Below are 72,089 nucleotides of genomic sequence, written 5' to 3'. Positions count from 1 at the left end.
TTAGCTTCAAAGGTCTTCCTTGGGCTTTTGGCTTGTAAGTGAACACTTGAAAATGCTTTGGTACATGCGACTTCTCTTCTTGAATGAATCTTCAGTTTTGAGGCATGAGAAGGTCACCAACACTTTGTTCAACTTGAAGCTCCGCTTGGCATATGCTAAGCATTCTTGTGGGATTCTCACATTCAACTCTATGCTTTGACATCTTCCAAATATGGTTCCTCTAATGTGTGAAAGCTCAAGTAGTTCCTTTGTGTATGTTGATCGTCAAGCCATGTATTGTGTTGTATTGTGTAATGGCGATATGACATGTGAAGTTCCTGTTTAAGGCACAATAGTCCAAGGCAACACCTTAGTCCATAAAGACTAATCAATTTAGGTTTGCTAGCATCAAAACAACAAGGAAAAGGTGATTGAAATGCAAGTGTGACAACCCAAGAGGGGGGTGAATTGGTTAATTAAAATTTTTGGCTTAATTAGTTGGAAAATTAAAATCAATTTGCCATTTTAAGTTGATTAAATCAAACCGTTGTTCAAATGATGAGATAGTAAAGCTAGGGTTTAGATATAACAATCATTTACCTATACTAACCCTAGTTCAATGAAACATAAACAAAAGATAGGGTTGGAGTTTACCAATCACCAATGTGCAAAGGGAAGGAGAAGAAAAAGCAACCACAAGGCACGAGATTTATAGTGGTTCGGTCTATCACAAGACCTACTCCACTCTTTCAAGTTTACCTCATTGGGAACTCCACTAAGGTCGCCCGGCGAGGGTAACTTGTTTCAAAATTATTTGGCTCGAAAAAGACTTACGCGGTCGACCGGACCTTCGCGGTCGCCCGCGATGGGCAATCTATTTCCAAAAATTATTTTGCCTTGAAACGTTTCGCGGTCGACCGAGGGGGTAGCGGTTGTACTCCAATACTCATCTGGATGTTTTCTGGATTTCTAAAAACGAATCCACGGTCGACCATATTGGCGCCGTCGACCGGCCTGATAAATTTCGACATGTCTTGGAATTTCAGATTCCATCCCGCGGTCGCCTGGCCTAGCCCGGTCGACCGGCCTTGTGTTAAAAGTCTAGTTTTGAAATATTTGTTTGAGGGACTTTGGGCCTTGGTCTTTGGGCATTAAACTTGTGTTTTCAAATACATTAATGCACTTAGAAAAATGGTTCTAAAGATGATTTGAAAACACAAAAACATGCAAACACAGTATGCTAAGAGGACTCCCATGCATTCTAGACATATGAACCTTGAGTCTTCTTGATCTTCAATCTTCCTAGGTGCTTGCATGAGTCTTCCTTTGTCTTGAGATAGTCTTTGAACATGTTCTTGTGCTTGTGGTTCCCTTGATTCTTCTATACACCATATGGCTTGAAGGATAACCACCGAGACTTGACTTTCTCCTAGAGTAGCTGTTGTTCTTCTTGCTCCAAGTGCTGATATGAATGAGATCTGTCTTAATCATAACAGTAGAGTAACTATTAGCAAACTACCATCAATTTGGGCTTGTTGATCATCAAAACAAGAGAGGTATGTACCCTTGGGCTTACATTCTCACCCTTTTTGATGATGACAAACCTAAATTGATTATGGGGTTGGAGGCTCCTCCTTAATAAAATAATTATGCACATTGTGCCTCCCCCTCAATATATGCTTATTATAAAAGTAAAGATTAATAGATTTATGTATTCATTTGCAATAAATGATAATAAGCACAAGATAAGCATAGGTAGAGCTAACAAAGTGACTTTGGAAAATCATATGCATGGGGATACACAAGTGAAATAAAAGAGTATACATGCATACATAATCAATTTAACATTCTTCTCCCCCTTTCGTCACATAAAAAAGAACGGGGAAAGATAAAACAAGTGAAAATCTTTTTTTTGTTTTATAAAAACCTTTTGTAAAACCTTTTCTCCTCCTGTTTTATAGAATACATGCCTAAGTAATTATAGTACTAACTAGCAAATAGACATGTTCATGGTCTTGATGAGGCAATAAGCCAAATGATTAGATGTTTTAATTAGAAGGTGAGTGTACACTCTCCATCTTACTATGTAAGAGGACTAAGAGTACCAATTGAGTATATTTTAAAATTAAATTGACATCATGACCATACATTCAATAACACACAAGCATTCAAGTACACAGAATATATGTATATGCATGCTAGTTCAAAATTCTTTGACCTATTAAAGTGACCACATATTCAAACCACTCATAAGATCACAAAATCTATCTTCACTTAGGGGTTTAGTGTATATGTCAGCAAGTTGAGCATCAGTGTGAATATACTCAATTGTTATTGAAATACTCAAGAGGGGGGGTGAATTGAATTTAACTCAATATTAGGCCTTTTGAAAATTACCTATGAACCCTAATTGGAATTTTTCTTCACTTAATTAAATATTTGGTTAGTGCAAATAGTATTGAAAGAACAAAGTGAAATGCCAAGCCAAACAATAATGGAAATGCAAGAGTGAGAAATGACAAACCGATATATAGTGGTTCGGCCAACGGCCTACTCCACTCTACTCAAGGTCGCACTTGAGGGATTCCACTATTGGAGACCTCCACGATGCCCGGCTCCGAGGCGGTTACAATTCCAAGGGATATTAAACAAGGATGCCCTTACACCTTTACAAAGACTCTCCTTCTCCGCCGAGTTCTAAGCGGTTGCTCTCTAGGGAATTACAAACGGAATGCCCTAGCCACCTATACAAGATATGAAGATTGAATAGCTTGGCTTCTTCTTGAAAGCTTGATGCTCTTTGTAGATCCTTGATTGCTCTTCAATGATGGTTGCAAGTGAAAGCTCTAGAATCCCAACTCAAATAGATTTGCAAGTTGCAAGGCAAGTTTGGGGAAAAACAAAATCTCAAGCAATAATAGGTTGCAAGTTTTCTTTGATGCTCAAAGATGTTTTCCAATGATAAAGAAAATGAGAAAAACTTCTCTACATATTGTATTTATAGCCTCTCCAAAGAATATGACCGTTTGGGGGTGGAAATATCAAAATACAAGAATTAATTCAAATCCCAACGGCTATATTCTGAGCTGTCGCAGGGTTCTCGGAGTTCCGAGAACCATTCTCGGAGTTCCGAGAAATATTCTCGGAGTTCCGAGACAACGGCCAGAAGAAATAAAATTTCTACTGGACCATTTCTCGGAGTTCCGAGAAATTTGCTCGGAGTTCCGAGAAAATGTCCAGACGCTACTGGACCTTTTCTCGGAGTTCCGAGGGAACTCTCGGAGTTCCGAGAAGCCTAAAAATCCGCAGTTTTTGATTTTTATTGCTTGTTTGATTTTTAGCTTTTGGAACTCAACTCCTATGGTTATTTTGGAATGTTTATGAGGGTCCCAACATGTTGGTCCACCACATAACCATTCACTAATCCATTTTAAGTTCTTAAGTGTTCTTTGAAAAACAAATTGAAAACACTTTGAAAACGTTTTGCCTTGACTTGAAAATCTAAAGAGAAAGGATGTACAATGATACCTATGCAATCTTCGATCCCTCTTTAGCTTTGGTCTTCAAATGATCTTCCATCTTTGGATGCTTGCTTGAGTGATGATGTGAGCTACACTTAGCTCCTTTGGCTCTTGTTTGGTACACCTTTAAGCATGACCAAGTTGAGTGTTGGTTTCTTCAACGATCAATCCTATCTTAAACACAACACTTCAAAGCAAATTGATTAGTATTCAAAAAACACAATCAATTATGTTTAGAATCATCAAAACAAGATAGGAGAGCAGACCCTTGGGCTTACAGTTATGTTACCTTTTTGTGAATGATCTATAAGAAAATGATGCCTTATTTCTATATGCTTTGTCCTAGAGTGTTGAATAGGGTTCTTGGTTAGATTTATCGCACTTGTGTTATTACAATGGATTGGAACACAATCAAATTTGAGACTATAGTCTTCCATGGTGTTCTTCATCCAAAGGATTTGTACACAACAAGCTCCTGCTGCAATATATTCAGCTTCAGTAGTAGACAGGGCAACTGAATTTTGTTTCTTGCTAAACCAAGAAACAACGGATCTACCCAGAAAATGATAAGTGCCACTGGTACTTTTTCGATCCACTCTACATCCGGCAAAGTCATCATCCGAATACCCAACTAGGTAAAAATCATTAGAATTTTCATACCATAAACCTAGCCTAGGAGTCCCCTTGAGATATTTGAATATTCTCTTGACACTCACAAATGGGATTCCTTAGGGTCTGAGTGAAATCTAGCACATAAACAAACACTAAACATAATATCCGGTCGGCTAGCAGTCAAATATAATAGACTCCTTATCATACCCCTATACTTTCTTTTGATCAATAGATGGGCCAAGATCATCTTTGCTTAGTTTAGTGGATGTACTCATAGGAGTAGGACTCGTTGGAGACTATCCATCCCAAACTTTTTAAGCAATTCTCTTGTATATTTTTCTTTATTAATGAATATGCCATTTCTCAATTGATGAATTATTAGACCTAGGAAATATTTGAGTTCTCCCATCATGCTCATTTCAAATTCATTTTGCATGCATTAAGCAAACTCTTTACACATACTCCCATTTGTTGATCCAAAGATGGTATCATCAACAAATACTTGTACAATGAGTATGTCATTTTCTTGACGTTTGATGAAAAGGGTTTTATCAACCTTACCCATATCAAAGCCCTTGTCTAATAAGAATGAACTAAGCGTATCATACCAAGCTCTAGGAGCTTGCTTTAATCCATACAAGGCTTTGTCCAATTGTGGGACCTGATCCCGCGAGAGGGGTAGGCGAGAGCCGCCACGCTCTCTCTTGGTCTCTCGTACCCACGTGATTGGCGTGTGCTCTTTCATTATTGATTTTAATTCGTCTTTTATGTGAACTTGGGATCACTATGGCAATCCGAATTCCACACAAAAGATAGTGACAGAGTCGCTACCTAGATGTGGGATCTAGGACCCATGATTAACCAGAAATCTAGACTCGTTACCTGGTTACAAGAATTGAAGGTATGGGGAGTTATCCACCACATGCACCATTCCTGCCCGATAATCGGTCTTCGATTCCAAAAGTTAACTCTTTTGAATTTCTTTTAAATGGCTCATTCAACTCTCTGTTAATGTGCGAACTAAGTGACATGCATCCTATGATCTAATTTCAATGTAGATCCTAAATGTGTATCTTGATTTCTTAATTTGTTTGAATTCAATCTAAGTGAAAGTTCTCTTAAAATTCTAATTTCATTGAAAGTCCTAAGTAATTTAATTAAGAATTTACAAGAAAATTAATATACAAAACCCCACAATTTGTTGTGGAGCCAACTCGCGGTTGGTATACCATCAGACATCCAAGCTGCCTACGTACCCAAGCCTCACTGGGATCAGAGTCGACGTAGTTCGATGCACCTAAGCTAAGCTACTTATGCCTAACTCAACTAAGACACCGATCTAGACTGGATTGACTGTTTCAACAGTTTTAAGAGAAGTTATTTAATTCAAGTTGAGTATTTTATTATCCTAGGATTTCATCTAAGATGCTATATGATCCTATCTAAATGCAAGTTGTTCCTTAGACTAATGCAGGTTAACCTACATCCTAGGTAACTAGGCTTGTCCTAAGGAAAATTTGGGTGACTAGTGTAACTAGATCTATGGCACGATTGCTATCTATAGCAAGCGTCCGTGATGAGGCTGGACTCCTAACTCTAGGACTCCCTAAAACCTAGGATACGACATGACGTAAGTGTTCCTAAATTGGGCTCTAATGGTTCTTGTGACGGAAACCGTAGTCCAACAGTTCCGAGAGACATGAGATAAATCGATTTAAGCTCTTGAAGTTAATTAATTTCATATTTCAAGGATTTTCAGTTTCTGAATATTTAAGGAATACCAAAGGCTCTACAGTTCACAAATTTCGGCTTAGACTAGCATCCACGGAAGGGAATCGTGCGCTCTTTCCTTGTGAAATTAGATAATTAGGTTATAGCACCTTATTGCCTGGCATATCTCAGGATTTTCGTGGACAGTAACCTCGGAGCCAATAACATGCTATAGCTTAAATATTCAAATTGTCAACGATCGATTGCAATTGAGATACGATTATGGACACACTGGCCATTTTGCCTGGGAAATCTAAAGATCCTAAGATTTCTGTTTTCAATGGATTGAGGAGTGAACATGTGACAAAAATTTAAGGTTCTTTAGGAAATTTTCATAATGATTTTTAATTAACTTCAATTTTTAGTGGATTTTATCAATTTCAGACTACTTGAGTGATTTTACAAGTGAAATTATTGCAAACGAATTTGAAATGAATTGAAATTTCTACAGCAACAAGATGTGAAGGTATGTAGCTTATTAGAAGAGTTTTGCAGATTTTTACATTAAGCTCCTATTTATTTCTGATTTAATAACCATATGACCAGATTGTAAAAATAACACAGAAACTACTAGAAATAGGAATCCAAATTCGTTGAAATTTCTACAGTAGTAAGAGATGAGTGAAAATTGCATGCTGTGAGATTTGTATGAATTTTTGAGACTATTTACTACCAATTTCGGATTTTTTAATTTTAAGACCAGATTATGAATTTACACTACATCCCTTAGGTAAAAAGATCCAAATCAATTAAAAATTTTATAGCAGAAAGAAATATGAAATATAAGACTACTGCAAAAATTTTGTCAATTTTAATTGTGATCTTATATCAGTAAAATATGTCACAAAATCTGATTGTTTTCAAAGAAAGCATCAAATAATATACCAAAAAAAATCTACAAATTCTTACAAATTCATGGTAGAATGTATCAGTACTATATTATTTTCCTATGAAATTTCATTAATTTTGGAATCTATTTAGTATATATTTTATTTTTCTTCGTCAAACAGACATTTTTGAAGAGTTTTCTATTTTTAAAACATGCTTTTTGAGAAAATTACGACTCCGGAAAATGTCCTTTAATCTTGTTCTGATGTGATGAACACATGAAAATTTTAAAATTCCACAAAATAAATCATCCTGAGATAGCTATTTTTTTCAAATTTTGTAATTTCTCAGCCATTATTTTAAATGAAATTCCACTATTCACTCAAATTTTCGAAATCCTTTGATTCAATGTCCGATCCGATCCGATTGTTATCTTAGTCTATTTAAATAGATTAGTGTATTAAATTTCGAGACGAATCGGAATTGAAACACTGATGTAGATGATGATTTTTAGCACATACATATAATATTGAATTAAATTCAATTAAATGCTAAAAATCATGCAAAAATATATAAAAAAATACCAAATAATCCTGGAAAAATCTGAGAATAGTGCACCTACCTGTGATGGAGATCTTCGCCGAATCCGAGAGCCGAAGAATCCGAAAAATCCCGCCGACGCTCGATCCGATATCCGCTTTTCTTTTTTTTCTTGTTTTTTTCACTATTGAGAGAGAGAGAGAGAGAGAGAGAGAGAGAGAAATAGATGAGAGTGAATAAGAGAGACAGAGAGGTGGTGGGGATCCAAGAGAGAGATTGAGATAGAGAAGGGTGAGATAAAAAGATGGAGAGTAAGATAGAGGGAGGTAGAGAGGGAGTTCGATAATGAGAAAAATACAGAGAGTGAGAGCGTGAGAGAGCGAGACAGATGAATAGAGAGGGAGTGTGAGAGAGTTAAACAAAGAGAGGGAGTGGGATAAACAGACAAAGAGAGAGATTGGGATAAACAGAGATTGAGAGAGTGAGAGATAGAGATTGAGAGAGGGAGATAAGCAGAGTGATGGTGAGAGTGAGGAATGAACAGAGGGTGATGAGAGTGTAGGACAAACAGAGGGTGATGAGAGTGTAGGACAAACAGAGGGTGAGAGAAGAGCGTAAAAATAGAGGGAGAGGGAAAGCCGTGAGACAGAGGGAGAGAGAGGCCGTGAGACGGAGGGAGTGTAAGAAAAACAGATACTTTGTTTTTCCTTGGTTTTCTTAGAGAGAGTATAGATGAGAGAGATGAGAGAGTAGGAAAACCGAAGGAGATGGTGAGAGAAATAAAAACAGAGGAAGAGAACAAGAGAAAGAATGGTTGAGATTTGATGAAAAAACAGAGAGAGAAGAATAGATGGGTGGACAAACAGTGAGAGAGTGGTAGATGGGTGGAGAAACAGAGAGAGGAGTTAAAGCTAGGGAGGTAGAGAAATCAAACGTGCAGAGGGATAGAGGCAGAGAGATTGAGAGATGATCTTCTGCTCCTGATCTTTTTTTCTTTCTTTTTCTTTTCTTTTTTCTCACCGAGTTGCTGCCAAGAGAGAGCTCTCGAGAGATCCTTTTTCTTCTTTTCTTCACAGAGAGATGAGAGAGCTCTTTTTTTAGGAGGGAGAGTGCGCAAGATAGTAATTTTTCTTTCACCACAAACGAGTTGCCGAGTATATGGGGAGAAAAATTTGCTTTCTAAATACTAGAAGGATTCTTAAATGGCAATGCAAACGTTTTCTAAAAAATGAGAAATACTTGCTCTATTGAAATATTTCAATCACCTACAACATTAATGAGGAATAGCAGATTTCCCAATGGGTTGCCTCAACCACCAAATTAGGAGTGAATAATCGGTCTTTCTAATGGGAAATAAATCCCACCCAAATAGATCGCTCTTCACTGTGGCAATATGTGCTAATGAACGATAAATCAGCGGGCCATCACGTATAAATAAGTGATCCGTCATATTGTCAAGCAGCTTATGCAAACATAGTTCAATCTCATTAAAAATTAGCCGAAACTCCCATAAAATGAAAAATTAAATTAACATAGCGGCCCCACAATGATAATGACCCTACCAGTGTTTAAACTCTTTATCATGGCGGCCCCACTCCAATTTGTCTGAATGTTTTACAGATATGGTGATGGGTCCACACCATGTTGGGCACATGGTGGGCCCCATCCCATGGCTTAAAACACATGGGCATCTTCTCATAGAAATTAATGTTTCAGTGTTAATTCCAAATAAAGCTGAAATGCATTTTCCATGGAAAAATGTATGGTTCCATTGCTTGACCTAAGTTTAAGCAAGATGATGATGTGGGCCCCACTTGCTTGATCCCATTCCATCGACATGTTCAAGGCGGGCCCACCCAATGGGTCCAAATTCTCTCTTGTTTAGGTTTTTTTAAATAACCCTTCTCAACACTTATCGAGAAAATGCGAAACACGGCAGAAATGATCGAAAAAGATTGAGAAAACATAAGAGGCGGACACGGGAATGGAAAACACTGAAAAACGGATAGCAAAACACTGACTTCTTTGTTGATTGAAGCAGAGCAAAATGGAGGTGTCTACACCAATTTATAGACATGATTAGGAAATTTAAAATCTTCAAATCCTGGACGTTGTTCAATATAAACTTCCTCCATTATGTATCCATTTAGAAATGCACTCTTAACATCCATTTGATATAGCTTGAATCCTCTATGGCAAGCAAATGCAAGAAGCATCCTAATTGCCTCTAACCGAGTTACGGGTGCACATCTTTCATCATAGTCGATTCATTCTTCTTAATTGTAACCTTGGGCTACCAATCGAGCTTTGTTCCTTTGAATCTCCCCTTGTTCATCTAACTTATTTCTATAGACCCACCTAGTGCCAATCACGGGGTGGTCTCTAGGTCTATGAACAGATTTTCAAACTTTATTTCTTTCAAATTGATTTAGTTCCTCTTGCATGGCAATAATCCAAAAATCATCTTTCGCCGCCTCATCTCTACTCTTGGGCTCTATATGTGACAAAAATGTAGCAAATTCACTCACATTTCTGTAGTGAGACCTAGTTTTGACTCCTTGAGAGGTATCACCAATGATTTGGGTACTTGGGTGACCGGATAGAATCCGTTTCATTTTCCCTTGATCATCGACCTCTTTAGGAGCACTATCTAGCTCTAGTGTCTCTAAGGTTTCACTAATATTATCAATATGCACTTCATTTACAGTTTCGATTTGGTTTGTGTTTGGTGGGTGACTTCATAATCTTCATCATCATGTGATCTTTTCATTTCTTCACTAAGTTCATCAAATTTCACATGGATGACTTCTTCAACACATAGTGTTCTTCTATTGAATATTGTATATGATTTACTTCTAGTAGGGTATCCAAGGAAAATACCTTCATCGGATTTGGCATCAAATTTGTGAAGGTTGTCTAAATGTTCAAGACATAACACTTACACCCAAACACCTTAAAATATTTAATATTTGACTTTCTATCATTCCAAAGCTCATAAGGTGTTTTGCGAGTGCGAGGCCTAATCATAACTCTATTAATGATATAGCAGGCCGTGTTAAGAACTTTTGCCCAAAAAATTCTAGGCACATTCTTGTCATGAAGCATAGACCTAACAATTTCCTGAAGAACCCTATTTTTCCTATCCACTACACCATTTTGTTGTGGGATTCTAGGTGTTGAAAAGTTGTGTTCAATTCCATGTTATTTGCAATATAAACTAAAGTGAATGTTTTCAAATTCAGTTCAATGATCACTCATAATTTTTGAAATCTAGCAACCTTTTTCAACTTGTAATATATTGCATAAAGTACAATTTTTTTCAAACAATTCATCTTTGGATGCAAGAAAACAAATCCAAGTAAATCTAGAGAAATCATCAACAATCACAAGCACATATCTTCTACCATTAAGACTAAATGTTTTCATGAGACCAAACAAATTCATATGCAGTAATTGTAATGGTCTAGATGTAGATATGATATGCTTGGGTTTAAAAGAATCTCTATGTTGTTTACCAATTTGACAACCTCTACATACAATATCATTCTCATATTTCCACTTAGGTAAACCTTTCACAATCTCTTTTGAAGCAAGCCTTGACATTAGATCCATATTCGCATGGTCTAGCCTTTTATGCCAAATCCATGAATTGTCTTCTCCGGAGGAAAGACATTTCATGTCTTGGTCATCTAGCTCTTCTAGGACCAATGAATATAGACTTCCGTCTCTAGCCGCTACAAATTTGATTTTACTTTCTTTTTCTTTCTTAACTATGCATTTGTTATTTTTAAATAAAACTTCACAATGAACATCGCATAGTTGGCTAATACTTAACAAGTTTTGATGTAGGCCTTCAACAAGAAAAATATTTTTTATACTAAGGCCTTTAAATTTAATAGTACCTTCCCCGATGATTTTTCCTTTGCCATTGTCTCCAAATGTGACATGTCATTTGTCTCTCATCACAATGCTTGAGAATTTGGTGGGGTCTCCCGTCATGTGCCTTGAGCATCCACTATCCAAGTACCATCTATCCGTTGTGGCAAAGACAATTTAAGTCTTGCCCTTAGGTACCCAAGATATGTTGGGTCCTCCACTGTTAGTATCAAAAGACTTATCCTTCTTTACCCAAACAAGGTTAGATGACTTTGTCAATCTACATTTATAAATATAATGTCCAAGTTTTCCACAGTAATAACATGTAGGAGAATAAGTGTTAAAATTCTTGTAAGGGGTTTTGGATTTAACAAACTTGGTTTTATAAGCAACTTTCTTTTGGGGCTCTTGGTAACCAAGACCTTGTTTTCCAATAGAAACCTTGCTTGCTAAAATTTCATCAAGCTTGTCCTTCCCACATGCATGTCTAAGAACAAGTTTATCATTTTCACTTTTGAGTACTTTGTTCTCATCATATAATTTTTTAATGTCTTCTTCCTTTAAATGATCAAATTTACAACTTAGATTTTCAGGTTTCCCTTCGAGCAAGGTGTTTCCCATGACAAGTTTATCATTTAAAGAAGTTTTTCATCAAGCTCATTCTTCAAGTTTCCAAAATCCTTGGTTATCATTTCAAGGAATTTCTTTAATTTTTTATTTTTGAAAACTTCAAGAAGCAATGCTTTCTTGACTTCTTGACATGTGTCAATTAGTTCATTCATGGTAGGTTGTTCATCTTCATTGTCACTTTCACCACCACTACTACTATCAATATCACTATTAGTAAGAAAAGAGTCTAAAATTTGGCTTACATTGAGTTGAGATGGATCGCTTGCCATATAGTAAACAAAGTTTGATTTCACATCTCCACTCGAGTGGCTTTGTCTTAAGCCATCCCAATTTGCATTGAAACTCTTCTTCTTCTTGTCATCTTTTCCTTATCTTCTATCTGAGTCCTTCTTGAGTAGTGAGAACTTAGTACGAATGTGTCATTTGCTGCATTTGAAAAATCGGACCGGATCATCATCTTCTCTTCTTCTTCTATCTTTCTCTCTCTTTGGGGATTTGCTTCTTCTTGATGATCGATTCTTCTGATTGAATTTTCCTAATCGAGAGATCCTTTTGGAGAGGAGAGCCATTTTCGAGGTTAGGTTTTTCATGCTTAACTCTCTATCACTATCATCTTCATCATTGTGAACTTTGGCTTTGAAAGCCACATCCTTGTTCTTTGATTCTTTCTTCTTTCCTTTTCTTTTACTTTCCCTCTTCTTCATCTTCATCTCATGGGTGATTAGGTTTTCCATGAGATCGTGAAGTTGAAGGGTATCCAAGTCTTTTGATTGCTCAACCGCCATGATCATTGGGTCCCAAGAATCCTGGAAGCATCTAAGGAGTCTTTGAACCAACTCATAATTTGTGTAAGTTTTTCCTAGGGCATTCAACTCATTTACAATATTAGTAAACCTTGCGAACATGTTGGAGATAGACTCTCCTCCATGCATCTCAAAGGCCTCAAAATCACTAATAAGCATATGAACCTTAGATTTCTTCACTTGAGTCCTCCCTTCATGAGTTGTCTCAAGTGAGGTCTAAATCTCCCTAGCCGTCTTACAAGTTGAGACTCTATTGAATTCCTCAGGAGAGAGAGCACAAAATAGTATTGTTACTCCTTTGGCATCCAATGTAGTCTTTCTCTTGTCGGCGGTACTCCATTCCTTCCTATCCGTTGTGGGTTCAATGTACCCATCTTGGACTAGCTACCAAAATTTTAAAATCTACGGATTTTAAATAAAAGACAATTCTAATTTTCCAATATCCATAGTTTAGTCCATTAAAATACGGAGGTCTATTTTAGGCATGACCCTCAATATACCCGGAGGGAGCTACCGGAGGAGGAAGGAGATTAGATGAGGATGGAGGAGGATCGGTTTCTATGGATCTTTCTCTTGTAGATTTTAGGATCTAAAATCTCTATAAGAGCCTTTAACTCTGATACCAAGTGAAATTCCGAAGGGCAACACACAAAAGGGGTTGAATTGGGTGTTTTTAAAAATTTTCTATTCAAAAGCTAGGGCATGTGAAATTAACCTAAGTAGTTCTAACCCTTGTTCAAGATTATATCCAAATAGAAAGAGGAAAGAGATTACCAATCACACCACAAGAGAGGAGAGGAAGCAAGGAGACCACACATTGATTTTATAGTGGTTTGGTCATAACTTGACCTACTCCACTACCCAAGTACTTGGTCTTTCCTTGGGATTTCTCCACTATGGCAAGGCTCCTCAACGCTGCCTCACAAAGCGTACACAAGCGATCACAGCCTACACAAGGGGACACACCCTTGTATTACAAATCCGCCTCCAAGGATGTTCTTCTTCGTTGCACCGTGGCCTTGAAGCAAGAAACTCTTCTTTGCGACTTCAAATACAAATAGAAGAAGGAAGAAAGAAAATGAAAAGCTCTCAAGCCTCTTTATGGCGAATACAACTCTCAAAGCTCACAAGACTCCCAATGATTGAAACTAAATGCTTAGGAAGAACCTCTTGGCAAGAAATGAATCTAAGTTCGAATGCTCAAGAGATTTGATGAATAATCCTTTTGATTTTGAAAGGAAAAAGCTCTAAGGTTTGATGATCATTCAAAAGGTGTAAATGAAGGTCTTCGATGGGGTTTAAATAGCCCTAGTTCATTTAAAAAGAATTAAGGGCAAAACTGTAATAAAACTGGGTGGTTACACCTACCCAATGCGAACCCCAACGGCTCTTTCGCAAGTCCGCCGCGGTTGACAGAGCAACCGCGGTCGCCTGCCCTTATCGGGCGCCTTTTTCATTTTCAAAATCTTTATCGCCGCGGTTGACCGAGGTCACCGTTGTCGCCCGGCGAGGGTAACCTGTTTCAAAATTATTTGGCTCGAAAAAGACTTACGCGGTTGACCGGACCTTCGCGGTTGCCCGCCATGGGCAATCTGTTTCCAAAAATTATTTTGGCTTAAAAACGTTCCGCGGTTGACCGAGAGGGTAGCGGTTGTCCTCCAATACTCATCTGGATGTTTTCTGGATTTCCAGAAATGAATTCGCGGTCGACCGTATTGGCCTCGTCGACCGGCCTGATAAATTTTGAGATGTTCTGGAAATCCAGGTTCCATCCCGCGGTCACCCGGCCTAGCCAAGTCGACCGGTCCTATGTTAAAAATCTAGTTTTGAAATATTTGTTTGAGGGACTTTGGGCCATGATATTTAGGCTTTAAACATGTGTTTTCAAATACATTAATGCACTTAAAAAAATGGTTCTAAAGATGATTTGAAAACACAAAAACATGCAAACACGGTATGCCAAGAAGACTCCCATACATTCTAAACATATGAACCTTGAGTCTTCTTGATCTTCAATCTTCTTGGGTGCTTGCATGAGTCTTCCTTTGTCTTGAGATAGTCTTTGAACATGTTCTTGTGCTTGTGGTTCCCTTGATTCTTTGATACACCATATGGCTTGAAGGATAACCACTGAGACTTGACTTTCTCCAAGACTAACTGTTATTCTTCTTGCTCCAAGTGCTAATATGAATGAGACCTGTCTTAATCACAACACTAGAGCAACCATTAGCAAACTACCATCAATTTGGGTTTGTTGATCATCAAAACAAGAGAGGTATGTACCCTTGGGCTTACAAGGTGATTCTGATATCAACCCTCCTTAGGCATGGATGTTTTATTTTCTTTTGTATGATATTACACATCCCCAGGTCATGCATGTTTATGTAGACGTCTTCTCGGGGATGCCTGTTCCCATTTCATAAGATTTTCTCCCAAAATTCTTCGAACGTAATAAAAATGGCATAAGAGACCGAGTGCGCTAGGGCGAGTGGGATGCCTAACACCTTCCCTACTCGTAACCAGGCACAGACCCAATATTCTCTCGATTTATCCTTTTAGGGTTTAACAAAGAATGGTTTAGCTTTTAGCTTCAAAATATTGATAGAGAATAATTTTGCTTTTTATCCCAAAGGTTGACCGAACCTGAATAGATTAGGCTGCCTACTTACCCTTGAAGAGGTGGGGATAAGGTTCGCGTAGTTTGGGTGCATAAATGTGCCTGGTTTATAGTGGTTAGAAAGAAATGTTTGGTTTTAAAGTGTTGGCTCAAAGGGCTCTTGTTTCCTCTGCTGAATCTGCTTTAAAATCTGATAATAATACTAATAACAATCAAGACTCCCCCTCTGATGAGGATGCCGACGAAACTCCCCTGAAATCAGACATATGATCCAACAGGAGGAGAGTCGCCGAGCAAAACCACCTGATGAGGAAGTTGAATCTGTGAATATTGGTGACGAAACCTTAATTCGGGAAATAAAGATTCGCAAAACTTTATCTCCTGAAGAACGTGAGGAATTGATCACCCTGCTTTAAGAGTTCAAGGAAGTTTTTGCTTGGTCATACGATGACATGCCAGGATTAAGCGAGGAAATTGTTCAACATCGCTTACCCTTAATCCTTGGTGCTAAACCAAAGAAGCAAAAACTCCGAAAGCTCAAAACAGAATGGGAGTTGAAAGTCTATGAAGAAGTGAAGAAATTGTTAGAAGTAAAATTCATCCAAGTGGTGGGATATCTTGAGTAGCTTGCAAATATTGTACCGGTGCCCAAGAAGGACGGAAACGTCAGAATGTGTGTTGATTTTTGAGACTTGAACAAGACAAGTCCTAAAGATGACTTTCCTCTTCCAAACATTGATCTCCTGGTGGATAACACTGCTGGACATGCTCTTTTATCCTTTATGGATGGGTTCTCAGATTACAATCAGATTAAGATGGCACCTGAAGACATGATAAAGACAGCATTTATTACTCAGTGGGATACTTACTACTACAGGGTGATGCCGTTTGGTTTGAAAAATGCTGGTGCTACATATCAGAGAGCCGCTACGACTCTTCTTCATGATATGATTCGCAAAGAAGTCGAGGTTTACGTAGATGACATGATCGTAAAGGGAAAGACTCGGCCTGAACACACTGTTGCCCTAAGAAAGTTCTTTGAGCGGATTAGGAAGTATCAGCTTCGCCTGAACCCGAGTAAATGTGTATTTGGCATTCCATTAGGAAAGCTCTTAGGGTTTATGGTCAGAGAAAGAGGAATAGTGGTAGACCCGCAAAAGATCAAGGCGATCCAAGAAATGTAGCCGCCTAAGACAAAAAAGCAAATTTGAGGTTTCCTTGGCAAGGTTCAGTATCTAAGAGGGTTCATATCTCATCTAACGATGACGTGTGAACCCATTTTCAAGCTTCTGAAGAAGAATTCCTCGACGAAGTGGAATGCAGAATGTCAAGAGGCCTTTGAAAAAGTTAAGCAGTGCCTATCCTTACCCCCTGTTCTATCACCTGTCATTCTGGGCCAACCATTGTTGTTGTACTTGTCTATCACGGATACAGCGATGGGTTGCATGCTCTCTCAGCAAGATCCAGAAACTAAAAAGGAGAAGCCTATTTACTACATCAGCAAGAAGATGCTAGAGTATGAATTAAAGTATACAGCTTTGGAGAAGACATGTCTAGCATTAGTTTGGGCTACCCAGAGGCTTAGACATTATCTGCTGTCAAACAAGGTTCTTTTTCTATCATGGATGGATCCGTTAAAGTACTTGTTCGAGAAACCTGCCCTTATAGGAAGGACTGCAAGGTGGTTGTTGTTATTATCTGAGTTTGATATCACCTATGTCACTCAGAAATGGGTAAAGGGACGGGTTATTACTAAGCAGTTGGTTGATGCTCCTGTAGAAGACAATGCATTCATGAAGGTAGATTTTCCTGACGAAGAGATAATGGATATTAAAGAAGAAACTCTGAGTACTAGGTGGCTTATGTACTTTGATGGAGCTATCAATAATCGAGGACAGGGAGTAGGAGCTGTGCTTGTATCCCCTCGAAAGGAGTATATTCCTATCTCTATCAAGTTCTAGTTTGAATGCACCAACAACATGGCAGAGTATGAAGCTTGTATTGCCGGACTCCAAGCAGCCTTGGCTTTGCAGATTCAAGACATCGATGTGTTTGGGGACTCCATTCTGATCATTTGCCAGATTAATGGACAATGGAAAACTCGAGAAGATAAATTGATCCCTTATAATGCGTATTTGGAATCTCTGGTCCAGAAATTCAGGAGCGTCACATTTACTCACTTGTCAAGGACCAGAAATCATTTTGCTGATGCTTTGGCTACTCTGGCCTTGATGTTAGATATTTCTGATACTGAAATCCAAGTAGTGACTTGATTTGGCAACCTAGAAGGGGGGATGAATAGGATGTATATAAAACCTTTACCCTTTAAAATTTTTTCCTAAGCTTTCACCAAAGACTTATCCCTTGTTTAATTAAGTTTGAAATAGTTGAACTTAACCAGTATTACAAATTAATATAAGTTCAAAACCCTTGTTGATTAGCAAACTTAATTAGGTGATTTTAATAGCCTAGTTAGCAAGGTTAAGATATTTAGGTTGATTATCAATACTAACTACTCACTCAATTCTAAGTAACCATGCAAGCACAAATAATCAAATAAGAGAGTGAGAGGGAGTCAGAGAAATACCAATCACACAAGTGACATAAAGATTTATAGTGGTTCCGCAAACGGCCTACTCCACTCTTCTCAAGGTTGCACTTGAGAATTTTCACTATTGAGACCTCCACGACGTCCGGCTCCAAGGCTTTTACAATCCAAGGGAATTAAATAAGGATGCTCTTCTACCTTTATAATGACTCTCCTTCTCCGCCGAGTTCTAAGCGTTTCACCCAAGGGAATTAAAAACAATGGATGCCCTTGCCACCGATCGAATAAAGAAGAAGTATTAGCCTCTTAATAGGCTTGATTACAAGTTGTAGCTCCAAGGATGCTCTCAAAGATAAATAAGTTTAAACCTAACCAATCTCAAGTGGATTTTCCCAAAGTCAAGGCACTATGAAGAATTGCTGAGAGATTACCCAAAAATGATTCACAAATGGGTTTCTAGGGTTTATTAGAGTTGGACAATGTTCATCAAGTGTTTTAGACCCATTAGATGGGTATATATGGTGTCCCAACTCAATAGGACTGTTTTAGGGGCAAAACGGTTATTTTCTAGTCAAATAGTCAACTAGCCATTGAGCCTCCAACGGCTATAATTTTTTGAACAAATACACTGCTCGGAGTTCCGAGCTCGGAGCTCCGAGGGTTTTCTCAGAGTTCCAAGAAACCAAACAGAGATTTAATTTTAAGAACCTTGAGCATTTCTCGGAGCTCTGAGAATTTTCTCGGAGTTCTGAGACTGGATTTCCAGCAAACAGTATCCCATTTGAAAAATTCATATCTCCTTCGTTTCTCATCGGATTTCCATATTTTTATACTCTACGGATATGAGAAAAATTAGAGCTATCTGTTAAAAATATTTTAAAAAATATTTGAAAATGTTTTAAACAAGTTTTGATAGGATTTAGTTGCTGGTCCAGGTTGTTGGTTCGGAAATCTATTTTGTTCATTCTTGTGCTGAATGCCATATGGGTCCCAACATGTTGGTGCACCGCCATGGCCATTCACTTATCCATTTAAGTCCTTAAAGGGTTATGTTAGTCTCTTTGAAAAATATATATTTTTTAGAGGTTTTAAGATGTGCCTTGATCAAGAGAAAACACAAGAGAGAAAGATGATACATACTACCATTCTAAGTACTCTCTTGAACTTCTCTTGAGCCAATCTTCATTTGATCTTCAATGTGGTGCTTGGCTTGCTTTGGGATCTTCAAAGTTAAGCTTCTTTCTTTGACACCTTCCAAGGATGATGTCACTATTTGGTTCAAGCTCCTTTGTCCTTTGCATTGCTTGATGATCCTCCAACTTTGGCCTTTTTTTATCTTTTACTTTCTAGCTTGATGCTTTGAGATGATGATGATGAGCTTCTCCTTGGTACCTCCAAGGCATTGTTTGTCCAAGTATGTTCTAGCTCATTTGTCCATTTGTTGGTTCATCTTTCAAGCATAGACCATCTTTGTGTGTGTGCTAGCTTGGATTGATCTGTGACTTTCCTATCCATAGCACACCACTCAAGCCAAACTATTAGTCCATAAAGAACTAATCAATTTGGATTTGTTAATCATCAAAACAAGGTAAGAGGATGAGCCTTTGGGCTTACAATCTTGCCATTTTTTATGATGGCAAACCAAATTGATTAGAGAGGTGGGAGGATCCTCTTATGAGGATAGATAAGCAAGATAATAGTGACTACTCCCCCTCAACATATGCATAAGTTATATTTAACAAGTTATAGTACAAAAAATGCATATGATAATGGATCTAATCAATTATACAAATTCTCCCCCTTTTAGCTTTAGCAAAAAGGAAGGATTAAGCATTTAAGCACAGTACATAATGCATCAAGATATACAATGAGAATATGATGCTCCCCCCAACTACTTATCATGAGTTACCAATTAAAATCAAAGTATAATCCAAAGTATAGGAAACGAATAAACTAATATAAATCAAGCCTATGTTGAAAAAATAAAGAGACATTCCAATTTTAGCACAAATTTTTAGGGTACATCATAGTATATGAATAAAACCAATATTAATCTACCCTATGACCTGTAATACAATAATAGATTAGCCAGTTAAAGCTTATATTTTACTTATCATGAAAGAAACAAGCAAGTTTAATGTTTAGCATGATAAGCCCCCCTTTTTTTTAAAATTCCTATTAGAATCTTATCATGAGGTGATGTGTAGTTATAGACTTATCATGATAAGCAAGAATATATATATTTTAAGTTAAAAATATTCTCTTAAATTATCATACATAAAAATGGACATTTGATCCTAATATGGCTAACTATTAGGATATATGGCATGACAGTTAGCTCTATCATGGATATATGGTAGCCAAGTGGAAATACACATGATAAGTACTCAAATTCATAGAGATCAAGATTAGCAAAAATAATTTTCTCGTATGAATGTAGATTTAGAAAGATATACAAGTTTTAGCTTTTGTTTAAAATGATAGATCATTTAAGCTCCCCTTTTTTTTAAATCTAATGATTTGCAATTTTTAGCATAATTAGTGGGGAAATGTTTGAATGGATAGTGTAAGCATCTTACAATGATCCATATAAACATAAAGATAACAACAACTAGCTCTCCCCCTTAGTATTTGTCATTGGCCTTAGATAAACCTATGATTTAAGGCATGACATGACATAATAGGCCAAAGATATGACAATGGAATACTTGGCCATCAAAACTTATTCTTGAAATAGATGATATCATATTAGACCATCCAAGATAAGTCAAAAAGCCTAGAAGAGTATGTCACTAAGACCTAGGCTATGGGCTTCTTGTCTTAAACTCTAAAACACAAATAAAAGCACAAGACAAGCCCGAACACCCCATATGGAGCAACCATGCTCCAAATGAGTGTACTTATCATATGTGAGGTGATAACCACATTAGGAATCATATGATAAGTAACTAAGGACAAATTTACCTTTAATCTCCCCCTTTGAAAATGAATCATGCAATGCATGAATCCAAAGGGATGTCCTTGCATAGACTCCAAAGGTTTTTGGATATATTTTCCAAAAGATGACATGTTAGACTCAACCCTTGGGATACAATGACACTTACTCTCCAAGTGTCGGTTTATCATGATAAAATGATAGCCATAGTTTAGCTCATCATGATAAACAGGCATAGCACAAAAGATTTTCAATCTTTGGCTCATGCTCCCCCTAAATATGATATCATATTTTCAAATTCATGCTTTACTTTTCTAAGTATGTAACATACATAACTGTGGACCCCGATCCCAAGGATGAGCGGGCGAGGGACACGAGATCCCACGCCGATCCTCTAAGATCTCCACAATGTGAAGGAGAGCTCTACCGAGGAACTCTCGAAATAGTGCCACTCGCAGCATGGGTGGCGATGCAAATGAGATACCTCTCGATTCAAGGACTAGCCCGGAACCAAGATGTACCTATAACAAAGAAGAGTTGCCATCCAGGGAAGTAGGCCCTGGATCCCATGAAATACTCTGTTGCAACGGATAACCAGAGATACAAAAGTCCATGCCTGATGACGAATGGTGAAGGTGTTAAGCGCCCCCAATTCGCCCAAGTGCAAGCACCTGGTCTCTTATGCCATTTTTAATTAATTTTGAAGAGTTTTGGGCTAAAATCATGTGAAATGGGAACGAGCATCCCCGAGAAAACGTCTATCTAGCATGCATGACCCGGGGATGGGCAAAAAAAAATAAACATCCAAATCCTAACTCACCGCATCTAATCCTAACTCATCACATCTAGAAAAGCACAGCTACAGCTAAGCAGATAATCAAGATAAGATGAATAAATGCTACAACTAAGCAGATGAGAGGACAGATAAGCATAGCTGTAAACTACCAAAGCAATAGAATAAACACACTCGCATGCGAGCCTATGTAAGAGATAATGCTAAGGAAATAATAATCAATCTCATGCTAGGAAAGTAAACAAGCTAACAGTAGCACATAAGAAGTCAAAGATAAACACACAATGAGCTAAAAGATACAGGGAAAGAAATGAATCGGAAAATCAACGGTACATGAGGACCGAGAATGCCAGGGAGAAGAAAAGGGAGCGACGATAGGCTCAGGGAGCGATTCTAATGAATCAAGCTCAGCGATCCTGATCCGCTAAAGATCGGATAAGTCTCACGATCGTCATAGCCTATCGTTGGGCTCAGCGAGGACAATCCCTGTGAAGGGGCCACGCTACGTCGTCGCCCGTCCCAAAACCCGATAAAACGTCAGAAAACCGATAAAACCGGAAAATCACGATCAAAATCAGAAATGAAATGAAAGGAAGGCTCCGAGTGACCTGGCAATCACCATCCTTGCCCATTTTGGTTTTTGTATTTTTGAGAAAGCTTGAAAGATATTTTTTTTTGAAGGGTTTAAATGATTTTATTGAAAAGTTTGACTGAACTTGGGATGACGGTCCCAAGCTGCCTACGTACCATGTGGAAAGGGATCAAGCCAACGTAGTTCGAAACAGCTTTTCGAAATACGCTTTGAGAGTTTTTTTTTTTTTTTTTTTGGATTTTTGCTATTTGATTTTTATGAGTTTTTATCCCTTTTGATTGGAAGGGGGTTTTGGCTCAGGAGGTTGCCGTCCGTCGTCGCCTAAACCCGACAAGGGTGTTCCGGTAATCGAGGGAATCCTGAAGCTCGAAAAGGATCTCGAGGAACGTGAGGAGAGTAATTCCGAAAGAAGACAAGGTAGAACCCCTGAACCCTATAAGAAACAAAGGTCCTAAAGAAAGAGAAATCCCTAAACCCCTATGAGAAATCCTAGTATAAGGAGGAGGACAGGGAGGGTAAAGGGGTAAGGATACAAAGATCAAGATTAAGACCCAAAATTGGACTGTAAAAGAAAAATATGCTTGATGAGCTTTCTACTTTCCTAGAAACAGCAAGGTTAGGGAACAGAGCTTATGAGGAAGCTAGACAATTTAACGGCACCTTCACATCTCTAATTTAACCCCTACACCATTTTTGCCCAAGTGTTTCCAATGTTGAAGATCATCACAGACCTACTAGGGAAAATGAAAGAGCAACTTCAGCTTGTGCTACCATTAAATATGGTACTATGACTCTCATTAAACATGATGGGACTTGAATTAGGGCAACTACATTAGCTCATCCTGTCTTTTATCATGATAACCATTAAAAATTATTACGATTTCCAAGATAAATGAAATGCTACGAATTGATCAAGACAACAAAGACAAGATGATCATGTGCAATTATCAAAGATTGGTAATGTTAATATCAAGACAAAAGGAAGTGCTAATATTAGCACTACTGTGTTGTGATAATTGTACCAGACTTATCTTGTCTCCTAACACAAGAAAGAGCACAAGAAACAATCAAAGGCCATTGTAATCCCACAATAATAAAGCAAGGCAAGTTGATTGGGTGCAATTATCATAACCTAATAGTCCAAGAATTTTAAAACAATCCAAAGGGAGCTAGAAAATTACCTGAGATGATGCCCAAGATAAAATTGAAAATGGGTTCCGAAAGGGTGCTTTGCCGATGCTATCTCCTCTTCATTATTTTCCTTCTTTCTCAAGATCAAAACCCCTTAATCAATTTTTCTCTTCTTTCCAAACTACACAGACCTTTTCTCTTTCTTCTCCGACCTCCTTCTACTCTCGGAACCCATTTCCCCCAAGCTCACAGCCAAACATTAATTCACTTCTTCTCCTGAATCCTAAAGGCTTTTACCCTTTCTTCTTTTACCAGACCCTAAGACAAAAATCAGAGAGAAGTTGGGTCGTGAGAACCAAAGAGAGGTCATGGCTGCTATGGTGGTTCAATGGGAATGAGTTGTACAGGAGTGGATGGATAGAAATAGTGAAGGGTCTGGTGAGATGGAGATGGGGATGGGGATTTGTCAATGGAGGTAGATGGGGATTTGTCAATGGAGGTAGATGATTGAGGTAATGGAAGGAAATGAAGAGGGTTTGATGAACAAAGGAGATGATGAAGGTGGCCGTTGATGGTGGAGAAGAGCAACAGAGGTGATGGGGAGAAGAGCAACAGAGGTGATGGGGAGTTGAGGATAATTAAAATGGGTTTGGGGATTTTAAAAAAATTGAAAATCTGTTGAGAGGTGTTCGTGGAAGTGGAGATGGCCGGTGGGAATGGTGGTGGTGGTTCGGTGGAGAGAGTGGTGGTGATGGTAGGCGATGGTGGTCGGTGGTGGAAGAAAATGAAGATAGAGAGAGAGAGATGGTGGCTCGGATTCCGGTGGGGTTTGCCGGATTCTGATGATATTACCGGAGAAGATGGTGGAGATTTACCCGGAGTTCCGGCAACCTTGCCGGAGGAGAATGGATCTTCTCTCCATGCTTCTCTCTCGGCTCCCTCTGCAAACGAAAGGGGTTTGATGATGGTTGGAGGGAGGAGAAGAGATGGGGGTTGGGCGGAGATGGGTTTGTGAAGGGTGGTCGGATTCCGGCAAGCTTGCCGGAATCAATGGGGTAGATGGAGGTGGGCTTGCAGAAGGGGATAACGAAGAGGGTTTTGATGGGTTTGGGGAAAAGGGTTTCGGTTCGGAGGTGATGGTTGGAGGCGGTGGTAGGAGGAAGAGGGTTTGGGTTGTTGGTGGATGACGGTGGTGGAGAAGTTGAGGACGGTGGTGGGAATGGCGACGGTTCTGCCGGAGAAGAAAACCCAAAACCTCCTTCTTCTTCTTTTTTTCTCTGCAGCTAATCCTCTTTCTTTTATTTTTTTAGAAAAATTTCCTCCTCCTTTGCTCCTACGAGATTTGCCTTTTTTATAGTTAGGGTTGCCACCCTCCTCCAATCTCAGCCATCCATTCCCCTCTTTGATGAATTGGATCATCCCCACCCTTGATTCCTTATCCCTCTTGCCCTAATTCTATCCTAGAAACCCTAAAACCTAGAGTGTCTAGTTGATCTAAGCCATACACCTCATCTCCTTAATCCAATGGCCCATGCCTGTTGCTTTCAAAGAAAGTAATGTCCATTTTACTAAATACCCCAAGGAGAAGGCAATTTTACCCCCTTGCCACTATACCCTATTTGGCTTTTCTTCTCTTAAAGGGAATGGTATATTATTCCCTCTCTCTTCTCCAAGCAACCCCAAGCTGGCTAATTCGCTCCCCTCCTGCTTAACATGGGAAAGTGATTTAACACATGCACGCTTTGATAAATGCACTCCTAGGGATATTAGCAGCCTCTTAGGGATTTTGCACTGCAGTGGGAGGGTACGCTTTTGAGTTTTCTCTGCACTTAGGGCCCACCCTCTTCAGGAATTCTGGGATTCGGTTCGAGATTTCGACTCAACTTCGGGATTGGGATTTTATTCGATTTCGAGAATTTATTCGATTTTAGGGAAAATGGTCTGGTCAAAATGGGGTGTCTACAGATGCCCCTCTTTGGCAGAGGGCGCTTGTCGCACGAATGCCAAAGCTGAAGAGACAACACATTTTGATTGGCCCAAAATTTCAAATGAAAAGATACAAAAGGGATTGGATTTTTTTATTGAATGGCAATTTGGACTTTGAATAATCAGGCGGAACTCACACGCATCGAAAATGAGGCTGAGATAATCAGGTGGAACCTTCACGCCTTAAAAATAGAATTTTTAGTTAGGCGGGACCTTCATGCACTAACGGGAGATTTGGTTAGGTGGAACCTTCACACGCTAACCACATGGAAGCTTTGTTATGCGGAACATTCACGCATTAACAAGCAAATAATATTTGTCATGTGGAACCTTCACACAGTAACAAAAGGGGGAATTTTAATTAGGCGGAACCCTTGCGCACTAATCAAAAGGGAAAGCTTTGTTATGCGGAACCCTCACGCAGTAACAAGCAATGAAAATTTGTTATGTGGAACCCTCACACGGTAACAAAAGGTGGAATTTAAATAGGCGGAACCCTCACGCACTAATCAAAAAAGGGGAAGCGTTGTTATGCGGAACCCTCACGCAGTAACAAGCAACGGAAATTTGTTATGTGGAACCCTCACACAGTAACAAAAGGTGGAATTTTAATTAGGCGGAACCCTCACGCACTAATCAAAAGGGAAAGCGTTGTTATGCGGAACCCTCACGAAGTAATAAGCGATGAAAAATTTGTTATGTGGAACCTTCACACAGTAACAAAAGGTGGAATTTAATTAGGCGGAACCCTCACGCACTAATCAAAAGAGAAAGCTTTGTTATGCGGAACCCTCACGCAGTAACAAGCAATGGAAATTTGATCGAGGAGTAAAACTCTTATGAAAAGATTGATACTCTCCTGCTTTTGATTGATTGATTGATTTGAATTGATTGATTTGGATTGATTGATTTGGATTGATGGATTTGGATTGATTTCTTTGGAGATTACTTTGTCTCTCCAAAGAAGCGGGAACCTCTTTTTTTTTATGCTTGTTGGGTTGATTGATTGATTTGGATCGATCGATTGATTCAGATTGATCCCTTTGAGAATTGCTTTGTCTCTTGCCGAGAAAATGGGAGTGCGAGTTCCTTGCTGAGGACCAGACTCTCATGATTTGCTGGGATTTTGGATATTGACCCTTTTTTAAGGAATTGGGTTTTGCTGGGGATTGAACGCTTTGAGCAGTTGCCAGCGGACTCTCTGGGAAGTAGATGCTAGACTCCATTGGGGACTAGCTTTGCTGATGAGCTGACTATAAAGTAGGCTTAGCCGGGGAATTTGGAGGTTTGACTCGAGATGTGCTCGAGCTTCTCTCATCTCAACTTGCTGGAGACATTGGTTTATTCTGATTGTCCTTGCGGATTTGACAGCTTTTATGACTTGGTGTGATTTGCCAAGTCATAAAAGATGCCCCTAGCGCATTTCATACTTCCATTACTAGAGTCTTAATAAAGCAAATACAAATGCAGGGAAACAAATATTTCATTTCATGAATATTGGATTTACAAAGCTCTGTGTGTAGAGGAAACATGAGAACCATAAGATCAATTCTGCCTGAAAGGTCTCTTTCAAATCTGCCAGCTGACAAAATTTCAATAGGCCTGATAGCCTGCCACTCTTCTGAACCTTGCTCTGATTTAATTTGTCTTCCGGAGACGAGACTTCTTGCCTTGGTGCCTGTCACCCCAGCTCTGGGAAAGGTACAGACCATACAAGACCTTGGAGATTTTGACTTAACACGCGACAGACTTGGACAATTGACAAGTAAAAGACATTGACAAACATAGGACTTGGATTTCGAGAAAGACTCAACTTGCTTCTTGACCTGACCCACATTTTAAATTGGTGAAGGTTAACCACTCTTAAAGTGACTTGAATACCATGTTTAAAAATGATTCATTCCCTGTTCGGTATTACCGCCATGGTCATTAAATCCCTTTGATTGCTTAGTCTTAAATGCCCTTAGTTTAGAGGAATATCCAAGCAAGTCATGCTGGAACTATTCAGACTTTGATGATGCCATTACTGGGTTACAAGTCTCGTCTGCCTCCAGCTGTTCAGCTTCTTTAGAAATCACTGCCACTGACCAGATCGCCTTTTCAGGTTTTCAATCTAGCGGACCGCTCGCCTTAATTTTTGCCTGAATTGCTCTTGCGAGTTTTCAATCCAGCAGGCTCACACCTTGATTTTTGCCTAAGCCGCCCTTTCGAGTTTTCAACTTAACAGGTGAATGACCCTAACTTTTGCTCAGATCGCCCTTGTGGGTTTTCAATCTAACGGGTCTTCAGACTCCATTTTTTTTCTTTTTTCTTTTTCTTCTTTTTAGCCACAAACCTTTGCCTATTGCACCAAAAGGACTTTTTAGGTAGGTAGGGTTTGAAAGGATGGAGTTTTGGTAAGTTTTCCAAGGTTTCGACCGAATCCGGACTAGCCAGACTGCCTACGTACCCCCAAAGGATTAGGATCAGGTCGCGCGTAATTCAAGGCACAAATGCCCCTGATTTATGGGTTTTGAAAAGAGAATGATTTTGATTTTTTGTGTAAGCTCAAAAGGGTTTTGCAAAGGATTATTTTGATATGTTTAGTAAGGATTTTTGGTTTGAAGCGCTGGTCGGCCAAGGAAGGCCTTCTGGTGCTTTAAGCATAGTATTTCTTGAGTTGGTCAAGGTTTGTTGGCTCTGTTAGCTTTTCTCCATTTTCATCGAGGATTCTGACAGCTTTTCCAGGCATGACTTTGTCAACAATGTATGGACCTGACCATTTCGGCTTGAATTTACCCCTGGGATCATATGCCGGTGCCCGGAAGGGTTTTAGAACAAGATCTCCTTTCTTGAGGTCTCGAACCCGAACTTTCTTGTTGAAGGCTCTCTCGACGCGGCGTTGATACCCCTGAACATGGTACAATGCTTTCAGCCTCTTTTCGTCAATCATTTGTAACTCCTGATATCTGGCTTGAGCCCAAACAGATTCTGGCAACCCAGCTTCCATCATCACTCTTAAGGAGGGAATTTGCAATTCAACAGGCAAGACAGCTTCCATTCCGTACACCAGAGAATACAGAGTTGCACCTGTAGAGGACCTGATCGATGTCCTATAGGCCCACAAAGCATATGGGAGCTTGTTCGACCAATCTTTGTAAGTCTCAGTCATCTTGCTGATGATCACTTTGATGTTTTTATTAGCAGCTTCAACAGCTCCGTTCGTTTGAGGTCTATAGGGCGAAGACTTATGATGCTTGATCTTAAACTCCTCACACAAGCGTGCCACCTCCTTCTTGAAATGGGACCCATTGTCTGAAATTAGTTCATGTGGTACTCCATATCTGCAAATGATATTCGTTCTGATGAACTTCGCAACAGAAGCCGAGGTCAATGATGCATACGAAGCAGCTTCTATCCACTTTGTGAAGTAATCAATGGCGACCAGGATATACTCATGTCCGCTAGAAGACTTCGGACTTATCTTCCCAATGATATATATTCCCCATACTAAGAACGGCCATGGTGAAGTAAGAGAATGTAACTGAGAAGGTGGCACATGGATGAGATTGGCGTAGACCTGACATTTGTGACATTTCTTCACATAGGCGTAGCAATCTGCTTCCATTGTCGGCCAGTAATAACCAAGTCTGAGAATCTTCCTTGACAACATCTTTCCGTTCATATGCGGTCCACAGACTCCTTTGTGTGTCTGTCTGCTCTATGAGTTCAGCTGCTTGATCCTCATCTATACACAAAAGTTGGATTCCATCGAACGACCTTCTGTACAACTCCTCACCACGGATGATAAAGTTAGAGGCCAATTTCTGAAGAGACCTTCGCTCTTTTCCTGAAGCTTCCGGCGGATGTCCTTTGCCTGAGATGAAGTTTTTGATGTCTGTGTACCAAGGCCTGCCATCTGGACACCTTGCTGCTATTTCAATGGCGTTAACATGTGACGGGGCCCATTGAAGTCTTACTTCTAATGGTTGAACCTCCATTGTCGCAGAAATGTCAAGCATCGAAGCCAGAGTAGCTAATGCATCCGCAAAGTGATTCTTCGTTCTGGACAAATGAGTGAATTGTGATATTTCCGAATTTTCTGACCAGAGACTCTAGGTACGTATTATACGGGATCAACTTATCGTCTCTTGTTTTCCAGTTTCCGTTGGTTTGACAGATAATCAGAATTGAGTCCCCGAATACATCTAGGTCCTGAAAGTGCAAGGCCATGGCTGCTTCCAAACCTGCAATACATGCCTCGTATTCTGCCATATTGTTTGTGCACTTAAACTGAAGCTTGATGGATATAGGGATATACTCTTTTCTTGGTGACACCAACACCGCCCCTACACCTTGGCCTCAATTGTTGACTGCTCCATCAAAGTACATCAACCACTTTGTGTCTGGAACTTCATCTTCCACAGTCATTATCTCCTCATCTGGAAACTCTGCTTTCAAAAATTCATTATTTTCTGCTGGTGAATCGGCTAACTGTTCAGCTATCACGCGCCCCTTAATTGACTTCTGTGTGACATAAGTGATATCAAACTCAGTCAATAACAACAACCACCTGGCAGTTCTCCCGGTGAGGGCTGCTTCTCGAACAAATATTTCAATGGGTCCATCCGGGAGAGTAGAAGAACCCTATTCGATAACAAATAATGCCTCAGCTTCTGAGTAGCCCAAACCAGTGCCAGACATGTCTTTTCGAGGATGGTGTACTTCTGCTCGTACTCCAACATTTTCTTGCTGATGAAGTAAATGGCTCTTTCTCGTTTTGACTCCGGGTCTTGCTGCGCTAACATACACCCCATCGCTGCGTCAGTAACAGACAAGTACAGCAACATCGGTTGTCCTGGTATGATTGGTGACAAAACTGGTGGTAAAGCCAAACACTGCTTGATTTTCTCGAAAGCTTCTTGACACTCTTCATTCCATTTCTTTGAAGCATTCTTCTTTAAGAGCTTGAAAATCGGTTCACAAGTCGTTGTCAACTGTGCAATGAACCTTCTCAAGTACTGGACCTTTCCTAAGAACCCACGGATCTGCTTCTCAGTCTTTGGCGGAGCCATTTCTTGAATAGCCTTGATTTTCTGCGGATCTAATTCAATCCCTCTTTGGCTGACCAAGAATCCCAGCAGCTTTCCTGATGTAACCCCAAATACACACTTATTCGGGTTGAGACGGAGCTTGAACTTTTAGATTCGCTGGAAGAACTTTCTCAATGCCCCTGCATGCTCTTCCCTGGTCTTCGCTTTAACGATCATGTCATCAACATATACTTCGACCTCTTTGTGTATCATGTCATGCAGTAAAGTGGTAGCAGCCCTCTGATATGTTGCTCCAGCATTTTTGAGTCCAAATGGCATAACTCTGTAACAATATGTCCCCCATTGAGTGATGAAGGCCGTCTTGATCATGTCCTCAGGAGCCATCTTGATCTGGTTGTATCCTGAGAATCCATCCATAAATGAAAGGAGAGCATGGCCTGCTGTGTTGTCCACCAAGATGGCAATGTGTGGCAAATGGAAATCATCTTTCGGACTTGCTTTGTTCAGATCTCTGAAATCCACACACATTCTGACTTTTCCGTCCTTTTTGGGCACCGGTACTATGTTGGCTAGCCATTCAGGGTATTCAACAACTTGTATAAAGCCAACATCCAATTGTTTCTGCACTTCATCTCTGACTAGCAAGTCCCACTCAGGTTTCATTTTTCAGAGTTTCTGCTTTTTCGGCCTGGCACCCGGGATTAGGGGAAGTCTATGTTGAACAATGTCTTCACTTAATCCCGGCGTGTCATCATAGGACCAAGCGAAAACTTCTTTGAATTCCTTTAACAGGGCAATTAATTCTGCACGCTCTTCGGGAGTTAATGTTTTGCCAATTTGAATTTCCCGAATTAGGGTTTCATCACCAATATTGATGGTCTCGATTTCCTCTTCGAATGGTTTTGCTCGACGCTGCTCCTCCTGCCTAATCATGTGTTTGATTTCAGGGGGAGTTTCGTCGGCATCCTCATTAGAGGGGGAGTCTTGATTATTATTATTATCAATTTGATCAAATAAAGAAGCAGAAATTGAAGTAGAGACAGGCGAATAAAAAGAAGAGTCTTTTATTTATTTCAAAGAAATTGAAGTTACATCTGTTGACGCGCCTTCAATGGGCTCAGTATTGAAATCTTTAGAAATCTTTACAGACTCATCATCAGACTGGACTATCGTATGAACAGAATCAGCAGACTCGATAGACTCAACGGAAGATGCAATGGACTCTGCATCGGACTGAACAACGGCATCAGAAGACTCCTCATCAATGGGCTCGATCACAACTGTACCTGCATCAAAAGAAACATCAGATATAGCAAACTCTATTTTTGACTCGGAAATGGACATATAGCTAGAACAACAGACTCTTTGATAGAAACAGGACTGTACTGGATGACGACTTGGGGTATGACCTGGGAACTCCAGTTCGTGAGGGGTCCCTCGGCTGGGGTGATAAGGCTTTCAGGATCAAGGATCAGCGCATCTCCTCCGATCATGGCTACAATCGGTAACTCAACCTGAAACAGGGAATTTAGAAGACACGGCTCAAGAATATCAGCCCAATCAACCTCTGGTTCGATCTCATGAATCTGCAAACTCGGGTACTCATCTGGCAGCTCCATATCGAAAAATATCTCAAACCCCGGCAGCTCTTGCCCTGTTAACTCATCAACCCACGGCTCTGCGAACCCACAGAATGCAAAGTCATCTCCCTCTCTGCGGTACTTACCATTTCTCATTAGACTAAATGATTTCATCGGCAGCTCTAGACCCTGGCGACGGAGCTCGGATCATTTTCGCATGTAATTTCTCATTTCTCTAATCTCATCACGAGAAGGTTCATATCCGAGTCCGAACAACCCTTCATTCTTTCTTATTACAGGCCATTCGACTATCCCCTGATGATTGCGACCCAAACCTGCACCGGGAAGGTACCCCTGTTTACGCATCATCTTTACAACCCGGGGATTAGTGCTGGTGAGGAACAAAATCTCTTCATTCTTTGCTTTCTCAAATGATATGGCTGTGACTTCTAAAGAGAACCCGGTCAGACTAACATCACCTTTCTTTTCTGAGGTACCCTCTTGCGAAATTTGGCCTACCTCCAAATCAGGATCACCCTTGACTGTTATCACTCTGTTGTTTCTGATGAACTTCAGTTTCTAGTGCAGTGAAGAAGGGATAACTCCAACCTTATGGAGCCAAGGTCGGCCAAGCAAGAAAAGGAAAGACGCTTTGATATCGAGCACTTGGAACTCTACTTCAAAGATTTCTCCTCCTATCAGAATTTCGGTTGCTAGCGTTCCAATAACATCGTGTCTGGTATCGTCATACGCCAAAATTCCTTGCTCAGAAGGGATAAAGTCATTCGGCCCTAATCCCAGGACAGTAGCAGTGGCTAACGGACATACGTTCAGTGCGGACCCGTTGTCAACTAATACATCTGGGACCTTCTTCCCGTTACAGACAACAGTGATCTTCAGCGGACGCGTATGATTGTGACCCTCAGATGTCAGATCTTCATCAGTGAAAGAAAGAGTCTTGGACACCCTAGCCATTGCTACTAAACCAACCAGCTCATCAGATGTAATATCCACAGATACCTGTGCAGCATTCAACTCTCTTAGTACAACTTGACGGTGCTTTGGGGAAGCCATAAGCAAACCCCAAATTGAAATATTAGCCTGGGTCTTTTTGAGTTGCCGTAAAAGACTCTCATCCTCTTCTTCGCAACTCGGCTTGTTTTGCTTCTGCGCTTTTGCGGCCCTTACGACTTCAGCTGGGTTCTCGGCTATCAACTCAACGGGTTTGAAGATCCGCCCACCACGAGTAACATGGCGGACTTCGTCACATTGATCGTTCAAGAAATCAAAGTCATCGTCATCAAAGCTCAGAACATACAGAACCACATCTGGGACTTCCTCTTCATCACATTGAAGAATATAGGGATCACTAGAAGACTCGGCATAGTCATCTTCATCTCCGCCCAGCACATAAGGTTTCTCTTCTTCTACTTCTTCAATTTCCTCGCCAAATGCCAAGACAGTCGGTGAATCGGAAGCGATAGCACAAATCAAGGAAGCAGGGTCAAGAATAGGCTCTTCAGTAAAAACTGCCCCAACTGTAGGTGGAGGGCGCGCAGCATGAGCTGGTAATGGATTCCGGGTAGTGTTTGGCATAAATACAGCGATTTTTTTCGATTCTATCATATCCTGAATTTTATGCCTCAAGGCCATGCAGTTATCTGTTAGGTGCCCTGTTCCTTGATGATATGCACAATGCTGATCTTCACGCCAATATCTGGGGAGAATAGGTGGTGGAAGTCTCGGTTCTAAGAGAGTGATCTTTTTATCTCTTAATAACTTCTTGAGAGCGACAGATAAAGGGTAAGGTAGTGGATCAAAATGCCTTGGCGCTTTTCTCGCTGGCTGCTCTGTTTCTGCTACAACTCTTCTCACCGGGCGCGCAACAACCACATTGTTAACTTCAGGCTTTGAAACTACCATTGGTTTCTTTCAATTCCTCGGATCAAAAGATGATTTCGCTAGAGAACCCTTCAACAACGCATCTTCAGTTATGGTTCCTGTCTTGATCAAGTGATTGAAGTCAGAATAATACTGCGTCGCCATGAAGTGGTAATACTGCGGAGACAGGTTCTTGACCACAATTTTGATCTGATCTTCTTCAGAAGGGCGGTTAGTCATCTGGGCCGCTTTTCTCCTCCATCTTCTTACAAAAGACGTAAATGTTTCCTGGGGTCCTTGCTTGATCGCTTTCAGATCCCTCTTTGTAACCTCTATCCCTTCTTCCATCGAGAATTGCTCAACGAACTTGTTAGCAATTTCGTCTAAAGTTCCGAGTTCTTCGGGTTTCAGATGAAGGAACCACTTCTTAGCTACTCCTGTCAGAGACATCGGAAACACCTTGGCGATCTGCTCTGGAGACAGCCCATACCCTTCTAAATTTGAAATGAACGACCTTAGATGACTCCACGGGCACCCCGTTCCATCATATTTATCAAAGTCTGGCATTCTGAATTTTGGAGGAAGGGTGACACCAGGGAAAAGGGAAAAGTCAGACAGATTGATCTTCTTTGGGCCCTTAACTTGCATGCTTTCAACTTGCTGAGTCAACTTTTCAACTCTATCAACCAATTCTTTCTCTTTGCTTGGCTTGACTGATTGCGGGAGACAGTTCTCCTCTACATACTGCTCGTCATAGAAATCATCTTCGGGGGAGATGACAGACTAAACAAGGCCTGGAATCACATTGGGAGGATTTTGGACGACAGGTTGTTTCGAGGTAGCGGTCTTCTCACTTTTCAACTGAGTAACCTCCTCCTTTAGGGTAGAGACCTCTCTTGTAAGGTTCCTCATCATGTCCCTCATTTCAGCCAACATCTCATTTGACTCAGCCATTTGGTTAAGACTAGGGGAGACAGGCGGAAATAAAGCTGGTGAGATAGGTGAAGAAGATCTACGACTTAGTCTCGACGTAGAGGATTGTCGGGACCAAGTAGGCTGTGAAATGGTAACTTTTTTCGAAGCAATGGCTATTGCTTAACTCAGACTCCTGAAATGGAAGTAAGAACACTAATTTAAATTAAGATAATCAGAAAGAATGTTATGCACAAATTGAAACAAGAGATAATACAAACACATCTCTCCTCTGGGTAAGAACCAGCAGTACAACAATTGCAAGAAGGGTCATGACGGCCCATCAAACCTAAACGGATAACCATCACACTTAGGGGTGTTTGAGATAAAAATCTGACAGCATAAAGGATCATGGCATGGTAAACTCTTGGTTTATCACTAACATTAAAGCATAAAGCCATACTCAGAAGGTTTTAAATAAAATCCGGCAGCATAACGGCCCCATAGAAGGATCATGGTAAGGTAAGCTCATGGTTCATCAATAACCCTAAAGAAGTCACACTCAATATATTCTGGGTAAAATCCGGCAGCATAACGACTGTACAAAGAGCTGTGGTAAGGTGAGCTCATGGTTTATCAATAACCCTAAAGGATAATGGTTACGCTTAAGGTTTTTGGAAAAATCCGGCAGCATAATGACTGTACAAGGAGGGTCTCGGCAACCAAGCATAAAGAATATGCCGACAAGGTCAAGATGAAACAGGGCTCTCAGCAAGAACACACACTCTGATAGTGATAATGGCAAAGTAGACTCATAATTGGCATGAGGAGCGATCTGATCAAGATCGATCAAAGGTTCAAGCTCAGGGAAGATAGATCATGGCTATAAAGATAATGATGTGAAACCAATGATCTGATCATAATCCAAAAGATGGATAGATAGGGAGAATGGATTAGATTATGAAAGAAAATCTAACTATGCAGACCCTAATCTAGTAAATAAATATATATACATATATATACATCCTAACCAGAGGCACCAATCCTAGTCTAATCTAGCAGAGTCAAGGAAGTCTCCACTCATGACAGACAAGTGAGTGTACTAGGACCGCATTTGTAGCCACACGAGGTGAACTACCCTAGTCTATAAATGGGTCAAGGCTCCACATGTGTAAGCAACACATGTTCATCCCCATATGAATGCAATATAAATATATATCAACACGGGCACTTCCTAGTTAGGTTTCACTAAGTCAGTAAGTATATATATAATATATAAAACAAAGTAGGGCTCCGGACTCAATCTATCGGGTACTATGCCTATGAACCATACTTAATATGTATAACTCAAGTGCACCGAGAATTATACATAGTATGCTTCATTGCTCATCGGCTGCTGTAAACACAAGTGCACCGAGTGTTTACGGCTGCAGCACTGGCGCATAGCTTGGAAATAGATTCAACAGCACCATCAGGGTGTAGTAACATCCCAGTCGGGCACGCATTGAATCTATCCCGTGGAGCCAATAATAAAAAACAACGAAATAAATAAAATATAATGAAAGAAATAAAGAATATGATAATGCATGTTGTGCAGTGTGTGAATCCCTCGTTTTATTTACGCACCTACTTGGTGCCCCTGGATTCTAACGGAAATGGTTCCCATTTAAAACGATTTTAATCCAAATTTCTTCAAAATTAGTAAAAATGGCATTTTTACAAAGTTAGGCAATGTTTCAAAAGGAAGTGCTAATATTAATATCAAGACAAAAGGAAGTGCTAATATTAGCACTACTGTGTTGTGAAAGTTGTACCAGACTTATCTTGTCTCCTAACACAAGAAAGAGCACAAGAAACAATCAAAGGCCATTGTAATCCCACAATAATAAAGCAAGGCAAGTTGAGTGGGTGCAATTATCATAACCTAATAGTCCAAGAATTTTAAAACAATCCAAAGGGAGCTAGAAAATTACCTGAGATGATGCCCAAGATAAAATTGAAAATGGGTTCCGAAAGGGTGCTTTGCCGATGCTATCTCCTCTTCATTATTTTCCTTCTTTCTCAAGATCAAAACCCCTTAATCAATTTTTCTCTTCTTTGCAAACTACACAGACCTTTTCTCTTTCTTCTCCAACCTCCTTCTACTCTCGGAACCCATTTCCCCCAAGCTCACAGCCAAACATTAATTCACTTCTTCTCCTGAATCCTAAAGGCTTTTACCCTTTCTTCTTTTACCAGACCCTAAGACAAAAATCAGAGAGAAGTTGGGGTCGTGAGAACCAAAGAGAGGTCATGGCTGCTATGGTGGTTCAATGGGAATGAGTTGTACAGGGGTGGATGGATAGAAATAGTGAAGGGTCTGGTGAGATGGAGATGGGGATGGGGATTTGTCAATGGAGGTAGATGATTGAGGTAATGGAAGGAAATGAAGAGGGTTTGATGAACAAAGGAGATGATGAAGGTGGCCGTTGATGGTGGAGAAGAGCAACAGAGGTGTGGGGAGTTGAGGATAATTAAAATGGGTTTGGGGATTTTAAAAAAATTGAAAATCTGTTGAGAGGTGTTCGTGGAAGTGGAGATGGCCGGTGGGAATGGTGGTGGTGGTTCGGTGGAGAGAGTGGTGGTGATGGTGGGGGATGATGGTCGGTGGTGGAAGAAAATGAAGATAGAGAGAGAGAGAGAGATGGTGGCTTAGATTCCGGTGGGGTTTGCCGGATTCCGATGATATTACAGGAGAAGATGGTGGAGATTTACCCGGAGTTCCGGCAACCTTGCCGGAGGAGAATGGATCTTCTCTCCATGCTTCTCTCTCGGCTCCCTCTGCAAACGAAAGGGGTTTGATGATGGTTGGAGGGAGGAGAAGAGATGGGGGTTGAGCGGAGATGGGTTTGTGAAGGGTGGTCGGATTCCGGCAAGCTTGCCGGAATCAATGGGGTAGATGGAGGTGGGCTTGCAGAAGGGGATAACGAAGAGGGTTTTGATGGGTTTTGGGGAAAAGGGTTTCAGTTCGGAGGTGATGGTTGGAGGCGGTGGTAGGAGGAAGAGGGTTTGGGTTGTTGGTGGATGACGGTGGTGGAGAAGTTGAGGACGGTGGTGGGAATGGCGACGGTTCTGCCGGAGAAGAAAACCCAAAACCTCCTTCTTCTTCTTTTTTTCTCTGCAGCTAATCCTCTTTCTTTTCTTTTTTTAGAAAAATTTCCTCCTCCTTTGCTCCTACGACATTTGCCTTTTTTATAGTTAGGGTTGCCACCCTCCTCCAATCTCAGCCATCCATTCCCCTCTTTGATGAATTGGATCATCCCCACCCTTGATTCCTTATCCCTCGTGCCCTAATCCTATCCTAGAAACCCTAAAACCTAGAGTGTCTAGTTGATCTAAGCCCTACACCTCATCTCCTTAATCCAATGGCCCATGCCTGTTGCTTTCAAAGAATGTAATGTCCATTTTACTAAATACCCCAAGGAGAAGGCAATTTTACCCCCTTGCCACTATACCCTATTTGGCTTTTCTTCTCTTAAAGGGAATGGTATATTATTCCCTATCTCTTCTCCAAGCAACCCCAAGCTGGCTAATTCGCTCCCCTCCTGCTTAACATGGGAAAGTGATTTAACACATGCACGCAATGCACTCCTAGGGATATTAGCAGCCTCTTAGGGATTTTGCACTGCAGTAGGAGGGTACGCTTTTGAGTTTTCTCTGCACTTAGGGCCCACCCTCTTCAGGAATTCTGGGATTTGGTTCGAGATTTCGACTCAACTTCGGGATTGAGATTTTATTCGATTTCGAGAATTTATTCGATTTTAGGAAAAATGGTCTGGTCAAAATGGGGTGTCTACAATAACTAGCTAGGGAGATCACATATAAATGTATACCTATTCATGTTTGAGATGTTGGCACAAGGCCAATTTGTTAGATATTTTAATTAAGGTAAATGTACCATCTCCCTCTTAGAATCTAAGACGGCTAAGGGCACCAATTGAGTGACTTTTAAGATTAAGGTTTAACATTTCATACGTGTAGATATTATCAAACAAGGGGTGATAACTATAGAATATATATATACCAATTTGAGTTCAATTCTATAGGACTAAGACATAGTGAGAATGGTCAATAAAATACAATGTCTTAGAGAGACATCCATGATTCATGAAGGTGAGAGTATACCTTATGAGAAAGATATGATCATCAATGTTTCCATGGATAATCTACAATGTTTGGACACAAAGGACATGACACATAATGTGCATTGTCCAAACATTACATCTACATCCACAACCACATGTAAAATGACAAGGCATTAGGCACTAATGCACAAAGTGCATAAGCCTATTGAAAACCGAAAAATGTGTGGGAGGTACATGTTCCCATCACAATCTAATGTATACAACCACCATAGTGAATTTCAATTTTACTCAAGTGAGTAACTGCCCAAATATGATTCTAGATTCTTATGATATTTTCATATCAAGTCATTCATTGAATCTAGATTCATGTTTCAACTGCCCTACATATTATATCCTTTTGTGTTTCTAGGGAAAGATCCAAGGATTTTAGAGTATATAAATATATATATCACATGATAAAATCCACTTTGGATACATACATTCCGACATGAACTTTCATGACTATTTGAACAAAACTACCATTACCTATACATTTCAAGGTTCATCTAAGTCATGAAAAGATATCCAATCAAAGCTCTTTTGGAAATACACAAGATTTTTAACCCATCTATGATTCTTATTACATTTGATGAAAATAATTAAGTATGTAATAGAATGGGTTTGATAGGACAACTAGGTGCTAAGTCATTTGAAATGTTTGCTCACCTAGGGCACAAAAAATGTCTAAGAAAGGATTTGATGTATTTTTCATGACATTTAATATTTTAGTTTTGCTGGAAATGATATTTTAAAACAATTTAAGTATCCAATCATCTAGCAAGTGCCATGTTTGTCCAAAATAGAATTTAAAGAATAATATTTTGGCATATTAACAACTTTCACTCAAATACTATTTGATTGCCAAAAAATTTCCAATTAAGTTCAAGTCTTTAAACCTATTAGTTTCTTTTCTTTTGGTTTTGCTAGAATGATGTGATCAATTAACCTAACTCCTAGCAACTACCAAAAATTGTTCAAATTTTAAAGATGTACTTGAAGTTTTAATTTGAACACATAGGCAGGAGTTGTGGTTGAATATTCTATAAGGATCAATTATGGTTTTCACATTAAGTTCAAGTGTGGCATGTTATATGGATGGATACTAAGTGCAATAAGATCTAAGTCATAGTGTGTGCACTTAGCCAAATATCTATTCATACCAAAGAGGATAGTGTACTTCTACTAGGCACAATGACATGGGATAACAAATTAGACAATCCTAATGTCTCATGTCACATATGGTATGAATAGCCTATCATAGATACCTAAGGATCAAACATGATAAGTCTAGTGTATCTATATTTTATTTCTTTATAAAGATGTGATCATTAAGCACAACATGCATAGATGCATGTGAATAAAAGTAATCACATGATATCTATACAAACATATTCTCAAAAGATTCTCACATTGAAGCATAAAACAAAGACTAGACATCAAAGGATATCTAGGGAACCTTTTCCAAAAGATATAACAATTGAGTGCAAGATATCAAAGTCTTATAAAAATCAAGTTTCAAGCATAAAGACTTTGGATTTTCAAAAGATAATCATTTGAAGCACAAAATATGGATACATGGCATTCAAAAAAGACAAGTATATTGTATCCAAACAAATTTTCATATGATATAAAATTAAAGTACATCCCCTAATCTAAGATAAACACAATATAGATCATGTTGGGGGTTTTGGAACCCAAACCATCTTGGTTCCAAGCAAGTTTGTCCTAGGTGATAAGTCTTTTCTAACCCAAACAAACTTACTACTTTTTACAAGTTTAAATGTACATTTAAACTTGTAATGTCCAAATCTACCACAATAGTCATAAGATGCATAAGAGTAGGTAGATGGACGAGATGAACATGATGAATTACAAGAGTGATCATGATGGCAATTGAATTTTACATTCTCTTGTAACTTATGATTTTCCAACCTTAATGTTTCATTCTTGATTATCAAATCCTTGATTTTCGTTTTGTAGTTGCTTGATTCAAAAGATGGAAACATTTTTGTCTTTTCTTCTTCTTCTTTAAGGAGTTGGTTTTCTTCTCTTAGTGATACAATAGTTTCACTTAATTCAATAAAATTATTTTTAAGCATTTCATTTTCTTCATTAAGATGTGCATGATCTTTTTCTACCTCCCTAAACTCCTTGTTAATACTAGCTAAATTATTTTTCAAGTTTAAATTCTTAGCTAGTTGATCCTCAAGTTTCTTATTCAAATCTTGAAAAGCACAATGTAGTTCTTCAAATGTGAAATCAATATTTTTCAAAGCATTTTCATTAGATTTCTCAATTATTCCATTTAAGAATAGGATTTCACTTTCACTGGATTTTTTAAGTTTGTTTAAAATCTCTTTAGCATTAGTACATGAGGATACCTTCTCATAAATGTGTGGTGGTAATGCACAGCATGTTGCAATTAGGGCTTTTGTAATTAGTAAAGATAATTTTTTGCTATATTCATTTAATCATTTAGATTTAACATTTAAAATAAATCCATTTTCAATTATCTTTACCATATCTTTATCTAGACCTTTTAAGTATGTCTTCATATGGATCAATCATGATCCATAATCCGAACCATCCAAAATAGGCAGTCTACATCCCATCTTTTAAGTTGTCAAAAACTTTGATCTTTTAACTCTTAACCGGTTAGGGTCCTAATCAAGAGCCCAAGCTCTAATACCAAATGAAATCCAAGTAGTGACTTGGTTTGGCAACCTAGAGGGGGGTGAATAGGATGTTTATAAAACCTTTACCTTTTAAAAACTTTTCTTAAGATTTCACCCAAGACTTATCCATTGTTTAATTAAGTTTGAAATAGTTGAACTTAACCAGTATTACAAATTAATATAAGTTCAAAACCCTTGTTGATTAGCAACCTTAATTAGGTGATTTTAATAGCCTAGTTAGCAAGGTTAAGATATTTAGGTTGATTATCAATGCTAACTACTCACTCAATTCTAAGTAACCATGTAAGCACAAATAATCAAATAAGAGAGTGAGAGGGAGTGAGAGAAATACTAACCACACAAGTGACACAAAGATTTATAGTGGTTCGGCAAACGGCCTACTCCACCCTTCTCAAGGTTGCACTTGAGGATTTTCACTATTGAGACCTCCACGATGTCCGGCTCCAAGGCTTTTACAATCTAAGGGAATTAAATAAGGATGCTCTTCCACCTTTACAATGACTCTCCTTCTCCGCCGAGTTCTACATGCTTCACCCAAGGGAATTAAAAACAACGGATGCCCTTGTAAGCCCAATGGTTCCCACCTTGGCATTCCCATCTTATTTTGATGATTCCAATACACAAGTGATTTTATATCACTAATGTGTTTGGCATGTCTAAGTTGTAGATCATAATTGCGCTAAGACAAGATTACTTGGATTGAGGCCAAGAAGCTCTCATTGGACCACATTCGGAAGGCCAAAGACATCGGAGATCCAAGATGCATGAAGACTTGAAGCATCAATTGAAGATCAAAGTCTTTTTAGAATGTATAAGATCCAATCCTAGTTTAGGATCTTAAGAGGCATAATTAAAGTAATCTCACACACCCTAAATGTTTAAGTGATTGCTTGTGGTGTTCCAATACTTTGGAACCCTCATAACAATCCCAACTTGGTGTAAAGTTGGAAGCCCAAAAACAGAATTGAAAATCTGCTTGACATAGAATTCTCGGAGCTTCGAGCTCGGAACTTCGAGAGATTCCTCGGAGCTCCGAGAAATGGTCCAGTAGCATTTTTTCAACTTCTGTTTGTATTCCCGGAACTCCGAGAGAAATTCTTAGAACTCCGAGGATTCTCTCGGAACTCTGAGACCACTACTTCGGGAAGAAAAAAGAGCCGTTGGTATTTTTGCCAGAATTACCACTATGCCACCAAACGGTCATATTTCGGTTTTTCTATATATATGGGTATTCCCAACTTCCCAATTATGAATCCTAACACTCAAAAACTATATTTGAACATCCTAAGAGTGAATCAAACTTGTTTATGCCTCTCATCCTCTAGAATTAGGATTTGGATCATTAGGCTCAAATTGTACATCTTCTACAAACATTGTGAACCCTTGTGAGGGATTTTTTGTTCTTTCTTTCTTTATTCAAAAGATTGTATTTGGGCGAGTGCGAAGGGACGCGGAGCCATCCCAAGAGCAAGTGCGAGGAGACGCGGAGCTTTCTCCGGTTCATGGCAAGTCTTGCGAGGCGGAGCCGAACCAAGTTGTAGTTGGGTTGATTCCTCGCCATTAAAGGAATCCTTAGTGAAGCCATCAACGGGTTTGGTTGGTGGAGGGAGTAGGTCCGAGGTTGGGACCGAACCACTTTAAATCTCGGGTGCACTCTTTCTTGTCACTTGCTCCTTTCTTGCATTGCACTTTAGATTTAACTTGCTTGCGCTTAATTTTCATTGTTAATCTCTTAATCTTCAAAATTGGGTTAGAAGTTTTCAAAAGATTAAAACTTGTTAGGAACCTAATTTTACCTCCTCATTTGTTGCCATTAGAATAGTATTCGGGCCTACCCTTGGAATTTCACTTGGGATCAGAGCCTTGGCTCTTAAAAGATTTTCTTTTCTTAAATTCTTTGGTAAATTTTTTTAAAAATTTTAACAAGGGAAAGATCATAAGATCTTTGGTAACTTTCCAATTGTGAAATGGCAAACATAAATGGAACCGGACTTCCGGAAGGCCATTCCACATCTAGACCTCATTTCTTTAATGGGTCCAACTATGGACATTGGAAGACAAGGATGCGCATCTATCTTCTTTCGATAGATGTGGAGCTTTGGCATATTGTTGAAAATGGATACATTTTGCCTTCCAAGCCATTTGAAGAATGGAATGTTCTAAAGAAAAGGCATGCAAATTTAAATTACAAAGCTATAAACTCTTTGTTTTGCGCCTTATCTACGGAGGAGTTTAATAGAGTAGCTCTTTTTGATTCCGCCAAGGTTATTTGGGATACTCTTGCCGTTACCCATGAGGGAACATCAAATGTCAAGGATTCCAAAATAAACTTGTTAAAGAGCAAATATGAAATGTTTAGAATGGGTGAAAATGAAAATATTTCCGAAATGTATACCTGATTTTCTAAAATATCAAATGAATTAGCTAATCTTGGTAAATCTTATCCTACTGATGAGCTTGTGAGTAAGTTGCTTAGGTCACTTCCTCCACATTGGAATCCAAAGGTCACCGCCATACAAGAATCAAAGGATCTCGAGACGCTAACTATGGAGGAGCTTGTAGGATCTCTTATCACTCATGAGATGCTCCTCACTAGTCGTCAAGAAGAGAAGAAGCCGAAAGAGAAAGAAAGATAAAGTTGATCTCTAGCTCTAAAGGCCTCCAAGACGGACTCATCATCCTCAAGTGAAGCAGATAGTGATGAGGAAGAAGCGTTAAGAAAATTTAAAAGCTTATGGAGAAAGAAACACAAAAAGGATAAAAAGAAGAAGAAAGAAGAAAGTGAAGGAGGAATAAGGTGTTATAATTGCAAGAAGAAGAAATAAGAAAGTGAAGGAGGAATAAGGTGTTATAATTGCAAGAAGACGGGACACATAAAACCGGAGTGCCTACTTCTCAAATCATCTTCCTCAAAGTACAACGGAAAGAAGAAGGATTGGAAGAAGAATAAGGGTCTCGTCGCCGCTTGCGATGCTTCAAGCACGTCGGGTAAAAGTTCAAGCGAAGGGGAAGATAAAAAAGATGATCTTTGCTTCATGGCACTCACCCCATGAAGATGAGATAAATTCAAACCCCTCTTGTAATTCATCAAGTAGTGATAGTGGAAACATATCTTATGATGAATTGTGCATAACCTTGCATTCTGAAATTTCAAAAAATAAAATTCTTAAAAAATCTATTTCAAAATTAGAAAATGAACTTGATATTTTGAAAAATGAGTCATCTTCTTCCATATCTAAATCTCAAGCACAACTTGAAAATTTTAAAGTTGAGATTAAAACCCTTAAGGGTTGTTTGGATGAGAAATCTTACCAAATTGTTAAACTCCAAAATGTGGCAAGCTCTTCCAAATCTTATGAAGATGACACTAATGATTTTCTAAATCAAATAACTCATCTTCATAATGAAAATGAAAGGTTAAGATTATGTCTCCATGGATTCCTAAATGGTGATAAAATTATTGACATAATCTTGAAGAAGGCTAGTCATAAACCTAATCATGCATTTTATGATAGGACTAGTCTATCAAACCCTCATGTTAGATGCCATTATTGTGGAATCAATGGTCATAACCAATTCTAATGTGCATCTAAAATTAGGGATTGTGGTGTAACCAAGAAATCTTGGGTTCCCAAAGCCCCCATATGATTCTATTCATATGTGTTTAGATTTGGGGTTAGCACTTAAAATTGAATATCTTTTTATGGTTATTTAAATATCCCCGCTTGTGTTGAATAAAAACTCTAAATAGGGGGAGTTATATGTTTGTCTTTTTCCTTGAAAAATGGGGAGCTTAAAATTGTAAATTTTATCCCTTTGATTTTCTTTTACCCCATCTTTTTTATAGATGCCAAAGGGGGAGAAAAATCTATTGTAAGGAAATATATGTGTGCTTTTATTGGAAAATCTCTTGTGCTTGTCATAATAAAAAAGGGGGAGATTGTAAGCCCAATGGTTCCCACCTTGGTATTCCCATCTTATTTTGATGATTCCAATACACAAGTGATTTTATATCACTAATGTGTTTGGCATGTCTAAGTTGTAGATCATAATTGTGCTAAGACAAGATTACTTGGATTGAGGCCAAGAAGCTCTCATTGGACCACATTCGGAAGGCCAAAGACATCGGAGATCCAAGATGCATGAAGATTTGAAGCATCAATTGAAGATCAAAGTCTTTTTAGAATGTATAAGATCCAATCCTAGTTTAGGATCTTAAGAGGCATAATTAAAGTAATCTCGCACACCCTAAATGTTTAAGTGATTGACCTTGTGGTGTTCCAACACTTTGGAACCCTCAAAGCAATCCCAACTTGGTATAAAGTTGGAAGCCCAAAAACAGAATTGAAAATCTGCTTGACATAGGCTTCTCGGAACTCCGAGAGAATTCTCGGAGCTCGGAGCTCGGAACTCCGAGCTCGGAACTCTGAGAGATTCCTCGTAGCTCTGAGAAATGGTCTAGTAGCATTTTTCCAACTTCTGTTTGTATTCCCGGAACTCCGAGAGAAATTCTCGGAACTTCGAGAATTCTCTCGGAACTCCGAGACCACTACTTCGGGAAGAAAAAAGAGCCGTTGGTATTTTTGCCAGAATTACCACTATGCCACCAAACGGTCATATTTGGGTTTTTCTATATATATGGGTATTGCCAACTTCCCAATTATCAATCCTAACACTCAAAAACTATTTTTGAACATCCTAAGAGTGAATCAAACTTGTTTATGACTCTCATCCTCTAGAACTAGGATTTGGATCATTAGGCTCAAATTGTACATCTTCTACAAACATTGTGAACCCTTGTGAGGGATTTTTTGTTCTTTCTTTCTTTATTCAAAAGATTGTATTTGGGCGAGTGCGAAGGGACGCAGAGCTATCCCAAGAGCAAGTGCGAGGAGACGCGGAGCTTTCTCCGGTTCGTGGCAAGTCTTGCGAGGCTGAGCCGAACCAAGTTGTAATTGGGTTGATTCCTCGCCATTAAAGGAATCCTTAGTGAAGCCATCAACGGGTTTGGTTGTGGAGTGGAGTAGGTCCGAGGTTGGGACTGAACCACTTTAAATCTCGGGTGCACTCTTTCTTGTCTCTTGCTCCTTTCCTGCATTGCACTTTAGATTTAACTTGCTTGCGCTTAATTTTCATTATTAATCTCTTAATCTTCAAAATTGGGTTAGAAGTTTTCAAAAGATTAAAACTTGTTAGGAACCTAATTTTACCTCCTCATTTGTTGCCATTAGAATAATATTCGGGCCTACCGTTGGAATTTCACCCTTGCCACCGATCGAATAAAGAAGAAGAAGTATTAGCCTCTTACTAGGCTTGATTACAAGTTGTAGCTCCAAGGATGCTCTCAAAGATAAACAAGTTTAAACGTAACCAATCTTAAGTGGATTTTCCCAAAATCAAGGCACAATGAAGGATTGGTGAGAGATTAACACAAAAATGATTCACAAATGGATTTCTAGGGTTTATTAGAGTTGGACAGTGTTCATCAAGTGTTTAGACCTATTAGATGGGTATATATGGTGTCCCAACTCAATATGATCGTTTTAGGGGCAAAACAGTTATTTTCGGGCCAAACAGTCAACTGGATGTTCGGCCTCCAACGGCTATAATTTTTTGAACAACTACACTGCTCGGAGTTCCGAGCTCGGAGCTCCGAGGGTTTTCTCGGAGTTCCGAGAAGCCAAACAGAGATTTAATTTTAAGAACCTAGAGCATTTCTCGGAGCTCCGGGACTGGATTTTCAACAAACAGTGTCCCATTTGAAACATTCATATCTCCTTCGTTTCTCATCGGATTTCGATGTTCTTATACTCTACGGATATGATAAAAATGAGAGATATCTGTTAAAAATATTTTAAAAAATATTTTTAAATATTTTAAACAAGTTTTGATAGGATTTAGTTGCTGGTCCAGGTTGTTGCTTCGGAACTCTGTTTTGTTCATTCTTGTACTGAATGCCATATGGGTCCCAACATGTTGGTACACCACCATGGCCATTCACTTATCCATTTAAGTCCTTAAAGGGTGTGTTAGTCTCTTTGAAAAACATATTTGTTTATGGGTTTTAAGATGTGCCTTGAGCAAGAGAAAACACAAGAGAGAAAGATGATGCATACTACCATTCTAAGTACTCTCTTGAACTTCTCTTGAGCCAATCTTCATTTGATCTTCATTGTGGTGCTTGGCTTGCTTTGGGATCTTCAAAGTTAAGCTTCTTTCTTTGACACCTTCCTGTGGTACCCTGATCCCGCGAGAGGGGTGTGGGGCGCGAGCCGCCGCTCTCTCTCTCTTGGTCTCTCGTATCCACGCGATTGGCGTGTGCATTTTAATGTTGATTTGAATTAATCTTTCCTGTGAACTTGGGATCACTAAGGCAATCCGAATTCCACACGAAAGAGACTGACAGAGTCGCCACCTAGATGTGGGATCTAGGACCCGTAATTAACCAGAAATCTAGACTCGCTACCTGGTTACGAGAATGGAAGGTATGGGGAGTTATCCGCCACATGCACCATTCCTGCCCGATAATCGGTCTTCGATTCCAAAAGCTAACTCTTTTAAATTTATTTTAAATGGCTCATTCAACTCTATGTTAATGTGCGAACTAAGTGACATGCATCCTATGATCTAATTTCAATGAGAATCCTAAATGTGTATCTTGATTTATTAATTTGTCTGGATTCAATCTAAGTGAAAGTTCTCCTAGAATTCTAATTTCATGGAAAGTCCTAAGTGATTTGATTAAGTATTTACGAGAAAATTAATATACAAAACACCACAATTTGTTTGTGGTGCCGACTCGCGGGTGGTATGCCATCAGACATCCAAGCTGCCTACGTACCCAAGCCTTACTGGGATCAGAGTCGACGTAGTTCGGTGCACCTAAGCTAAGTTACATATGCCTAACTCAACTAAGACACCGACCTAGACGGGATTGACTGTTTCAACAGTTTTAAGAGAAGTTATTTAATTCAAGTTGAGGATTTTATTATCTTAGGATTTCATCGAAGATGCTATATGATTCTTATCTAAATGCAAGTTGTCCCTTAGACTAATGCAGGTTAGCCTACATCCTAGTTTACTAGGCTTGTCCTATGGAAAAGATCGGGTGACTAGTGTAACTAAACCTATGGCACGGTTGCTATACATAGCAAACGTCCGTGATGAGGCTGGACTCCTGACTCTAGGACTCCCTAAAACCTAAGACTCCCTAAAACTTAGGACACGACACGACACGACACCAGTGTTCCTAAATTGGGCTCTAAGGGTTCCTAAAGGAATTTTGAATCCACCGGCTCTTGGGAATCTCGAATTCTTTTGGGTTTGTGGAAACTTTTAGAGTTTTCTTGAAGCTTTTATTATCTGAAGGTATTTAGTGTGTTTGGTAGCTTTTAAAGTTGTTTATTTAGAAGGTTTTAGTTTCATTTGAAATTTTTAGTGGTCTTTTGGTTAATGGCTTTTAACGGATTTTTATCAGTGGATTTTAAATGGGTGAATTTTAGTTTTGTTAATTTTAGGTTGGATGTACTTTAGATTAATGTCTTTCGATTTTGGTTTGGAAAATGACGTTAACACAACCAAGTTTTGACAATTGCACAAATTCGACAAACCATTGACCATTAAAAGATCTGACAAATGCAGCCCACTAAAACTGTCGTAACTCTTTAACCGCTTGGCCAAATTCAACGTACAAACATGCGTTGGAAAGATCTTTTATAGGGCTACAACTTTGTAGTTCTCCATTGTTTGTAAATCTGTGATTTAGAGGTTCGAATTTGTGTTGCAAACAAAAGGACAGCAACATTAAACTGGAAATGCCTAAAGGTGTGCCGCAACCATTTTGGACTTAACTTTTTAACCGCTCGCTGTCTGATCTAGCACGAATACTCGTTGGAAACGGCACGAAAATATCTACGACTTTGTAGTTAACCATTTCCCACGATTCTGTTGTTTAGAGGTCGAAAAATCTGTTTAAAGTCTAACAGCTAGCACTATGACGGGAATGATATTGGCACCCCCATGTTTTCTTTTGATAGTTCTTATTTTTTTAGTGATTAAAAGACGGTGAATATGAAAAATGGCTTGAATGGGCCTGAGATTAGATTCAAATGGGATGTTTGAAAAAGGGGTTGTTTTTATCTACTTGGCAAGGTGGGGTATGGATATTGGGTTCTTGAGATTGAGTGGGGGCTGTTGTTATCAAATTGGAGTGGGGGCTGTTGTTATCAATTGAAAGATGGAGGTTTTGTAAGCCAAATTAAATGGGTTTTGATAATTCATGTAAAATTCAAGTTTTCTTTCTTGTAAATGTTCAAAATTTTTAATGAATTGTTTTCCCAAAAGAAATCTAAATTCCCTAACAAGCCAATGATTTCAACATCCCATTGCAAATAGGTTCTAATGACCCTAACACATTAATCATATTTAGCATAAGTGAGAACATGACCAAGGCCAAACTAGTACAAAATTAAACATGACATCAACCAAAATATACGCAAAACAACACTCAATCCTACAAATATAGAAAAGAAAATAAAATTCCAAAAGACATACCTTTTTGTAGACGATATTCCATGCAAACTTATGGAGAAGAGGGATTTGGTCTAGAGAGAGGGCTTGAATTTTCTAAGAGAGGGGTTCTCTCCTCTTTTCTTTTTTTTCCTTCTTTTCTTTGGTGAGATGAGAGGGTATTTATAGGAGAATGGGATAGGAGGTTAGGTGAGGTTAGGTGAGGTTAGGTAAGGTTAGGTGAGGTTAGGTGATGTTAGGTGAGGTTAGGTGAGGTTAGGTGAGGTTTGGATGGTTATGATGGGAGGAGAGGTTAGGTGAGGTTAGGTGAGGTTTGAATGGTTAGGATGAGAGGAGAGGTTAGGTGGTTTTGGATGGTTAGACCCAGGTCATGATCTGCCATTGATCTAACGATTTACGGAAATCGGGTCTCGGAATGGAATCAGGGTCCGGGCTATGAAGTGACCCTAGCTTATTTTGTCCCGATTGATGATCCGTAAAGTCAGATCAAGATATTAATGACCTAAAACATATAAATCAATGATAGAGGGGGTTCTCACATGGATTTAACACACTAATTTCTTTGTTGATTAAAACAAAACAAAATGGGGTGTCTACAGATGCCCCTCTTTGGTAGAGATGACGTAGTCATTGAATACCAAAGTTAAAAATGACAGAACCATTTTGCGTAGTTTTAATCGACAAAAGGACTCTCTAGATACAACGCACCTTAACATAATGCAAAACCTTAGATGAAACCCTAGAACTTGAATAATAATAAAAACTCGATGCGGCGCCGTTCACAAACGGGCAATTAGAGAATGAGATATCATTTTCGAATGGATTCTGAAGGGAAAGGACAAAGATCGCTCTCAAACAGTTTTTAGAAGGAGATGAGACGCCGCTCACAAGCGGGTTCAACGAGGATAAGAAGCATTCCCAAATGGACTTGGATAATGAGGCACCGTTCACAAACGGCCTCAAGGAGGATAGAAAACCATTCACAAATGGACTCGAGAAAAGAGGCACCGTTCACAAACGGGCTCAAGGAGAAGACAAGACCATTCACAAATGGACTCGAGAAATGAGGCACCGTTCACAAACGGGCTCAAGGAGGAAGATACCATTCACAAATGGATTCGAGAAAAGAGGCACCGTTCACAAACGGGCTCAAGGAGAAGACAAGACCATTCACAAATGGACTCGAGAAATGAGGCACCGTTCACAAACGGGCTCAAGGAGGACGATACCATTCACAAATGGATTCGAGAAAAGAGGCACCATTCACAAACGGGCTCAAGGATAAGACAAGACCATTCACAAATGGACTCGAGAAATGAGGCACCATTCACAAACAGGCTCAAGGAGAAGACGAGACCATTCACAAATGGACTCGAGAAATGAGGCACCGTTCACAAACGGGCTCAAGGAGAAGACGAGACCATTCACAAATGGATTCGAGAAATGAGGCACCGTTCACAAACGGGCTCAAGGAGAAGACAAGACCATTCACAAATGGATTCGAGAAATGAGGCACCGTTCACAAACGGGCTCAAGGAGAAGACAAGACCATTCACAAATGGACTCGAGAAATGAGGCACCGTTCACAAACGGGCTCAAAGAGGACACGAGACCATTCACAAATGGACTCAGAAAATGAGGCACCGTTCACAAACGGGCTCAAGGAGAAGATGAGACCATTCACAAATGGACTCAGAGAATGAGACACCTGTTCACAAACGGGTTCGAAGAGAAGACGAGACCATTCACAAATGGGCTCGAGAAATGAGGCACCGTTCACAAACGGGCTCGAAGAATTTAGGGATTTTTTTATGAACTTGAATTTGACGTAGGAATGGATTTTTATTTTTATTTTTTAATTAAGGATTTGGATTTGATAAATTTTTTTATTTTTGGAAAATGAGGTACCGTCCGCAAACGGGCTCAAGGAGAAGATGAGACCATTCACAAATGGCCTCGAGAAAAGAGGCACCGTTCACAAACGGGCTCAAAGAGGACATGAGACCATTCACAAATGGACTTAGAGAATGAGAAACCTGTTCACAAACGGGTTCAAGGAGAAGACGAGACCATCCCCAAATGGCCTCGAGAAAAGAGGCACCGTTCACAAACGGGCTCAAAGAGGGCATGAGATTTTTCATGAACTTGAATTTGACGTAAGATTGGATTTGTTTGAATCGGGGATTGGTTTTGATGAATTTTTTATTTTTGGGAAATGAGGTACCGTCCGCAAACGGGCTCAAGGAGAAGACGAGACCATTCACAAACGGCCTCGAGAAATGAGGCACCTTTCACAGAAGGGCTCAAAGAGGACATGAGATTTTTCATGAACTTGAATTTGACGTAAGATTGGATTTGTTTGAATCGGGGATTGGATTTGATGAATTTTTATTTTTGGGAAATGAGGTACCGTCCGCAAACGGGCTCAAGGAGAAGACGAGACCATTCACAAATGGGCTCGAGAAATGAGGCACCGTTCACAAACGGGCTCAACGACACAAGATAGCTTTGATTGATGAATTCAACAATGAAAAATTTAGAGATTTTTATGAATTTGAATTTGACGTAGGATTGGATTTTTTGAATTGGGGATTGGATTTGATGAATTTTTGATTTTTTGAGAAATGAGGCACCGTCCACAAACGGGCTCAAGGAGGACATGAGACCGTTCATAAATGAACTCAGAAAATGAGGCACCGTTCACAAATGGGCTCAAGGAGAAGACGAAACCATTCACAAATGGACTCGAGAGATGAGGCACCGTTCACAAACGGGCTCAAGGAGAAGACGAGGCCATTTGCAAATGGGCTCGAGAAAAGAGGTACCGTTCACAAACGGGCTCGAAGAATTTAGAGATTTTCCATGAACTTGAATTTGACGTAAGATTGGATTTGATGAATTTTTTATTTTTTTGAACTCAATGAAATCGGGGATATTATGGATCGTGCCCGACAAAGATGTTGGAAACTAGGACTTTGACGAATGATGAAACGGCAAACCTTTGGAACGAAGAACCATTACTAGCAAGAATGGATTAGGAACATTTTTATGAAACTTCAACAAGATTTTTCTCAAAGAGACTGCTGGTCTTGTCTTCTGGGGATTTTGATAACTGAAACCTTGAACAAGACATTTGAGATTGGTAATTTAGAACAACGACTCTCTTGGATATTAACATGGAAAAGCGGGATCTGCTTCTTGACAGGTGTTTAGATAAACATTTCTTGACCAGGATAACTAACCGGAAGGGAATTATGAATTTGAATGGTTCATCTTTCTGAGAAATTGGCTCAACCACCATTGCATCTGAGGTTCTTCCAAGCTTAAGGTGCCTTCCTGGGGTATGATCTTTTTACGGAAGCTGGGCTTTCTGATGTTTCTACTTCTGAATTTTTCTGAGCTGATCTTCTTTGAAATGAAGTTGTTTGACTAAATTCTCGAGCTCTTTCAGGTATAATTGCAGGGAGCTGCCTAGGCCTGGCCTCCTTCACCAAGACAGTTACATCATTTGGACATAGGAACGACAATTGACTCTTTCTAAAGAGAAAACTTAGATGAAAGGCACTACTCAAAGGATTGAGCAGCCCTGAAGGAGTGAACTTAGAATAATAAAGATTGACTGACTATACTGACAAACATAGTGATGCTTCTGACTTAGTTAATGTTTTGTTTGGTAAGTCTATCCTTTCAAGGAATAGTTTTCCAATTGGTAAACACCGGACTTCTTCCTCGAAACAGTAATGCCTCAAGAATTTAATTACGACCCCTAAGATTGCTTAGCTTCAATGCCCCCAGTTTTGAGGATATCACTTGAATTTGCTTGAACTTCAGTTGATCTTCAGTCTTGATACCGGCTGTTGCCTTCTTATACTGATTCTCTTACCGTGACCAAGTCACCTCTTCAGGGTTTTTAACTTGGCGGACCGCGCTAGCCTTAACTTTTGCCTGAACCACCTTTCTAGGTTTTCGATCCAGCAGGCTATCCCCTTAGCTTTTGCCTAAGCCGCCCTTTCGGGTTTTCAACTTAGCAGGGGAATGATCTTAAATTTTGCCTAGACCGCCCTTTCAGGTTTTCAGTCTAGCAGATCTTCAAACTCCGTTATTTTTCTTATTCATCATCATTTCATTTTTTTATTGTATCTCAGGACCTAGCTCATTAGTTCTGAACACCAGAAGGACTTTTATAGGTAGGATAGGGCTTTTCAAAGAATGGCTTAAGGCTCAACAAAGATTTCGACCGAACCTGTGAACAGGTCGCCTACATATCCCAAGGTAGGAATCAGGTCGTGTGTAGTTCAGGGCGAATGCCCCTAGTTTGAAGATAAATTGTTTGATTTTTTTTTTCCTTTTTTCTTTTCTTTCTGGAACAATTAACTTCTCTTCTTTTGGAACTTGTCCCTCTCTTTTTTTTTTTTGAAAGGATTGAATTTCTTTTCCTTTTTGAATCGACCGAACTCGGTTCAACCGAGTTGCCTACGTACCCCAGTATAGGGATCAGGTCTCGCGTAGTTCGGGGGAATGCCCCAAGTTTGATGGGTTTTCAAGAAAATTTGATTTAGGCTCGAAGGGTTTGCAAATCGGTATTCTTTTGACATTGGGTTTTGATTTTGGGATTTAATCGGCCAAAGGAGGCCTTTCGATGTTCAGATTGGGAATCGATCTAGGTTACTAGAGTCTGTCTGGTACTGATTATTTATTTCTTTTTTTTTCTCTCTTTTTTTTTTTTTCACGGAGTTTGACGGCATTTCCAGGTAAGATAATGGATTTTCTTCTTTCAAGATTCTAATGCGTGCTTTCGGCTTTCATAGAGCGAAACTTGTTCCTTGACATCCTCCATCTATGGATTTGTAACTCTTGATATCTGATGACCACTTTTCAATACTTGTTCTTGAACTTCTTATCTTGAATTTGTTGGCTTCATGTTATGAATTTGAGAACCAAGGTCATTGATTGGAAATATGAAAGTTATTTCCACTCTATGCCCCTTGCATAGCATATGATATTCACTTCATTCTTTCTTGAACCTTCTATCTATGTCTTGCCCCTGGTATCGGTTGTAGCTTTTCTAGACAATCTTCTTATTCTTGAAATAATTTTATCAATTCTTCACACTCTTTAGAGGGTAATGTATTTTCAATCGGCATTCACTGAATCAAAGTTTCAGTGCCAGTGTTTATCATTTCAATTTCATCTTTGAAAGGTTGGGATTGGCGCTCCTCCTCTCGTTCAAGTAATTGCTGTGACTCAAGTGGAGTTTCGTCAATTTTGTCCTCATTTGAAGAGGGAGTCTTATTTTAAGATCAGAAGCACACTTAAGAACAGACACAAGTGAACTTTTTGGAACTGACCGAAATTTTATTTAAAGAAAAGCTATTACATCAGACGACCTATCCTGAACATGCTCAGGATTCACAACTCTAAATAAGAAAGGGAAACAGAAGATAACTTGCCTGGACTAGGCATTGACCTTTAACTGTAAGACCGGACTCAACAATTATACTGACCATGATGACTGACTCAACATAAAATAGTAAGTGACTAAAACTTTAACTGCTGCAACTGTTTGGCGTTGAAGGCTCGGCGAAGGCTGGTTCGTTCTGAACATCATCATGGCTGATACTTTCAATTTTGGACAATGATGACTGATTCGCATAGGGAAATGCCCCTAGCTCAAGGATTCTGAGAGTGAACTCTGAAGGACTTAGCAAAATAATCTTGAAAAAGGTAGCCCCTAGAGGAGGAACATACCAGGGGTACAAGCAAGATTGGATTATCTGGACCAGGCATGATCAGATCATGAGAACGCATAATCGAAAGATTGTGAGATTCTGCATCTGCCAGTTAGGGGATGGCATGAAGATACGATTGAATTGTATGATAGAAGAATCAAAGACGCACGATCAAGAGATTAGATGAGATAGCATAAGATTGCTTTCAACGGATAGATCATGAATGACTAATCCTATGAGATCTTTGGAAATGATGGGATTTATATCCTAACCCCAAAGGGAAAGTTTTTAATCTTCACACATTTTAACAGTGTTACCTGAAGGCATCAACCCTAATCCTAATCTATCGGAGTGGAGAGAGGATCTCGACTCATGACTTTGTTTGTGTACCTAGGACCGATCGTAGCCATTGGAAGATGGTCTACGGCCTAATCTAGACACAAATAGGTAGGATATCCTAAACTAGGCTCACACACGTGATGCACATGTGTTCGTATACTACATGCATGTGTGGGTTAATCTAGGGGTAAGGCCAAGAGTTCCCTTAGCGCGAATCCCTGTTCGATATACTGTACCAGTGTCCGGCGTATCAGTACGTGAACAAGAGATCCGTTTACGTACCATAAAGGTACTAGGCTAAGGGTGGAATGTTTCTCTAGCACAGAGGCACCAGGTGATGAAATCCCAGTCAACCATGCTAGATAACACTCCGGGTTCCTAAAATAGGACGTGTGTGCACGTGAGATGCAAGGGTTTAGATGCAAGTGATGTAAGTGTGTGCAATATGTTTGCGCAATCTATGATGCCTTCAGGTTTTGTTAGATTAAGTTCAAGTAAAATGTGATGAGAAAATAAAACAAGACAAACTAATCTGACAAGTATACAAGAGATAGAGTTTTCATGAGCCAGTTAAAATAGATTCAAATAAGTTATCCTTTGGAATTGTGATGAAGTTAGGTGATCCCCAGCAGAGTCGCCAGACTGTGGTACCCGATCCCGCGAGAGGGGTGTGGGCGCGAGCCGCCGCGCTCTCTCTCTTGGTCTCTCGTATCCACGCGATTGGCGTGTGCATTTTAATGTTGATTTGAATTAATCTTTCCTGTGAACTTGGGATCACTAAGGCAATCCGAATTCCACACGAAAGAGACTGACAGAGTCGCCACCTAGATGTGGGATCTAGGACCCGTAATTAACCAGAAATCTAGACTCGCTACCTGGTTACGAGAATGGAAGGTATGGGGAGTTATCCGCCACATGCACCATTCCTGCCCGATAATCGGTCTTCGATTCCAAAAGCTAACTCTTTTAAATTTATTTTAAATGGCTCATTCAACTCTATGTTAATGTGCGAACTAAGTGACATGCATCCTATGATCTAATTTCAATGAGAATCCTAAATGTGTATCTTGATTTATTAATTTGTCTGGATTCAATCTAAGTGAAAGTTCTCCTAGAATTCTAATTTCATGGAAAGTCCTAAGTGATTTGATTAAGTATTTACGAGAAAATTAATATACAAAACACCACAATTTGTTTGTGGTGCCGACTCGCGGGTGGTATGCCATCAGACATCCAAGCTGCCTACGTACCCAAGCCTTACTGGGATCAGAGTCGACGTAGTTCGGTGCACCTAAGCTAAGTTACATATGCCTAACTCAACTAAGACACCGACCTAGACGGGATTGACTGTTTCAACAGTTTTAAGAGAAGTTATTTAATTCAAGTTGAGGATTTTATTATCTTAGGATTTCATCGAAGATGCTATATGATTCTTATCTAAATGCAAGTTGTCCCTTAGACTAATGCAGGTTAGCCTACATCCTAGTTTACTAGGCTTGTCCTATGGAAAAGATCGGGTGACTAGTGTAACTAAACCTATGGCACGGTTGCTATACATAGCAAACGTCCGTGATGAGGCTGGACTCCTGACTCTAGGACTCCCTAAAACCTAAGACTCCCTAAAACTTAGGACACGACACGACACGACACCAGTGTTCCTAAATTGGGCTCTAAGGGTTCCTAAAGGAATTTTGAATCCACCGGCTCTTGGGAATCTCGAATTCTTTTGGGTTTGTGGAAACTTTTAGAGTTTTCTTGAAGCTTTTATTATCTGAAGGTATTTAGTGTGTTTGGTAGCTTTTAAAGTTGTTTATTTAGAAGGTTTTAGTTTCATTTGAAATTTTTAGTGGTCTTTTGGTTAATGGCTTTTAACGGATTTTTATCAGTGGATTTTAAATGGGTGAATTTTAGTTTTGTTAATTTTAGGTTGGATGTACTTTAGATTAATGTCTTTCGATTTTGGTTTGGAAAATGACGTTAACACAACCAAGTTTTGACAATTGCACAAATTCGACAAACCATTGACCATTAAAAGATCTGACAAATGCAGCCCACTAAAACTGTCGTAACTCTTTAACCGCTTGGCCAAATTCAACGTACAAACATGCGTTGGAAAGATCTTTTATAGGGCTACAACTTTGTAGTTCTCCATTGTTTGTAAATCTGTGATTTAGAGGTTCGAATTTGTGTTGCAAACAAAAGGACAGCAACATTAAACTGGAAATGCCTAAAGGTGTGCCGCAACCATTTTGGACTTAACTTTTTAACCGCTCGCTGTCTGATCTAGCACGAATACTCGTTGGAAACGGCACGAAAATATCTACGACTTTGTAGTTAACCATTTCCCACGATTCTGTTGTTTAGAGGTCGAAAAATCTGTTTAAAGTCTAACAGCTAGCACTATGACGGGAATGATATTGGCACCCCCATGTTTTCTTTTGATAGTTCTTATTTTTTTAGTGATTAAAAGACGGTGAATATGAAAAATGGCTTGAATGGGCCTGAGATTAGATTCAAATGGGATGTTTGAAAAAGGGGTTGTTTTTATCTACTTGGCAAGGTGGGGTATGGATATTGGGTTCTTGAGATTGAGTGGGGGCTGTTGTTATCAAATTGGAGTGGGGGCTGTTGTTATCAATTGAAAGATGGAGGTTTTGTAAGCCAAATTAAATGGGTTTTGATAATTCATGTAAAATTCAAGTTTTCTTTCTTGTAAATGTTCAAAATTTTTAATGAATTGTTTTCCCAAAAGAAATCTAAATTCCCTAACAAGCCAATGATTTCAACATCCCATTGCAAATAGGTTCTAATGACCCTAACACATTAATCATATTTAGCATAAGTGAGAACATGACCAAGGCCAAACTAGTACAAAATTAAACATGACATCAACCAAAATATACGCAAAACAACACTCAATCCTACAAATATAGAAAAGAAAATAAAATTCCAAAAGACATACCTTTTTGTAGACGATATTCCATGCAAACTTATGGAGAAGAGGGATTTGGTCTAGAGAGAGGGCTTGAATTTTCTAAGAGAGGGGTTCTCTCCTCTTTTCTTTTTTTTCCTTCTTTTCTTTGGTGAGATGAGAGGGTATTTATAGGAGAATGGGATAGGAGGTTAGGTGAGGTTAGGTGAGGTTAGGTAAGGTTAGGTGAGGTTAGGTGATGTTAGGTGAGGTTAGGTGAGGTTAGGTGAGGTTTGGATGGTTATGATGGGAGGAGAGGTTAGGTGAGGTTAGGTGAGGTTTGAATGGTTAGGATGAGAGGAGAGGTTAGGTGGTTTTGGATGGTTAGACCCAGGTCATGATCTGCCATTGATCTAACGATTTACGGAAATCGGGTCTCGGAATGGAATCAGGGTCCGGGCTATGAAGTGACCCTAGCTTATTTTGTCCCGATTGATGATCCGTAAAGTCAGATCAAGATATTAATGACCTAAAACATATAAATCAATGATAGAGGGGGTTCTCACATGGATTTAACACACTAATTTCTTTGTTGATTAAAACAAAACAAAATGGGGTGTCTACACTTCCAAGGATGATGCCACCATTTGGTTCAAGCTCCTTTGTCCTTTGCATTGCTTGATGATCCTCCAACTTTGGCCTTTCTTGATCTTTTCCTTTCGAGCTTGATGCTTTGAGATGATGATGATGAGCTTCTCCTTGGTACCTCCAAGGCATTGTTTGTCCAAGTATATTCTAGCTCATTTGTCCATTTGTTGGTTCATCTTTCAAGCATAGACCATCTTTGTGTGTGTGCTAGTCTGAATTGACCTGTGACTTTCCTATCCATAGCACACCACTCAAGGCAAACTATTAGTCCATAAAGAACTAATCAATTTGGATTTGTTAATCATCAAAACAAGGTAAGAGGATGAGCCATTGGGCTTACAACTAGAATGGAAGTTCAACCGCTAGCCATCAGGCTGCAATGGGCTCCTGCGCACGTGAATGCTATAGAGATTTCAGCTAGGTGTCCAGATGGGAAGCCTTGGTACACAGATATCAGAAACCACATTTCAGGCAAGGGACATCCTCCAGAAGCTTCGAGAAAAGAAAGGAAGACTCTTCAGAAGTTAGCTGCTAATTTCATCATTTGCGGTGAAGAGCTGTGCAGAAGGTCATTTGATGACATACAACTCCTTTGTGTTGATGAAGATAAAGCTGCAAAACTTATTGAGCAGACTCATGAAGGTGTTTGTGGACCTCATATGAATGGGAAGATGCTATCTGGAAAGATCCTTAGACTTGGATTCTATTGGCCTACAATGGAAGCAGACTGCTTCGCATTTGTGAAGAAATGCCATAAGTATCAAGTCTATGCGAATCTTATTCATGTTCCCCCTTCAGAGTTGCACTCTTTGACTTCACCATGGCTGTTTTCAGTATGGGGAATAAACATAATTGGGAAGATTTATCCGAGATCCTTAAGCGGACATGAGTACATTATGGTAGCCATTGATTATTTCACGAAGTGGATAGAGGTTGCATCTTATGCTTCCATCACTTCGAACACAATTGCGAAGTTCAATCGTACCAATATAGTTTGCAGATACGGAGTACCTCGTGAGTTGATTTCAGATAATGGATCACATTTCAAGAAAGAGGTGTTGCACCTGTGTGAAGAATTTAAAATTAAGCACCATAAGTCATCTCCTTACAGACCTCAAACAAACGGGGCTGTAGAAGCTGTGAATAAGAATATTAAAGTCATTATCAGTAAGATGATTGAGACATATAAGGACTGGTCGAACAAACTTCCTTATGCCTTGTGGGCTTATAGGACATCGATCAGGTCTTCAACGGGTGTAACTCCCTATTCTTTGGTGTACGGAATGGAAGCAGTTTTACCAGTTTAATTGAGTATCCCATCTTTGAGGGTGATGATGGAGGCTAACCTGCCAGAGTCAGAATAGGCGAAGGCCAGACATGATGAGTTGCATATGATAGATGAGAAGAGGGTGAGAGCCTTGTATCATATCCAGGGATATCAGAGACGGATTGAGAGAGCTTTCAACAAGAAAGTTCGTGTCTGAGATTTGAAGCCTAGAGATCTTGTCTTGAAGTCTTATAGGGCACCGGTATTTTACCCAAGAGGAAAGTTTAGGCCAAACTGGTATGGTCTTTACATTGTTGATGAAGTCCTGCCTGGAAAAGCTGTAAGACTCCTCCATGAAAATGGAGAAAAATTAAATGAACCTACAAATCTGGATCAGTTAAAGAAATATTATGCTTAATTACTCCAGAAGGCCATCCTTGGACGATTTGAGATTTCAAGCCAACAACCTAAATGTTTTGAACCATTTGCAAACCCTTTGGGCCTAAAGAAAAAAACAACTTGTTTTCTTTGATATCCACAAACTAGGGGCATTTTCATTTTTTATCTTTTATGACCTGATCCCTTTTTAAGGGTACGTAAGCAACCTGACCACTTCAGGTTCGGTCATCATCTTTTACAACATTTTGCCATCCTTCCCAACCTTTTGCAACCTTTTGAAAAAATAAAAAAAAATAAAAAATCCTTGAAACCCAAATGGGCGAACTACGCGGATCTGATTCCCATTTCTTCAGGGATACTTAGGCAGTCTGGAGGGTCTAGATTCGATCCAAATACATGCAAACACACCAAAGTTTAACCTGTTTGAACCTAAGCCTACCTAAAAGTCCTTCTGGTGTATTTTGGGCCCCGGTTTGTAGAGAAACAGAAAGAAAGAAAAATGATGGAGTCTTAAACCCGCTAGTCTGAACACCAGCAAGGGTGGTCTAGGCAAAAGTTATGGTCATTCACCCGCTAAGCTGAAAACCCGAAAGGGCGGTTTAGGCAAAAATCAGGGTGCTGAGCCTGCTGGATAGAAAATCTGCAAGGGCAGACTGTCCAGGCAAAAATTAAGGCATGCGGTCAGCTGAATCGAAAACCTGAAAAGGCGATTTGGTCATGGCAGTGAATTCATGAAGAGAGAACAGAGCTTTAAAGAGCCAGATAAACTTTCAGTTTCTTTGGCACCTTGAAGTCTGAGTAAGCGCTAGTAAAGTTTTCTTTGATAGTCTTTGAGTTAGGGAGGTTAAAACTAAACAATCCAAAGGGATAATAACCAAGACAGAAATACCGAAAAGAGGAATGAAACACCTTTAACACGGTATTCAAAAGACTCTATGAGTGGTGGATTTTTAACCATTTTAAAACATTTATCAGACTAAGAAGCAGATTTCAGTCTGTCTTGGTATTTGAGTCAGGTGTCCGTCAATGTCCTCGTTTGTTGTTCGTCAAAGTCTTTTCTTTGTCGAGTCGAGGTCAGTTTTCAGAGTCCTATTTAGTTAGTATTCCTCCCAAAGCCGGGGTGACAAGTAAAAAAAAAAAACTCAGAGAAGCAGAGAATTTGTGGCTCTGGTGAACAAATGCAAAGTAGCGCAGAGTTCAGAGGTTGATAGGCTTTTAGCCCAGTTCCAGCATTAGCAGATGGCAGTGATGAAGCAAGATTTTGAGCAGAACCATGTTCTTGTATTTTTGAAAAGCTTTATAAGCCCTAGTGTTTATTAGAAAACTTTGTAACCCCAAATGTGCATTAATGAAAGCCTTTGGCCTGTTTTTCTTGTGTTGCTCTCTAATAAATTTTGTTATGGAAGTAATCATACTAGGGTCATCTTTTATGACTTGCGTCATAAAAGATGTCAAATACACAGTGATATTTGAGATGGACATTCTCCTCAAATAGGGGACTAGAGAAGTTTGAACACATTCTTTTAGTTCAAGCTCCCCTGTCGAGTTGTTTTCTTTTAGATTAAAATTTTCAAAAATCTTATTCCCAACGGAGTTTAAAACTCACTTATGCCATCTTCAAAATTCCGCAGAGTACTTTATATATTTTGAAAAGGGGTTAGAACCCAAAAAATTCTGTTAAAATTACTTGAGTCTGGCTTTGGTAAAGATCATGCATTCTCATTATTCTCTTTGAGAAATGATTTTTCCATCAGTGAAATTGATATAAATCAATCATTTTGATTTGTTTTTATTAAAGGAAGAAGTTGCTAGATTCCATGATTCATGGCCTAGCCCTTTCTTCTGCCGTCTGAAAAAGCAAAAAAAAAAAGAGAGCTTTTTGATTGATTAGTGTACTTGTTTGATTCTTACTCTTTGAGTATCCGCAATGTGTCCCTACCTAACAAGTTAGGAGCCAGGCATATCCGCGAGGAGGTTTGTATGGATCCGTGTTGCATGACGGGCATACAAGTCAGGATTTATATGGAACCGTGTTACATCACGGGCATATAAACCTGGGTTCATTTGGGCCAATTTAGCATTTTCTTTGTTGATTTGAGACTCTTTGAATAGTTGAGACTCTTTGAGTGTTATAGACTTTTCGGGTGGTTGAGACTCTTTGAGTGTTTGCTTTAGATTCTCGGAGTGTTACAGACTCTTTGAGTGATTGTTTCTGACTCTCTGAGTATTACAGAGTCTTTGAGTAATTATTTTGGACTCTTTGAGTGATAGTTTTGGACTCTCTGAGTGTTATAGACTGTTTGATTGATTGATTTGAGACTCTCTGAGTGTTACAGACTCTTTGAGTGATTGTTTTGAGACTCTCTGGGTGTTACAGACTCTTTGAGTGATTGTCTTGGACTCTTTGAGTGTTGCAGACTCTTCGAGTGATTATTTTGGACTCTCTGAGTGTTGCAGACTCTTTGAGTGATTGTTTTGAGACTCTCTGAGTGTTACAGACTCTTTGAGTGATTATTTTGAGACTCTCTGAGTGTTACAGACTCTTTGAGCGTTTATTTTGGACTCTCTGAGTGTCACAGACTCTTTGAGTGTTTGCTTTGGATTCTTGGAGTATCACAGATCTTTGAGTGATTGTTTTGGACTCTTTGATTCACATTTCTTGAGTGATTGGTTTATATTTGCGTGAATAGTGGTTTACATTCTCTGAGTAATTTCATTGTGTTCATTTTCATAAAGCTTTATTTTAGAGATAAAAGAGCATGTTTGTGTTTTGCGTCTGCTTACTTTAACAGAGTCCTTGCGTATTGGTTTAGATAGTTAAGTCGTGAGTATTAGTGAGAGGTTATCTCTCTTTTGCTTACAGTCTTTAAGTCTCGTAGTGTTATTTTATTGTCTTACCTTGTGAATACCGTTTTAGAACCCAACACCCAAAAACTTGCTTTGCTTTTGGGTCAGCCAAAATGTGTTGTCTGTTCAGCTTTGGCATTCGCGCGTTATACACGCACTGCCAAAGAGGGGCATCTGTAGACACCCCATTTTGACCGAACCCTAATAGCGTCGTTAGGATAGAAACCCTATCAAACTAGTGTTTTAGTGTCCCCAATTTGTCCCTAGAATAAGTTAGGGTCTCATTTAGGTCCCCATAAATTTTCATTCGAATCCGTCGCGGTTTGCCTAGCAAACGAGCGAAGTTTGTAGTGTAGTGTAGTGTAGGAATAAGGGTGGCGTTTTAGCCAGAAAATGAGGTGTGCTGGAGCCTGGAAAGCCAGTTCAAATTTACTGCGTTGGGGTTGTCCAGGGAGATATACGGGTGTGCAGATTAATGTGTAACATAATCAGAGGGTGCATTATCCGGGAGCAGGGCAATTTGGTAAATAGGGAAGATTCTTTTCTTCCTTTTCAAGTTATGTTTAAGACATAATCTGGATTAATGAAAGTTTAGGAGCTAGGATTAGTTGAAGGGAATCATTAGGAAGCTTCCTAGGTGGTAAAGGTTTCTTTGATCTTAACCTGTAAGCCCAATGGTTCCCACCTTGGCATTCCCATTTTCTTTTGATGATTCCAATACACAAGTGATTTAATATCACTAATGTGTTTGATTGTCTAAGTTGTAGATCATGATTGTATAAAGACAAGATTGCTTGGATTGGGGCTAAGAAGCTGTCATTGGCCCACATTCGGAAGGCCAAGTCATCGGAGATCCAAGATGCATGAAGACTTGAAGCATCGCAATTGAAGATCGAAGTCGTTTTATAATGTAAATATCCAATCCTAGTTTAGGTGTTTAGAGGCATAAATAAAGTAATCTCACACACCATAAATATTTAAGAGATTGTCTTGTGGTGTTCCAACACTTTGGAACCCTCATAACAATCCCAACTTGGTGTAGAGTTGGAAGCCCAAATGAATAAGAAACATGAATTGAAAATCTGCTAGAAATAGGCTTCTCGGAACTCAGAGAAATTCCTCGGAGTTCCGAGATATGGTCCAGTAACATTTTCCATCTTCTGTTTCAATTCCTGGAACTCTGAGAGAAATTCTCGGAACTCTGAAAATTTCTCGGAACTCCAAGAAAACTTCTCAGAACTCCGAGACCAATATAACGGGAAAAAATTATAGCCGCTGGGGATTTTGCCAGATTTACCACTATGCCCCTCAAACGGTCATATTTGGTTTTTCTATATATATGGGTATTCTAAACTTCCCAATAATCAATCCTAACACTCAAAAACTATATTTGAACACCCTAAGAGTGAATCAAGCTTGTTTATGCCTCTCATCCTCTAGCATTAGGATTTGGATCATTAGGCTCAAATTTGTACATCTTCTACAAACATTGTGAACCCTTGTGAGGGATTTTTTAGTTCTTTCTTTCTTTATCAAGACGATTGTATTTGGGCGAGTGTTCGGAGAAGCGGAGCCGACTCTCCGTGGTGAGGATTGCCACCAAGGTTAAAGGAAATTGGAATTGTAATCGGCACCGATCTTCGTCGAAGTTAAGAAGATCAAATAGTGAAGCCATCAACGGGTTTGGTTGGTGGAGTAGAGAAGGCCTCGCGTTGGAAGACCGAACCACTTTAAATCTCGGGTGCATTTTCTCTTATCTCTTGCTTTATATTTGCACTGCACTTAGGATTTAACTTGTGTGATTAACTTTCAGTTTTGATCTCTTAATCTTCAAATTTGGGTTAGAGTTTTCAAAAGCTTAAAACTTGTTAGCAACCTAAATTTTACCTCCTCATAAGTTGCCATTAGCATAAGTACTCGGGCCTACCCTTGGAATTTCACTTGGTATCAGAGCATTGGCTCTTAAAAGATTTTCTTCTCTTAAAATCTTTGGTAAATTTTCTTTAATTTTAACAAGGGAAAGATCATAAGATCAATGGCAACTTTCTAATTGTGAAATGGCAAACATAAATGGAACCGGACTTCCGGAAGGCCATTCCACAACTAGACCTCCTTTCTTTGATGGGTCCAACTATGGACATTGGAAGACAAGGATGCGCATCTGTGGGACCCGATCCCGCGAGAGGGGTGGGGCGCGAGCCGCCACGCTCCCTCTTGGTCTCTCGTACCCACGCGATTGGCGTGTGCATTTTTATTATTGATTTTAATTCATCTTTTATGTGAACTTGGGATCACTATGGCAATCCGAATTCCACACAAAAGAGACTGACAGAGTCGCCACCTAGATGTGGGATCTAGGACCCATAATTAACCAGAAATCTAGACTCGTTACCTGGTTACAAGAATGGAAGGTATGGGGAGTTATCCACCACATGCACCATTCCTGCCCGATAATCAGTCTTCAATTCCAAAAGTTAACTCTTTTAAATTTATTTTAAATGGCTCATTCAACTCTTTGTTAATGTTCGAACTATGTGACATGCATCCTATGATCTAATTTCAATGTGAATCCTAAATGTGTATCTTGATTTATTAATTTGTCTGGATTCAATCTAAGTGAAAGTTCTCCTAAAATTCTAATTTCATGGAAAGTCCTAAGTGATTTAATTAAGAATTTACAAGAAAATTAATATACAAAACCCCACAATTTGTTGTGGAGCCGACTCGTGATTGGTATGCCATCATGCATCTAACCTGCCTACGTACCCAAGCCTCACTGGGATCAGAGTCGACGTATTTCGGTGCACCTAAGCTAAGCTACTTATGCCTAACTCAACTAAGACACCAATCTAGACTGGATTGACTGTTTCAACAGTTTTAAGAGAAGTTATTTAATTCAAGTTGAAGATTTTATTATCCTAGGATTTCATCTAAGATGCTATATGATCTTATCTAAGTGCAAGTTGTCCCTTAGACTAATGCAGGTTATCCTACATCCTAGTTAACTAGGCTTGTCCTAGGGAAAGACTGGGTGACTAGTGTAACTAGACCTATGGCACAGTTGCTATCCATAGCAAACGTCCGTGATGAGGCTGAACTCCTAACTCTAGGACTTCCTAAACATAAGACTCCCTAAAACCTAGGACACGACATGATGTAAATGTTCCTAAATAGGGATCTAATGGTTCTTAAGATGGAAACCATAATCCAATGGTTCCGAAAGACACGAGATAAATCGATTTAAGTTCTTGAAGTTAAAGAATTTCAGATTTCAAGGATTTTCGGTTTCTGAACATTTAAGGAATACCAAAGGTTCTACGGTTCACAAATTTAGGCCTAAAATGGCATCCACGGAAGGGGATCGTGTGCTCTTCCCTTGTGCAATTTAATATTTAGGTTATAGCACCTTATTGCCTGGCATATCTCAGGATTTCCGTGGACAGTAAACTCGGAGCCAATAACATGCTATAGCTTAAATATTCAAATTGTCTACGATCGATTGCAATTGGGATACGATTATGGATGCACTGGCCCTTTTACCAAGGAAATCTAAGGTTCCTAAGATTTCTGTTTCAATGGATTGAAGAGTGAATATGTGACAAAAATTTAAGATTCTTTAGAAATTCTCATAATGATTTTTAATTAATTTCAATTTTTATTGGATTTTATCAATTTTAAACCATATGAGTGATTTTACAAGTGAACTTATTGCGAACGAGTTCGAAACGAATTGAAATTTCTACAGAAACAAGATGTGAATGTATGTAGCTTATTGAGAGAGTTTTACGGATTTTTATATTAAGCTCCTATTTATTTTTGATTTAACAGCAATGAGACCAGATTGTAAAAATAACACAGAAACTACTAGAAATAGAAATTGAAATTCATTGAAATTTCTACAGTAATAAGATATGGATAAACATAGTATACTTTGAGATTTTCATGAATTTTAAAGACTATTTACTATCAATTTCGGATTTTTCAATTTTCAGACCAGATTATGAATTTACACTACATCCCTTAGGCGGAGCGATAGAAAACACTGGAAAACCGATAGAAAATACTAACTTCTTTGTTGACTAAGGCGGAGCAAAATGGGGGTGTCTACAGATGCCCCTCTTTGGTAAAGATGATATAGTCATCGAATACCAAAGCAAAAGTGACAGTGCTATTTTGCGCAGCTTTGATCGACAAAGGACTCCCTAGACACAATGCAACCTAACATAATTCAAGACCCTAGATGAAATCCTAGAATTTGAACATATATCAAAATCATTTACTCTAAACACCTTGAGATAGCAATTTAGAATAATGGAGAATCAGATTTTTCTCTGGGTACAAAAATCTTGCAATCCAGAGCAAAAGATGTCTATGATGCGGCGCCATTTTCGAACGGGCCATGAAAGAATGGGATACCATTTTCAAACAGATTTTCGGAGGGAAAGGGATACCGTTTTTGAACGGTTTCAGAGGAAATGAGATGCCATTTTCAAATGGTCTTAGAGAGAATAATTGATGACTTTCGAAAGATTTTTAAAGAAAACGAAGCATCATTTTTGAATGGACTCCGATAAAGTATGATACCATAATTGTATGGGTTCAGAGACATGAGATAACATTTCGAATGGATTCAAAGAGAATGAGGCATCGTATTTGTACGGGCCCACAACGAATGAGATATCAGAATGAGACACCGACTTTGTACGGTTTCCCAAAGAATGACCAACCATATTTGTATGGATCCCAAAGAAGAATAAGAGACTATTTTTTAATAGACTGAGGAAGGATGAGATACCGTATTTGTACGGTGCTCAAAAGAGAGTAAGAGACCATTTTCGAATGGATCTGGAGAGAATGAGTCAACGTATTTATACGAATTCCACGGAAATGAGACATCCCATTTATACAATGCTCAAAGAGAATAAAAGACCATAGTTGTATGGACTCGAAGAGAATAAAATACCGTATTCATACGGAGCTCAAGAAAATGAGACATCACATTTATATGATGCTTAAAGAGAACAAGAGATAACGGAATATCGTATTTATACGAATTCCAAGGAAACAAGACATCACATTCGTATGATGTTCGAAAAGAATAGAGAGACCATTTTTGAATGATTTAGAGAGAATGAAATACCGTATCTATACGGATTCCATGGAAATGAGACATCACATTTGTATGATGTTCAAGGAGAATTAAAAGACCATTTTTGAATGATTTAGAGAGAATGAAATACCGTATCTATACGGATTCCATGGAAATAAGACATCACATTTGTATGATGTTCAAGGAGAATTAAGAGATCATTTTTTAATGGACTCGGATAAGATGAAATACCGTATTTTTACGGATTCCAAGAAAATGAGACATCACAGTTGTATGATGTTCAAAAAGCGGAGACCATTTTCAAATGGCCTGAAGAGAATGAAATAGCGTATTTATACGGATTTCAAGGAAAATGAGACACCATATTCATATGATGCTCAAAGATAACTCAGAAATAATGGAATATCGTATTTATACGAATTCCAAGGAAATGAGACATCATATTCGTATGATGTTCAAAGAGAAGAGACCATTTTCAAACAGATTCAGAGAAAATGAAATAACGTACTTATACGGATTTCAATGAAAATGAGACACCATATTCATATGATGCTCAAAGATAGCTCAGAGATAATGGAATATCGTATTCATACGAGCTTTTTCAAGAAAAAAGACAAATAAAGAACTCCCCCTATTTGGAAACAAATTCAATACAAGAGGATCTATTTAACCATAAAAAGATATTTAATATTAAGCATAAGCCCCTAATCTAAGCACATATGAAGAGGATCATATGGGGGCTTTGGGAACCCAAGATTTCTTGGTTCCACCACAAACCCTACTTTTAGATGCACATTGGAATTGGTAATGACCATTTATTCCATAATAATGGCATCTAACATGAGGATTAGATAAGCTAGTCCTATCATAATATGCATGAGTAGGATTACGACTAGTTTTCTTTAAGATTATGTCAATTATTTTGTCACCATTTAGGAACCCATGGAGACATAATCTTAACCTTTCATTTTCATTATGAAGATGTGTTATTTGATTTAAAGAATCATTAAATTCATCTTCATAAGATTTGGAAGAGCTTGCCGCAATTTGAAATTGTGCTAATTGGCAAGTTTTCTCATCCAAACAACCCTTAAGGGTTTCAATCTCAAGTTGAAAATTTTCAAGTTGTGCTTGAGATTTGGAAGAAAAATCATTTCTCAAAAAATTAAGTTCATTTTCTAATTTTGAAATAGATTTCTTTTGAACTTTATTTTTAGAAATTTGAGAATGCAAGGTTGAGCATAATTCATCATAAGATATTTTTTCACTATCACTACTTGATGAATTACAAGAGGAGTTAGAATTTACCTCAACTTCATGGGAGAGTGCCATGAGGCAAAGATCATCTTTTTTATCTTCCCCTTCGCTTGAACTTTTGCCCGACGTGCTTAAAGCATCCCAACCAGTGGCAAGAGCCTTATGCTTCTTCGAATCCTTCTTCTTACCCTTGTACTTCGAGGAGGATGAGTTGAGAAGAGGGAATTCCGGTCTTTTGTGTCCGGTTTTCTTGCAATTGTAACATCTTATAGCTCCCTCAACTTCACTTTCTTCTTTCTTCTTCTTTTTATCCTTTTTATGTTTCTTTTCTCCATAAGCTTTTAAATTTTCTTAAAGCTTCTTCTTCATCACTATCCGCCTCACTTGAGGATGATGAGTCCGCTTTTATCTTGGAGACTTTTAGAGCTAGAGATCGGCTTTCTTTTTCCTTCTCTTTTGGCTTCTTCTCCTCTTGTCGGCTAGTGAGGAGCATCTCATGGGTGATGAGAGATCCTACAAGCTCTTCCACAGTTAGCGCCTTGAGATCCTTTGATTCTTGTATCGCGGTGACCTTTGGATACCAATGTGGAGGAAGTGACCTAAGCAACTTACTCACAAGCTCATCAGTAGGATAAGATTTACCAAGATTAGCTAGTTCATTAGAAATTTTAGAAAATCGGGTATACATTTCAGAACTGCTTTCATTTTGACCCATTCTAAACATTTCATATTTGCTCTTTAACAAGTTTATTTTGGAATCCTTAACTTGAAATGTTCCCTCATGGGTAACGACAAGTGTATCCCAAATAACCTTGGCGGAATAAAAAAGAGCTACTCTATTAAACTCCTCCGTAGATAGGGCGCAAAACAAAGAGTTTATGGCTTTGTAATTTAAATTTGCATGCCTTTTCTCTACGACATTCCATTCTTCAAATGGTTTGGAAGGCAACATGTATCCATTTTCAACAATGTGCCAAAGCTCCACATCTATCGAAAGAAGATAGATGCGCATCCTTGTCTTCCAATGTCCATAGTTGGTCCCATTAAAGAAGGGAGGTCTAGTTGTGGAATGGCCCTCCGGAAGTCCGGTTCCATTTGTATTTGCCATTTCACAATTAGAAAAGTTGCCAAAGATCTTATGATCTTTCTCTTGTTGAAATTTAAGAAAAAATTTACCAAAGATTTTTAAGATAAGAAAATCTTTTAAGACCAAGGCTCTGATACCAAGTGAAATTCCAAGGGTGGTCCCAAAATGGCAACAATGAGGAGTCAAAAATATTAGGTTGCTAGCAAGTTTTAACCTTTTGAAAAACTCAAACCTAATATGGAAATTAAGAGATCAACAATGAAATTCAAGCACACAAACTAAATCTAAAGGTGCAATGCAAATAAAGAGCAAGAGTTCAAGAGAGAGTGCACCCGAGATTTAAAGTGGTTCGGTCCTCAAAACGAGAGGCCTACTCCACTCCACCAACCAAACCCATTGATGGCTTCACTATGTGATCTTCTTAACTTCGGCGAAGATCGGTGCCGATTACAAATTCTGATTACCTTTAACCTTGGTGGCAATCTTCACCATGGAGAGTGGGCTACGCTTCTCCGAACACTCGCCCGAATACAATCTTGA

General features: G+C 39.2%; 2 protein-coding genes and 1 long non-coding RNA gene across 4 annotated transcripts; all 3 read right to left on the bottom strand.

The window, feature by feature from the left end:
• Positions 1-27,799: 27,799 nt before the first annotated feature.
• On the bottom strand, positions 27,800-28,201 carry LOC143847117 (uncharacterized). The gene has a single exon (XM_077355804.1). The coding sequence runs from the start codon at positions 28,199-28,201 to the stop codon at positions 27,800-27,802; it is 402 nt and encodes a 133-aa protein (XP_077211919.1).
• A 953-nt stretch (positions 28,202-29,154) lies between these two features.
• LOC143847114 (uncharacterized) lies at positions 29,155-29,957 on the bottom strand. Its single transcript, XM_077355801.1, has 2 exons — positions 29,714-29,957; positions 29,155-29,408 (listed from the first exon to the last, which is right to left on the bottom strand). The coding sequence occupies exons 1-2, from the start codon at positions 29,955-29,957 to the stop codon at positions 29,155-29,157; spliced, it is 498 nt and encodes a 165-aa protein (XP_077211916.1).
• Positions 29,958-31,413: 1,456 nt separating this feature from the next.
• On the bottom strand, positions 31,414-59,338 carry LOC143846949 (uncharacterized). Of its 2 annotated transcripts, none has more exons than XR_013234888.1 (3): positions 58,986-59,338; positions 49,980-55,729; positions 31,414-31,480 (listed from the first exon to the last, which is right to left on the bottom strand). It is a non-coding gene; the product is annotated as an uncharacterized LOC143846949 (long non-coding RNA). The 2 variants fall into 2 exon arrangements; XR_013234887.1 differs by lacking the exon at positions 31,414-31,480 and adding an exon at positions 34,661-34,763.
• Positions 59,339-72,089: the final 12,751 nt, after the last annotated feature.

The sequence above is a fragment of the Tasmannia lanceolata genome, unplaced genomic scaffold (assembly GCF_043159265.1).
Source record: "Tasmannia lanceolata isolate RefF3 unplaced genomic scaffold, GAP_Taslan_0.1 ptg000015l, whole genome shotgun sequence".
Classification (NCBI taxonomy): Eukaryota; Viridiplantae; Streptophyta; class Magnoliopsida; order Canellales; family Winteraceae; genus Tasmannia; species Tasmannia lanceolata.
This window is presented reverse-complemented; position numbering and strand designations above follow the sequence as displayed.

Coding starts and splice junctions, on each gene's coding strand:
- LOC143847117 (XM_077355804.1), bottom strand. CDS start 28,201: ATGGAAGCTGTCTTGCCTGTTGAATTGCAAATTCCCTCCTTAAGAGTG.
- LOC143847114 (XM_077355801.1), bottom strand. CDS start 29,957: ATGGGGTGTATGTTAGCGCAGCAAGACCCGGAGTCAAAACGAGAAAGA. Junction 29,409..29,713: donor CTCACCGGGAGAACTGCCAG/GTGGTTGTTGTT, acceptor ACAATATGGCAG/AATACGAGGCATGTATTGCA.